The following is a 60948-nucleotide window of genomic DNA, read 5'->3' as shown; positions in this document are numbered from 1 at the left end:
TAATAAGTAATCCCCAATATCACATACCGGGGTATTTTTTTATATCTCTAATTTCTCAATGCTTATTTTCTAACCATAATCCAAAAAGAAAAAGTACATATATTGCATCTGGTTGTTATAGGCTTTTAATCTCCTTGAAATTATTTCAAGCCCCTCACACACACACACAAAAAAAACTTTCTATGACCTAGATTTTGGAATTACCCTGCCTACTGCCTAGTGGAAGAACCCAGATTATGAATTAATCTGGTTCTTTTCTCATGGTGTTCTATTAAACTGCTTCTCTTTTCCAAGAAAACTGGGAATTATATTTAAATGCTGTTTAAATTCTGTTTAATTACTTTAATTATTACATTAATTACTAATGGATAATAGAGCTTTAATTACTTTGCCAATTTAAGTCTGAAAACATCACGGTTGGCAATGGGATAGAACACTGAGAATTTTCATTTAACAACTGTGAGAAATATAAACCGTGCTACCACTTAAGAAAATCATCCCCGGTTATGTGTTAAAAGTTTAAATATGCAGAAATCCTAGCCTGTTTTCTTCCTAAAGAAAATGATCACATGCAGAAAAAGATATGTATAAAAATGCAACATTTATTACAGCAAAACATTAAAAAAACAACACACACACAAATGTTCAACCTTAAATTGAACTGATAAATTTTCAGTCTTGAGATGTGGAATTTGGAGTACATGTGTTTGAAGAGGCACTACTTGGCAAGAAATTGAGGAAGGAGAAAGCCATAGGAAAATTTGAGACCTATGCTGGATTCAAGTTAGAAACTGTAAATCTGCTCAACATATTTGAGAAACATCAAGAAAGTTTTTATGGCTAAAATGGAGAGTGTAAGAGTCGGGAGTAGAACACTATTTGAGAAGGAGCCAAGGAATTAAATTGCAAAATGTCTTTTAGAACAAGGATATGACTTTGGATTTTTTCTAAATAGGAAGGGAACTCACTGACATTTTAATCATAATTACCATTATATTCTAGAGAAAAGAAATAACTTTCCCAACTGCGTGAAGGAGCCAGACCCATTCGGAGAAGCAAACTGAGATTTATCGGACTGGAGCTTAAAATGGAATGTAAGGAATTAGGGTAAGAGTTAAGTTTAGGGATGAACATAGAAAAGCACAGATAGAAAACAGGGAATCCTAGAAGAGATAAGAGAGAAGCATGGTAAGATTCTGTGTGGAGGAGGGAGAGGTTCAGCTTGAGAGTTTAAGTATGTTAGAGAAATCCATTTGGAGCCCATATTAGAGAGGGTTGAAGAAAAAGGATAGGATGAATAATCTAGTCAAGGTGACATAGGCCTACAATGTGCAGATTCTTAGATCTCTGCTAGATTCCTTACATCCCAAAATGGAGGAAGTCCTTAGACAGAAGGCTAAATAAACACTGACCCACCAGCTCCTTGATGGAGCAAGTACAGGTTGGGAGCCACCAAGAAGAGGCTACCTCCTTTTCTCACCTGTAGCCTCTCTACCCTGCTACATTCACCCCTTCCCAACACTCCACAAGCCCTTTTAAAGAACCTCCCTACTTGTGTGATCTACCTCTTAGATGTAACAGCACCTATAGTTCTAATAGTGAGTCTCAAGGCGATGGCCATCTGGTCGACCTCCATCCAGACAGCCCTGTGATCTCTGAACCCAAGGGAGTGGTGGGAGCGGCCTTTGGATGGCTCTGACCCTGTGTAGCAGGGGTTTCTTCCGGCTGTGCCAATCCTCTGCCAGAATCCCCACCAGGAGTATTAGGACCACGGCACCAAGGCAAATCCGAACCACATTACCCCTGGTATAGTCCTGGTGGGCAATACCTGGAGGAATGAAGAGAGGCAGAAGCAGTTGACAAAGGCACATCTCAAGGACCCATTCCAAGCTATATCCCTAATCTGAGATCCTCTTATTCTCTACTAGCTCGTACGTCAATCTACTTCCTCGGGTGTTTCTTTCCTCCTCTCCTTACCAGAAGCTGGGGCTAAATATGCCCAATTCTCTGAATATCACCTCTCCTGTAGAAGCCCCCACCTCCAATGGCCTTCAAACAGCACCTCCCCAGGTACAGATACTACCTGGTTTTCTGGCTAATTATGGAAGAGAAGACTGTTACAAGGGACAGGGGGTAGAAATAATTTATCTTTCTCTGATTCTTTGGAAAGATCTCAACCATCCCACCTGAACTTTCTGCCAAACTTTGGGCTCCACAATGTTAATATTCTCCCTGCACCTTCATATATTACAGACCGGAACCCAACATCAAAGAGCTATGCATCCTTCATAGGGAAAGGAGTCAGCTTTGGTTGAAGAGACAGGGGCAAGAAGAGAGTCGCCCCAGAGAGGACCACTTACTCACCAGCTGTAGAACCTGACTCCTCCTGAAAGATGGTGATATTCCTAGAGGTCTCTAGGAATCAAAAAAGGGTAAGGATAGGACCCTCTCCCTTATTCTTGCTCCTGCCCCATCCCTGATAACACACACTTGGGAGGCAGCATCTCATGCCTTTAAGATGAACATGAACTATGGATTCAGGTTGTCGAGATGTGAGTCCCAATTCATCACTTATTAGATGTGATGTCTGTGGCAAGTGACTCAATGGATGAGCCAGTTTTCCCAGCTGTCTAATGAAAATAATAACACTGCTTGTACCATAGGTTGATGTGAAAATTAAAATAATGGTAATAATAATAATGTACACAGTGCTTGACATATATATAAAAAGCACCTTATACATATTAGCTCTCCTCTTATTCCACCAATATTTTCTGAGACTTGCCAGTTGCCCTGCCGTATGCTGGGCAATAAGGACCCAAAGATGACTCCGACACAGTCTCTGCCCATGTGGGGATCCCAGACAAATGGAGAAGACCAAAAAATAAAGTGATTATATTAATATACTGTGAAAAATTACTGTAATAGCGCACAGGACACCAAGAAAGTACACCCAACCTGCAGGAGAGACGGAAGAGGCTTTCTTGAGAAATTCAGATTTCTGGGGTCAGGAGCCTGAAAAAAGCTGGTGTCATGTGAGCCCAGAAGAGACATCTAACCTGTCTCAGGGGATCTGTCAAGGTTTTCGATCTTGACGGGAAAGAGGATAGTTTCAAGGGAAGTGAGGATTCCAGACAGAGGAAGCATATTTGTACAAGTCTGGAGATGTAAGGCACCTGTGGGTCACAGGTTCTACCGGGAAGCAATGACAAATAGGATTGGACACATGGATCAGAGCCAATGTGGAGCCCTAGGTACCAGTCAGAAGAACGTGGGCTTATCTTGAGAGCAGCATGGAGAAATGCGTGAGGTGGGTAAGAAGAGGAGGGAGAGAGACCAGTCCTCAGTGGCTAGCATGAGGTCTAGACAGCTGTGGGGAGAGAGGAGCCCAGATGTCAAGAGCCAAAGATGTGTGATTGTCCAACTGAAGGGGTGCCTAAACATGAAGGGAGACATGCCCTCTGTGGGCCGTAGGGAGACTTAGAAGGGACAGCTTGACAACTGGGCAGAGAAATCTCAACCTGATGGCCATCCTGAACAATCATGCCCTGGGAAGAAAACTAAGCATGAAGACCCAGATCTTGGGGTGATTTATGCCACTTTATGGATCACATCTGGGGCCGAACAAGAATGGAAAAGTTGGAGACCAAGGCACATCGGAATATCCACCTACCCTTCCTGAGAGGTCACTGTCACTCAGCCAAGAAGAGGCTGTCTCAGTGGATAAGAGGCTAGATCCAACAGAGCATAAGAAAGTAGGGACTGAACATATTATATTACTCCCTCTATATGAAATGTCCAGAATAGGCAAATCCATAGAGACAGAAAGTAGATTAGTGGTTGCCATGGGGGAAGTTGGGAGTGACTGTTAGTGGTTACAGTTTCTTTTTGGGTGATGAAAATGTTTGAGAATTAGAAAATGGTGATGGTTGCACAAGTTAGTGAATACACTAAAAATCGATGAGTGGTACATTTTTAAATGGTCAGTTTTATAGTATGTGAATTATACCTCAATTTAAAAATTTTTAAAAGAGAGTCAGAAATGGTAAGGTAAAGAAAAAGGCCAGGGCGGGCCACAGTGGCTCAGCAGGTAAGAATGCTCACCTGCCATGCCCAAGGACCCAGGTTCAATTCCCGGTGCCTGCCCATGTAAAAAAAAAAAAAAAAGAAAGAAAAAGGCCAGGTACTCTCTCCCCTCATTGGTGCAGCTTCTCCCACTGGTCACTTTCATGTCCCTCTCCCATCATTTGTTTCCCCTAATGATTGGATTGGGCTGCCAGATTCCTTGCCCCTGCCTCCCCAAATGCCAGTCTTGCCTCTATGGAGTGCTCTTGAAAACATGGATCTGATTTTCAGAGATTGGGCAATTTGAGGATGATTTATTAGCCCACATCTGGATGAACCAAGGATATGGGAGATGTGCCCAATCCAAGGTTCCTTCCCTTTTGCAAAGATCCATGTCACCAACTGATGAATCTGCATCAGTAGATAAGGAATGGAAGCCCTTCTAGGACTTTCTGGGTCCAGAATATGTGAGGGGAAAGGGTTTGTTTTCATCTCCCTCCAGTCAGGTCTTCCCATCCTATCCTTGGCTCCGTCATCTTTGCAATGGTCAATTACCCACAATGCTCCTCTGTTGCCAACTTCAGAGACTCCATATTCCCTCGCTTAAACCAAGGGGCTTCCTGAAAAGTCAGGTAGATTAGTGAAGCAGATGAAGAACCTACAGCTTCAGACTTAAGGGTAAAGGATGATAGTGACTGTATCCTAAAACTTCAACTTGTGGGTGAGACCAAAGGTGCAAAATTTATATTTTCAATAGCACACTATCTAATCTAACTTGTATGGTCGGCTTATTCGAATACCATAACTACATAGAACCTTGAATAGGGAGTGAGATCTTATTGGCAGAATGCCCTGATACATCCCAGAGTAATCGGGGCAAAAGATTACAAAGTATTTGAAAGTCCCCTTGAAGGACTGGGGGAAAAGGTGGAAATATTAAACATTCCCACTTGTGGGAAAACCTGTTATTCTCATAATCACTGGGGACTGACGATTTGATAGGTCAAGCCCTGGACTTTGGGGCTTGCCCTTATGAAACTTATTCCTGCAAAGGAGAAGCTAAGCCTACTAATGATTATGCCTAAGAGTCACCCCAGAGAACCTCTTCATCATTCAGATGTGGCCTCTCTCTCTAAGCCAACTCCACAGTTGCGCTCAGTGCCCTCCCCACCATGTGAGACATGACTCCCAGGGGTGTGAACTCCCTGGCAACGTGGGACATGACTCCAGGGGACGAGCCTGGCACTGGCTCGTGGGAGTGAGAAAAGCCTTCTTGACCAAAAGGGGAAGATAGATGAAACAAAATAAAGTTTCAGAGGCTGAGAGGTTTCAAATAGAGCCGAGAGGTCACGCTGGGGGTTCTTATGCAGTGTACAGATATCCCCTCTCAGTTTTTGGTGGATTGGGGCAGCTAGAGGGAAATGCCTGAAACTCTTGGACTGTGGTCCAGTGGCCTGGATTCATGAAGATGACTAAATGACTACAGCGCTTATAGGGTATGGCTGTGTGATTGTGAAAGACTTGTGGCTGGCACTCCCTTCATCGAGCGTCTGGACAGATGAGTAAGGAAAAGAAAGACAAAAAATACATAATAGGAGGAGTGGGTTTTGGGTATTCTTTTTCACTTTTATTTTTACTTTTATTCTTTTCTTTGGAAAATGAAAATGTTCAAAAATCTACTGTGATGATGAATGCACAACTATATGATAATACTGTGAACCACTGATGGTTCAATTTGTATGATTATATGGTATATGAATATATATCTCAATAAGATTGCATTAAAAAAAAAAACGTGGGTACAAGGGTAGTTCAGTGGTAGCATTCTTGCCTGCCGTGTGGAACACCTGGTCCATGCACTTCCCAAAAAACAAACAAATGAACAAACAAAAATTCAACAATGGTGCTGCAATAATGGGACACTCACATGGAAAAATAATAATGAAATGTGACCCTGCCATACAGCATACAAAAAAAAAAATCCCACAGCTTTATAGATGGAAAAGAGAAGCCTACTGTCACGCTGCTGAGCTGAAAGGTTACTCACGGTTTTTGTTCATGGGTGAGGTATCCAGTTTCCTGGAAGTTTCTTGGAATTCTAAAGGGATTACAAGGGAGTAAAGTTGTTCAGTGAAGTGAATTTAAAACCTATGGCCTCAGGAAAAGAAAAAACAGCTCCTCAGAAAGCTAAGCACAGAATTACCATATGACCCGGCAATCCCTCTACTAGGGACTGAAAAGAAGGAATTGAAAGTAGGAATTTGAGCAGATAGTTGCACACCAGTGTTCATAGCAGCATTATTCACAATTGCCAAAAGGTGGAAGCCATCCAAGTGTCTATCGGCCAATGGATGGATGAACAAAGAGTGGTATCTATGTACAATGGAATATTATTCAGCTTTTAAAAAAAAAGGAAGGAGGTCCTGATAAATGCAACAATATGGCTGAACGTTGAAGACAGTAATGAGTGAAATAAGCCAGACACAAAAGGACAAATATTTATGATGTCACTGATCTGAAACAATTAGAATACGCAAACTCATAGAGTTAGAATCTAGAATATAGGTTATTAGGGGCTGGGTTGGGACAAGGAATGGGAAGTTAATTCTTAATTTGTACAGAATTTCTATTGAGGTTAATTGTAAAGTTTTGGAAATGGACGGTGGTGATGGGAGCAAAATATTGCAAGCGTAATTAACAGCACTGAATTATATATGTGAATATGGCTAAAGGGGGGAATTTTAGGTTGTATATTTGTTACTAGAACAAAAATTAAAATATAAAACATAGGACTGAAAAACGCAGTGAACTCTATTGTAAATGATAGGCTATAGCTCATAGCACAATTATAAAAACGTTCTTTCCTGAATTATAACAAATGTACCAGACGAATGCAAAGTGCCAGCAATAGGGGCATATATGGGAACATTGCATTTTTTACAGGATTCTTCTGCAAACCCACAACTTCTCTCATTTAAAAAAATTAAATAAATAAGAAAGGAAACCTATGGCCCTAGATGAGGGAAGAGAGCACCACCCTCAATTCCTTTCTACTGAGTGGAAAGTGCCTGGTTATCACTGGTATGGAAACTTTGTTCACGGGTGAGAGGTTCAGTTTCCTGGGGATTCTGAGCAGGGAGCGTGTAAGAAAGTGGAGTCACTTCAGGTCTGTTTGGTGGGTCCCTATTCATAGCTGAGCTTTCTGGAACCCCCTTCTCTGGCACACACGACATGGGCACAGAGGACAACGTGTCCATTCAAACAACCGGAACATGTTGTCTCCGGACGCTCCTGGCTTACTAGAGAGTGGATCCATTCATCAGTTAATGGACATCTGGGTTGTTTCCACTTTTGGGCTACCATGAATAATGCTGCCATGAACATTTGTGTCCACGTTTTTGTGTGAACATAAGCGATCAATTCTTTTGGGTATATACCTCAGAATAGAATTTCTGGGCCATATGGCTAACTATATTTAACCTTTTGAGGAACTGCCAAACTATTTCCCAATGCCTCTGCACCATTTTACACCTCCACCAGCAAGGCATGAGAGTTCCGATTTTTCCACATCCTCTCCCACATTTGTTATTGTCCTTTTTATTCCTATTAGAGCCACTAATGGTGAATTTTATAATATAAGAGGTAAATCTCAATTGAAAAAGGAAGAAGTGGATAGGCAGGTCTACATAAGCTCAGTGGAAAGACAAACTAATTCAGCCCCTGAGCACAGGCACCCCCATTCCTTCCTGTCCCAACCATCTTCTTAACCAGGAACTGCCTGTTGGTACTATATGGCCACCAAACTATTTTCTGAGCCCCCTCAGCCCATATATACATATAGCCCTTTTTAAGGGCAGAAAATATATCAAAGAGCCTTTTTTGATGGAAACAGCTCAGCCAAGCCTAGCTTATCCTCATCTATCCAGGGCATACTGAGAGCTTGTGTATTATTTTTTCAAGGGTACTTCTGTTTCACTGTGAGTTTCATTAATAAACCCCATTGGAGTTTAGATTTAAACCCAGTGTATGGTACCTGCATATCATGGAATACTACTCAGCAAAAAAGGAATGAACTATTGATAAATGCAATAACTTGGATGGCTCTCAAGGGCATTACGCTGGGCGGAAAAAAAAAAAACCAATCACAAAAGGCTATGGACTGCATGATTCCATTTATAAAACATTCACAAAGTGGCAAATTTATAGAGATGGAGAACAAATGAGGGGCTCCCAGGGGTTAGGTATGGGGGCGGGGGAAGGGGTGGGTGTATCTAGAAAGGACACACGATGGAGATTTTGTGCAGATGGGAAAGTTCTATATCTTGATTACAGTGGTGGTTGCATGAATCTACACATGCGATGAATTGACACCAAAGTATACACATGCATTGTGCCAGAGTCAAATTCCTCATTTTGATGATGCATTATGATTACATCATCATTGGGAAATCTGGGCGAAGGGTACAAGGAATCATTCTAGGCTATCTTTGCAACTTTCCATGAACCTATCACTATTTCAAAATAGAATGTTGAAAAATCCAAACAAGAAAGCACGACACTACTGTTTCACATGCCCCTGCTTCTTCTGGCATGACACCGCCACACTGCCCCCAGACCAACTCATAGCACATTCTTGATCACTCACATCTCCTTTCAATGAGCCTCTGGTTACTTAGAATTTGGATCTACCCCTGAGACCTAGGAAATGTTAGAGATGGACCTGTCTAGCACGTTGTTTCATAAAAGCACAGGCTGTGGTTCAATGCACAAGAACCAGCTGAAAAAGAAGGAATACTATGCTCCATCCAAGATTACTGCAGTGGCTCCCAAAGTGGACAAGTGGCATCAGTATCACAAGGGAATCTGTTAGATATGAAGGTTATCCGCCACCTACCCCAGAACTCTAAGGGTAGGCCCTGGAAATCTATACTTCAGTAAGCCTTCCAGGTGGCTCCCATTCTCACGAAAGTCTGAGAACCCCTGAGTCATGAATTAGAGACTTGAAAATGAGGTCCAGGAATCTATAACTTAGCAAGCTGCCCAGGTATTCTTCTACTCTTCAGACATTTTAAACCACCCGCCTAGGACAAGGTAAAGTTACGGATGCGGGGCAGCCTATTAATATCTATCTACTTATTCTACCCATCCCATTTAGAAGCAGAAACAAAGAATTTTTAAAACAAAGCAAATTTTGAAAAGGACAAGTGAATCAAATTGAGAAGTCCAGAGAGACAGACAAAGAGAGGTCCATAAGCGTTGTGCCCCGGACACCAAGGCGACCCTCCAGAACATACCTGACACAGAGGAAAGCGGCTTGGTAGGTAACCGCTTGGGGGTCGCGGAAGTCCCTGGGAAAGCAGAAGATGAGACAAATCTGTGCTTCTGTTAGCTGTGGGTCCCGAGTCAATAATAGAACCCTTCTGTGACCTATTTCCTCACCAGGAAATGGGGGTAAAGAAACCTGCATCACCCAATTGTTGTCGGGGTAAATAGCATCTGGAGACCCCACAGCACAGCATATGATGCAGCTGGGGGCTAATCACCAACCAAACTCTCCTTTCCCAGTCTCAGTTCTGGCCCCTTCTAGATCCTTGTAACCTGAACCCTCGCCTTGTCCCTGGAGCAAAACCAGCTACCTGTCCAGTGGGGAGCAGACGGAGGAACAAGGACCCCAGGATAAGCTGGAGAGAGGGGGCAGTTATCACTTGGCGGGGGGGGGGGGGGGAATTCCTAAGGAACAAAATGGTTCCTCTCCATCTCCCACCGCCCTCCAGCCACACTGGCCTTGAAGCGACATAAGTCTGCCAACCTCCTTCCCACCACAGGGAATTGCTGTTTGGCACATGCAGCTCCACCCAGCTACACCCACCCACCTGCCTAACGCTTCTTCTCCCCCGAGACCCAGGTAAGAGAGGCTCTCCCAGACCATCTCCCCTTCGAGGTACTGACAGCATTTGGTGCTTCTAACCCATAGTGCTTTCGATGTTCACAATTATACGCATGTTGGATTCATCTGTGATTAAAGATGGTCTGCTCTATGAATTACTGTGCATGGTGTATAGGTGTGTGAGTGTGTAAGGAAAAAGATACTGCATACTGGGAGGAAGCGTCAACCTGCCCCCAGCAGAGCGCCAGCCTCAGTGTCGAGTCTTAAAATACGTTGAATGAAAGAAGCAATAAATGAATATGAAAAAGCAAATCTAGAGAGACAGAAAGATTAGTGGCTGTCTGGAGCTGGGCGGGAATGGGGAGTGGCAGCAAATGAGTACAAAGGATCTTTATGGGGTAATGGGATGTTCCAAAATTGGATTGTGGGATGGAAGGAAATATGTAGTCAGTAATGACCTCACTCTTTAGATCAGGATGAAAATAAGTCTGAAAATAAATGACATTTTCATTTTACCCTACACTCACTTTTTTCATGCACTGATGACTAGGACAATTTTCCCATTGCCCACAGAATTATTACTCTATACGTGTTCAGACATTTTAAATAATTTGGTTGCTTCAAATACTTGTGAAACAACATAATGGTAAAACAATGATCCGTGTGAAACATTAATAATGGTTTTCAAGTCGCATTAGTTGATGGAAAGGATTCAGCAGCAAGATTTTTTGTAAAAATACCTTGCACATAAATGATTTGTGGTAAAGAGCCATTTCATACTTTCATTCTACAACAGTGGTATTTTTTAGTAAATGATTTCTGTACTGTTTTTTATTATTGCTGTTTGCATATTTATTTTTTTAAATCCAGACAACACACGATATTCTATTCATGGTATCTAGCATTTTTCCCTTGATGTATCTCCTCTGTAGAAGGCAGAATAATGGCCTCCCAGAGCTGCCCATTCCCAACCCCTAAACCTGTGAATATGTTTGTTGCCTTACCTGGCAAACGGGAGTTCATGGGTGTGATTAAGTTAAGGACCTCAAACGTGTGACATTTTCCTGGATTAACCAAGTGCACCCACTGTAATTACAAGGGTGCTTAGAAGAGGGAGGCAGGAGAATGAAAGACAGGGGAAAGGAGATGGGATGGTAGAGGCAGGTGTGTAGTGAGAGAGAAATGTGAAGATGCTGTGCTGCTGGCTTTAAGACAGAAGCTGGAAAGGGCAGGAAAATGCACTCTCTGCTAGAGCCCCCAGCAGGCATGTGGTCCAGCTGGCACCTCTATTTCGGTCCAGGGAGGCCCAGTTTTGGACAGCTGACCTCCAGGCATGTGAGATGACAAATCTGTGATCTGTCACAGTAGCCCAGGAAACTCATACGACCTCCAAAGCTGACCGGCATATCAGGCCTCCCCGCCTCCCACCTTTCTCCCGCCTGCCAGTGCCCCCCCTGGACCTGTGCTCTAGGCCTGTGGAGACCTGCACCCCTCACCTGTCACCACGAGCTCCAGGGGGTCGCTGGGAGCCGACCACAGGTAGGGGGATTTGCTGGAAAAGCTGTAGCACCTGTAGGTCCCACTGTCGGCAGCGGTCACAGTGATGATGGGGAAGTCGGCCCGGTACCACCTCTCAGGGCTCTTCGAGGGCCCAGCCGCGCCCTCCTTGTACAGAGCGAACTGGTCAAAACCATATCTGGTCTGACACTGGAGGGTCACGTCCCCTCCCGGGGAAACCGCCGGACTGGGCCAAGCTGAGAGTGAGGGCTTGGAGTAAACCCCTGGGAGAGAAGGAAATTCTGGTGATCGGGAAAGACGGCACCCACTGTTCGCAGGCGGGAAGGTTCCCCAGCCCCCCAGCTGAATCCGTAGGAGCCCCCCCGCTCCACCCCCAGCTCATGGGGAGGGACACAGGGTGGTGGGAGGGCTTGGCTGTGGCCATCTCTCCATGCCCTGGCTGGAACCCTGGTTCTGCAACTTAGGATCCAAGGCCCTGGGCATGAGTGTCCCTTTGCCAGTGTTACTGGTTAGAAGACATGTCCAAGTGCCAACCCCGTGCTGCCCAAGGGACATTATTTGTAAACAGGACCCTTGAAGATGGAGCCGGGTGGGCTTACTCTAATATGACCGGAGTCCCTGAAAGAAGAGGGAAACCTGGATGCCGAGACAGACGGACGGGGAGAGAAGGCCGGGGGCCCGACAGAAGCAGATCGGGGTGACGCCACTCCAAACCTAGGAGCACCGGGGATGGCCGCGAGAGGCCAGGAAGGGTTTCAGAGGGAGCCCGGCCTGCTGACCCCGTGATGGGTGCTATTCTGAGTTCATGACATATCAATTCAGTGACCTCTCACAGAGCCCTGTAAATTCAGGACTATGAATTTCCCTGTTTTATAGATAAACTAGGGAACTCGGTGTCAAGTAGCTTGTCCAGGGAATATGAGACAATAGGCAGCAGAGGAGAAATTCGCAGTCAGGGAGTCTGGCTCCAGGGTCTCCACGCCTAAGTCTGAATCTGTTATAATTTAGTCATCGTCCTCAAGCATGGCGATGCCTGCCAGGCAGCGAATACTACAGAAACCACAGGTGCCCCAAAATTATGACTCATTCATTCCTTCAGCATTTTTTCCCCTTAAGCTATTGCTATTGCAGGATTCTCTTCTAAGGGATGGGACTATGGCATCAGCCTAACAAGTAAACATCCTATCAGGAGAAAAGACCAGACATTACCCAAGATAATGGGAAAATACATGGTGTGCCAGGCTGAGATGGGGGCCCAGGAGAACATTAAAGCAGGGATGGAGGATAAGGAAAGTCAAGCAGCAACTTCCGAGGCAGTGGGGAGGAGAAACTCAACCAACAGAGGCAGCATTTGAGTCAATGTCTCAGGAAGGAGCGAGAGATCCCAGCCGTGGACCAGGAATGGGCAGGCGGACAGGGTGGCTGCAGCGGGCGGAGCGAGGGCAGCGAGCGAGAGAGCAGGACAGGGGCCCCACATTTAAGGCTTTGGCATCACCGTGAGGCAGGACTGAGTGGGGCCCTGGCTCTGGGGGCACAAAAACTCAGTAATCAAGACAGGGGCTATTTTAGTGCAACTCCATAGACATCAAAAGTAATGCAAACGAACTCACAATGAACAAAATACCAAAATTCTAAATAAAGACAGACGCCGACCTGGCTATGGCAACTATTTTAATTACTCATTTGTTAAATTGACTTTTCCTTATAATACAGGCCATGTTGAAGCCCAGGGCAAAAGGGAAAAATGTGTGCCCCTCTATACATGCATTTGTGTATTTTTTCTACAATAGTACAGTACAATATTATTACAATATAAAGTGCAATAATATTACAATATTAATATTCTTCTACAATATTAAAGTAGCTGCTAAAAAACCGACAGTTTGAAAAGCCAATGTATTAAAACTCGCAACACTATTGTAATTTTAAATATTCCCTTTTTTTGCGAAAATAATCAGAATTTATCATTTTACTTTTCCTCGTTTTCATGGAAAATAAGCCCATCAATAATACTTTCAACCTCCATTTCTAGAAAATAATTAATTTTAAAAGACATAGAAACGTGAATAGAGGGAGGTGAGTAGTTTCCTTTTGCTTCGGTTCCCAATTCCTCCACACGGCAAGGCAGGGGCCGTCTTTATTTAAAATTAAATTTTGTTCATCATGGATTTTTTTTTTTGCATTGATTTTGATTTTGATTTTTCTTAAATGTTGCATGCAAATATTCGTCTCGGCCACCAGGTTTTGGGCTCTCGCCCCGCGTTCTCAGCCCGCGCCAGTCTCTCCCTCTCCCCGCCCCGAGCTGCGTGCGACTCCGCCCCGTCCCAGTTACCAGTTGCCACCAGGTCCACTCGGTCACTGGGCGGAGACCAGACGGACCCGTTCTGATAGGAGCAGCGGTACGGCCCGGCGAAATCCTCCCCCATGGCGGGAATGGAGAGGACCGCCTCGTCTTCATACTTGCGGGACCGCAGCCCCTCCAGGCGGTACAGGTCCACGCCCGGGGGGCCCTGGCACCGCAGGAGCACAGGCTTCAGCAGGGGCACCAGGGCGCTGGGCAGCGCCTGCAGGGAGGGCTTGGGGAGGCCGCCTGCCGGGGAAGCAGAGCCCCGAGTCACGGCTCCCGGACCGAGCCCGGAGCCCCGCCCCACCCGCCCCACCCGCCCCACCCGCGCCCGCCCACCCGGCCGGCTGCGCCCCGGGAGCCGGGGGAGAAGGACTCACCGCCCGCCCGCGCGCCTGCCGCCTGCCCCAGACACAGCCCTAGGAGAGAAGGAGGAAGATGCAGCCCGCAGCGGGGTGAGACGTTGGGGAGCATTCGCCCACCTTTGTATTACTTTATTTTCCCGAGGCATAAATGCACGTAACGTAGGCGAGAAGGCGGACACAAAAGACCACGTATTGTGTGATTCCATTTGTATGAAACATCCAGAGACCGGCAGCCGATTGGTGCTTCCAGGGCTGGGGGCTGGGGGGTAATTGGGGGCGACTGCTGAAGGGGGCAGCGCTGCCTTTTGGGGTGGTGAGAATGTATGAGCATGTGCCATGTGATATTTAGGAGGTACTAAAGCTGAAAACATTCCTTGTGAAATTAAAATTCAACTGGGTGCCCTGCGTTTTGTCCTGTAACCCTAATTCTTACACACACACACACACACAAACACACACACAGACTAGAAGGCAGGTACTGTTACTGTGCTCATGACAAATGTAAGGAAATGGGACAGACAAGCTAAGCAATTTCCTTTAGCACACCAAGCTAAGAAAAGGCGGACCCATCCATTTATTTACCTTGTCAACAGATGAGAACATATGGAATAAAAATAAATAATAGGGGGAACAAATGTTAAAATAGATTTAGTTTGAAATGCTAGTCATCAATGAAAGGGATCAGTAAGGGGTATGCCTGTAAAAAAAATTTTTTTTTCTGTTTGTTATATTTTTCTGTTGTCTTTTTATTTCTTTTTCTGAATTGATGCTAATGTTCTGGGAAATGATCATGATGATGATTATGCAACTATGTGATGATATTGTGAATTGCTGAGTGTATGTGTTGGGAATGTTTGTTTCTTGTAATTTTTTTAATTAATAAAAAAATTTTAAAAAAAAAGAAAAGAAAAGAAAAGGCGGACCCAGATCTTTTCTGACCCCACAGGCTAGAGACTGAGGCAGCCACCAGCCTGCTCTGGCCGGATCCTCTGTCCATCCCCAGTGGCCTCTACACTCTCCGCCCTCATCACTGCCCCCAGCTCCACCACAGACCTCTCCATAATTCCCACGTGACCCCACGGCATGACTGGAGAGACCCCAGCGCCGCCTGAGCCCTTCCTGCAGATTCTGTCTAAATCCTCACCATAATCCTAGGGATTGCCAACTGTTAGCCCCATTTTATAAAGCAAGCCACTGGCACCAAACGCTTCAGTATCTTGTCCAGGGTCCCGTACTGGAAGGAGCTAGATTCAAACACTGGCAGCTGGTTTCGGTGGGAATGAACCAGAGGTGCCAAAATTCTTTAGTGTTTAAAATCACACACAGTAAGATGTGTGACCTTAAAGTTACTTGATGCCGCTGAGCCTCGGTTTCCTCATCTGGGGGATAACAGCGCTGCTTTGGGGATTAAGTGAATTAGCAGTTGTTTAAAAGCAAAGAATAAGATCCGGTCCACAGTAACAGCCACTCAGTATGTGTGAATGAATGAATGAATGAATGAATGAATGAGAGGCACTCTACATTCAGAGTCTGCCGTCTCGACCCCCATAACACAACTACTGACTCCCTGCCTAGCCCCTTGGAGCTTCTATTTGTTTAAAAGTAAAGTCTCCAGGGGACATAAGGGAACAAAACGTACAAAATGCCTCTCCCCAAAAGCACAAGCAGTAAAACACATTTAATCCCCCCTCCTTTGTGGGAAACTCTTATTTGCTCCACTGCTAAAATGGCTAGTGACTGGGCGGGCCGCGGTGGCTCAGCGGGCAAAGTGCTTGCCTGCTATGCCGGAGGACCTCGGTTCGATTCCCGGCCCCACCCCATGTAACAAAAAACGGAAAAACAAAATACGATAAAACAAGAAAATGTTTAAAAAGATGTTTCCCTTTCTTCCTTCCTTCCTTCTATCTGTCTATGTTTCCCTTTCTTCCTTCCTTCCTTCTTTCTCTCTAAAAAAAAAAAAAAAAAAAAAAAAAAAAAAAAAATGGCTAGTGACTGACAAGTTAAATCTATTACCTAATCCTCATCTCATTAAGCCCTTAAATAAAGAAAAAAAAAAGCAACTGTGGTGCACTGGAAGAATATTTCAGCCAACACTGAGACACCTGTGTTCATTTCCAGACTCATCTTGAGTGTCTGGAAATATCTCAGACGAAGCATTCACCCTCCCTGCCCCCATTTTCCCACCCAGCAGATGAAGGAGCTCTCCTGGGTCTCTTTTGGCCCTGAGACTCTAGGAGACTTTGTCTCACGGCTCTGTGCCCTCAGCCTTCCCCAGCTCAACCCTCAGCACTCACCAAGGCAGAAGAGAACAGACAGGGATGGGCCCATGGCTTCTCAGCCCCCGTCCTGAGCGCTTTGGCCTGAGGGTGGAGGTGGTGGGGCTGGGGCAGACTCGGGATGTGGTGAGGGGAAGGACACACTCATCCCATCCCCCAACAGCTCCAGCTTTTCCTAATTGAGACTCATCAAGCTGGAGCCGTTTCCTCCCTAGGATGACTTGTACACAGCTCCCACAGAGGCCCGTTTATCTCCTTTCGCCAGCCTGGTGTCACCCACCCAGCCTCTTGCCTGGGCCCCAGTAATCCCATAAACCCCTAACATTACCCTCTCCAAACTTAGGGTTCCTTTAACCATGTTCAAATGGCTCCTTCCTTTCAAATATTGTGGGAAACACTTGCCATCAGCAGTTTTATCAATGACAAATGCCATTGGCTTTATCATAAAAAATAATAATAGTTAGACAAATCGTTTTGTTTACTCACAAAACAAAATGTCTCTAGTGAAGGCATCGGTGTGGTGGCCCATTGATGGCAGAGCTAGGTCCACTGCCATCCTCTCAGCTTTCTCCCCAACATGACATATGGACAACCCTGGACCCAAGCCTTGTGTCCATATTCCAAGCAGGAAGAAAGGTGCAAAGGCTTGTATTGGCCAAGTCTGTCCCGTTTATTATGAAAATAAAATCCTGTCCCTGAATTTTCCCAGCAGGCAAGTGCTCAGAACTCACTGGCAAGACCAGACCCCACGGCTGCACCTGGCTGCAAGAACTTCAGGCATTGTCAATTGGCTCAGTGTCCCAAATGCAGGGTATCGCTTCCCTGAGCTAATTCACATTCTGTAGGCAAAGAAGAGGGGAGAAGGATACTGAAGAGATGATAGAGTCTGCCCCAGCAAGGAGAAAGACATGGTCCGAATCTTCATGGATCGTATCAGCGAAACCCAATTTAGCAAATGAGTAATTAAGACATGCCCTTTGATAAGTGTGGTGAGGGAGGAGAACAGGGTGCTGAGATGGAACATTATCTGGTGGACCTCCTTAACAGAAAGGTTTCAGGGAGCTCTTCTTTGGAGCAGTGATGCTCAAAGTTATGCCTGAAGTAGGAAATATTCCACCTAGGAGAAGAGCTTGGCATATCCGTGTAACTGGAAAGCAGTTGATGTGGCTAGAATAAAGGAAGCGTGACGTTGGGGTTGAAGAGATTAGAGGGGTCAGAGCAGAGTGTCCTAACCTTAGAACTACTGACATTTTGGACCAGATAATTCTTAGGTTTTTTGTTTGTGCATTTTGTGGTTTTTGTTTTTTTTTTTTTACATGGGCAGGCGCTGGGAATCGAACCCGGGTCTCTGGCCTGGAAGGCCAGAACTCGGCCTATTGCCCGCCCCAGATAATTCTTTGTCATGGGGAACCATCTTGGGCATTGCAGGACATTTAGCAGCAGCTCTGGCCGGTACCTACAAGACATCACTGGCACAACTTCCCCCACCCAGATGGGACAACCCAATATGTCTTTAGACATTACTAAATATCACTGGGTTAAATCATTCAGGGACTTATAAGTCAAGATAAAGACTTTGACCATTAATGGGTTTTCAGCAAGGTTGTCTTCATTATATTTGCATTTTGGGGGAGAACAGATTGGGAAGGACCACAGTGAAAGCAAGGTGCAGTATTCCAGTTAAAAGCCCGTGTTGCCTTCAAGAGCAGATGCAGCAGAAATGGAGCGAAGCAAGCTGCCTTGGTGGTCATGTAGAAAAGTCCATGACACTTGCTGATGTCCTAAACCTTTCAGTGACGGAGAAAGAGATGTCAAAATTGACTTCCAGCTTCCCGGCTTCTGCACCTGGGTAATTGGTGCCGCTATTCAATTATGTATGTGTCTGGAAGTCACTCAGGCATGCGGTGGGCGAAGGGAGGATCCCTAGCCCTGTGGGTGTTCACATTGCAGTGAGATGGGAACTGTGGGATTTGAGGCCCGTCTGGGTACCACTGGCTGCCTCTGGGCATGTTGGCTCGAATGGCCCTCCCATCGCCTCTGACTTCTCCATACTCCAGGACATTCGGTTCTCTCTCTCAGTCCCATTTCTTGTGGTGAAATCATTAGTCTTCCAGTTTTCTCTTTCCTTAAGCCCTGGAGTCAAGTTTGATAAGTCCTCTCCTCTTGGAACCTGGTTCTCCTCCCCCTTATGCTGGGTCGTGTCCCCTGCAGGCATCTCTGCAGCACCTTGAACCCTGCACTTAATGTACACAACATACCATCAAGATCTGCTTAATCCTTGGAACTCCCTAAACTGGGAGTGTTGGAGCACTCTGAACCTTCCCTTTGTAGTACGTGCCACAATTTCAGTTTCACATTTAGCTTTGTTATGCTATGACACATGTCCGTGTGCTCCCATGAATTCAGAAACGCCACTGGAACAGAGACTGTGCCCAGGTTTTGCTGAGTAGTATGTGTCCATCCCATTCGGCAATGCCTGGTACATGGTGACAAAACACCAAGTAGATGTTAAAAAAATGGACAGTAAGCCCTGCTGTCCATGACACTAAATGTCCTTCACGGTCATTAACCTTTGGATCCCCTGTGTCAGCCAGTATAGGCTGGCACGTTATTCATGTACGTTGTTTGCAGGCAAGTCCAGCAGCCCTCGTCCTGATTTACAGTGCCCTGTGAGAGTATCTTCTCATGATTTGGGGTGAACAAGTGGGTTTGGGCCAGAAGGACCTTTTGTAAAATGAGCTATTCACAGACTCTCAGGAATTGTGTTCATTCAACATGCAGAAACACTTATTGGGCATCTGCTATGGGTCAGGCATTACTCAAGACACTAAGGATGCAGTCATAAAAACAGTAAGACTCCCCCACCTATGGCACTTACAGTACTGTGGGAGGTATCGATGGTGTATAACATATCGCCACAAATTTAGGAGGTTGTAAAAAACACACTTTTACTATCTCACAGTTTCCATGGGTCAGAAGCTCAGGCACGGCTTAGCTGGATTCTCTGCTCAGCATCTCACAAAGCTGCGATCAGTGGATGGGCTTGACTATGTCCTCATTTAGAGGCTCCACTGATGAAGAATCTGTTTCCAAGCTGCTCAGGTTGTTGGCAGAACTCATTTCCTTGTGGTTGTAGGACTGAGTCCCTGCCTTTCTGCTGGCTGTCACCTAGAAGCCACTCATGACTCCTGCAGGCAATCTCTTAAGGCTTCCTGCATGTCCTTGCCACATGGTCTCTCCAGCATGGCCACTTACTCCATCAAGCCAGCAAGGAGAGACCCTCCTCTCCAAGAAGACCCAACCTTCTTCCAATCCACCTACCCAGGAGAGTCTCTCTTCTGATGAACTCAAACTGACTTGGGACCTGTCATGGTCAGGTTCATGTGTCAACTTGGCCAAGTGGTGGTACCTGTTTGTCTGGTTGGGCAAGTGCTGGCCTGTCTGTTGCGATGAGGACATTTCATAGAATTAAATCATGATCATATCTGCATCCACAGCTGATTCCATTTGTAATCAGCCAAAGGGGAGTGTCTTCTGCAATGATTGATGCTTAATCTAATCACTGGAAGCCTTTTAAGGAGGATTCAGAAGAGACAGGCTCTCTTCCTGATTCAGTTGGCGAGCCTCTCCTGTGGAGTTCATCCAGACCCTCCGTCGGAATCGTCGGCTTCACAGCCTGCCCTGCAGATTTTGGACTCTGCGTTCCCATGGTCACGTGAGACACTTTTATAAATATTATATTTGCAAGTGTTCCCTGTTGATTCTGTTTCCTAGAGAACCCTAATATGCAGGACCTTAAATTAAATCTTTAAAAGTTCTTCCACTTTGCCTTATTCCACTGGTTATGGAAGGGAATTTCCCAGGGGGTGGATACCAGGAGCGGGAGTCATGGCAATCTCCCTGGACTCAGTCCACCTAGACAGCAGAAACTTCACCTGGTGTGGTGGGCAGTACAAGCCCCTGAAAGCTCCATCTGTGTGCTGGTTTGAAAGGAAGTATGCCCCCTAAGAAAGCCATGTTTTAATATAAATCCCATTTTGTAAAGGTAGAATAATCTCTATTCAATACTGCATGTTTGAAACTGTAATAAGATAATCTCCCTGGTTGATGTGGTTTAGTTAAGAATGGTTGTTAAACTGGATTAGGGGATGACACGTCTCCACCCATTTGAGTGGGTCTTGATTAGTTTCTGAAGTCCTATAAAAAGAGGAAACATTTTGGAGAATGAGAGACTCAGAGAGGACAGAGAATGCTGCAGCACCACGAAGCAGAGAGTCCACCAGCCAGTGACCTTTGGAGATGAAGAAGGAAAATGCCTCCCGGGGAGCCTCATGAAACAGGAAGCCAGGAGAGAAAGCTAGCAGATGACGCCATATTTGCCATGTGCCCTTCCAGCTGACAGAGAAGCCCTGACTGTGTTTGTCATGTGCCATCTCACTTGAGAGAGAAACCCTGAACTTCATCGACCATCTTGAACCAAGGTATCTTTCTCTAGATGCCTTTGACTGGACATTACTATAGACTTGTTGTAATTGGGACATTTTCTCGGCCTTAGAACTGTAAACTAGCAACTCATTAAATCACCCCTTTTAAAAGCCATTCTATTTCTGGTATATTGCATTCCGACAGCTAGCAAACTAGAACAATCTGGAATGCAGAGAATGACCCAGAGGACGCTGCCACACTCTTCCAGAAGCCAGCAGATCCAGGACAGGTCCTGGCACCACAGCTGTGATAGCATGTTCACCGAGTCTCTTGAGTTCCTTCTGGTGATGACATTAGAGATTTTAGAAGCAAATGCCACCTGTCCTCCTTTTTACTGTTTTTCTTAAAACAGCTTTATTTAGTTATATTTCAAGCATTTTAGCCTCCTTCTATCATAAACTCAACATCAACATTTTGCATTATTTCCGGTCTCACTTTTCATGCATTATCTCATTTAACCCTCACACAACCCTGGCAGGTGGGTGATGCTCCATTTCCATTTTCAGATGAGAAGTCTGGAGCTTGCGAGAAAGTATATATTTCTATTCAGACTCAGAGTCTGATGGAGAAGTCATAAAATATTGCCAACATGACTGCCGTGGCTGATGCAAGGCAACACAAAATGGCCCAACCCCCAGCCATCAGCTACCCAACAACTGGCGCCCAACACGGGGCTCCTCGGCGGTTCTCCGTGCTAGCCGCCCCTTTCGGTGGTTCTCAGTGACAGCCACCCACCTCCTCGCTAAGTGGCCCCCTCAGTGGTTTCTCTGTGCATACCATCCCCACTAAATTTTTTTTTCTGTTTATTTCTATAACTAAAAATTATCTTGAGCAAAATAATGCCTGTAGGTTCGTGAGCACTGTGCATGTTAGATATTACGTAACAGCTATTTCAGCATCGGAACCGCAGGTGTTGCAAGAGTGACCAAGGGGAAAAAGCTGGAATGTATGCGCCGTGACTGATCGGGAACAATCAGTTTTGACACCAAGATGATAACGTGAAGAATTATAAATCGTTTTCATTTCACCATGTGCGATGAGATAAAACCCTTGAAAATCCTTTGCAAGAAGCCATTCATTAGAAAGCAGTCATGAGAACTTCCTGGAAGATGGCGGCTTAGTAAGATGCGCGGGTCTTAGTTTCTTCTCCAGGACAGCTACTAGGGGAGTAGAAACGATACAGAAAGCACCCAAAGCCACAACAGAGATAAAAAAGACAGCGTACCCCATCCTGGAACGGCTGGCTGGCTGAGAGAAGCAGCTCGGGTGAGATCGCCGAGGCACGCGGGCCTCATCAGGCGGGGCGGGAAGCGGCCGGAGTTACTCCCTTCCCCCTTCCCGGGCTGGCTGGGAGAATTGGAGAGGCGGTCCCCTGAATCCAAGGCGGCTGGCGCCCACACCACGCACAGCCCCCCGGACCAACTGAGAGAATTGGATCGGAAATCCCCAGGTCGCGGAGAACGGTGACGGGTGGGGGAGGCCCCTTCCAAACCCGTGACTCCCAGGGAACGTGCACTCTCTCGGGCGGGCCGCTGCCGCTGGCACCCTCCCACCACGCTTGTCGCCCAGGGCCGACTAGGAAATTCGGACGGGCTCTTTCCCAGGCTGCGGCGACCAGCAACCCTCCCTGCGTTCGGACCCCGGGCCGGCTCAAGCCACTTCGGCTAGCGAACCCCCCCCCGGACGGCGAGAGTTTTCCAAAGTTTAACGTCCCACAGCACCTTTTACTGGTGGGACCTGCTGACAAACGTGTGCCACGAGCGCCACCTACTGGGCAGGATAAGAAAAACAGAACCCAGAGATTTCACAGAAAAATCTTCCAAACTTTTGGATCCAATACCCAGGGAAATCTGTCTAAATGCACAGACGCCAACAGAAGATAACGGATCACGCTCAAATAATTGAAAATATGGCCCAGTCAAAGGAACAAACCAATAGTTCAAATGAGATACAGGAGCCGAGACAACTAATGCTGAATATACGAACAGAAATGGAAAACCTCTTCAAAAACGAAATCGATAAATTGAGGGAGGACATGAAGAAGACATGGGCTGAACATAAAGAAGAAATAGAAAAACTGAAAAAACAAATCACAGAACTTATGGAAGTGAAGGACAAAGTAGAAAAGATAGAAAAAACAATGGATACCTACAATGATAGATTTAAAGAGACAGAAGATAGAATTAGTGATTTGGAGGATGGAACATCTGAATTCCAAAAACAAACAGAAACTATCGGGAAAAGAATGGAAAAATTTGAACAGGGGATCAGGGAACTCAAGGACAATATGAACCGCACAAATATACGTGTTGTGGGTGTCCCAGAAGGAGAAGAGAAGGGAAAAGGAGGAGAAAAACTAATGGAAGAAATTTTCACTGAAAATTTCCCAACTCTTATGAAAGACCTAAAATTACAGATCCAAGAAGTACAGCGCACCCCAAAGAGATTAGACCCAAATAGGCGTTCTCCAAGACACTTACTAGTTAGAATGTCAGAGGTCAAAGAGAAAGAGAGAATCTTGAAAGCAGCAAGAGAAAAACAATCCATCACATACAAGGGAAACCCAATAAGACTATGTGTACATTTCTCAGCAGAAACCATGGAGGCTAGAAGACAGTGGGATGATATATTTAAATTACTAAAAGAGAAAAACTGCCAACCAAGACTCCTATATCCAGCAAAATTGTCCTTCAAAAATGAGGGAGAAATTAAAACATTCTCAGACAAAAAGTCACTGAGAGAATTTGTGACCAAGAGACCAGCTCTGCAAGAAATACTAAAGGGAGCACTAGAGTCAGAACCGAAAAGACAGAAGAGAGAGATATGGAGAAGAGTGTAGAAAGAAGGAGAGTCAGATATGATATATATAATACAAAAGGCACAATGGCAGAGGAGAATATTATCCAAACGGTAATAACACTAAATGTTAATGGACTGAATTCCCCAATCAAAAGACATAGATTGGCAGAATGGATTAAAAAACAGGATCCTTCTATATGCTGTCTACAGGAAACACATCTTAGACCCAAAGATAAACATAGGTTGAAAGTGAAAGGTTGGGAAAAGATATTTCATGCAAATAACAACCAGAAAAGAGCAGGAGTGGCTATACTAATATCCAACAAGTTAGACTTCAAATGTAAAACAGTTAAAAGAGACAAAGAAGGACACTATATACTAATAAAAGGAACAATTAAACAAGAAGACATAACAATCATAAATATTTACGCACCGAACCAGAATGCCCCAAAATACGTGAGGGATACACTGCAAACACTGAAAAGGGAAATAGACACAAATACCATAATAGTTGGAGACTTCAATTCCCCACTCTCATCAATGGACAGAACATCTAGACAGAGGATCAATAAAGAAATAGAGAATCTGAATATTACTATAAATGAGCTTGACTTAACAGACATTTATAGGACATTACATCCCACAACAGCAGGATACACCTTTTTCTCAAGTGCTCATGGATCATTCTCAAAGATAGACCATATGCTGGGTCACAAAGCAAGTCTTAACAAATTTAAAAAGATTGAAATCATACACAACACTTTCTCGGACCATAAAGGAATGAAGTTGGAAATCAATAATAGGCAGAATGCCAGAAAATTCACAAATACCTGGAGGCTCAACAACACACTCTTAAACAACGAGTGGGTCAAAGAAGAAATTGCAAGAGAAATTAGTAAATACCTCGAGGCAAATGAAAATGAAAACACAACATATCAAAACTTATGGGATGCAGCAAAGGCAGTGCTAAGAGGGAAATTTATTGCCCTAAATGCCTATATCAGAAAAGAAGAAAAGGCAAAAATGCAGGAATTAACTGTTCAATTGGAAGAACTGGAGAAAGAACAACAAACTAATCCCAAAGCAAGCAAAAGGAAAGAAATAACAAAGATCAGAGCAGAAATAAATGAAATTGAAAATATGAAAACAGTAGAGAAAATCAATAAGACCAGAAGTTGGTTCTATGAGAAAATCAATAAGATTGATGGGCCCCTATCAAGATTGACAAAAAGAAGAAGAGAGAGGATGCAAATAAATAAGATCAGAAATGGAAGAGGAGACATAACTACTGACCTCACAGAAATAAAGGAGGTAATAACAGGATACTATGAACAACTTTACGCTAATAAATACAACAATTTAGATGAAATGGACGGCTTCCTGGAAAGACATGAACAACCAACTTTGACTCAAGAAGACACAGATGACCTCAACAAACCAATCACAAGTAAAGAAATTGAATTAGTCATTCAAAAGCTTCCTAAAAAGAAAAGTCCAGGACCAGATGGCTTCACATGTGAATTCTACCAAACGTTTCAGAAAGAATTAGTACCAACTCTCCTCAAACTCTTCAAAAAAATCGAAGTGGAGGGAAAACTGCCTAATTCATTCTATGAAGCCGACATCACCCTCATACCAAAACCAGGCAAAGATATTACAAAAAAAGAAAACTACAGACCAATCTCTCTAATGACTACAGATGCAAAAATCCTCAATAAAATTCTAGCAAATCATATCCAACAACACATTAAAAGAATTATACATCATGACCAAGTAGGATTCATCCCAGGTATGCAAGGATGGTTCAACATAAGAAAATCAATTAATGTAATACACCATATCAACAAATCAAAGCAGAAAAATCACATGATCATCTCAATTGATGCAGAGAAGGCATTCAACAAGATTCAACATCCTTTCCTGTTGAAAACACTTCAAAAGATAGGAATACAAGGGAACTTCCTTAAAATGATAGAGGGAATATATGAAAAACCCACAGCTAATATCATCCTCAATGGGGAAAAATTGAAAACTTTCCCCCTAAGATCAGGAACAAGACAAGGATGTCCACTATCACCACTATTATTCAACATTGTGTTGGAAGTTCTAGCCATAGCAATTAGACAAGAAAAAGAAATACAAGGCATCAAAATTGGAAAGGAAGAAGTAAAACTATCACTGTTTGCAGACGATATGATACTATACGTTGAAAACCCGGAAAAATCCACAACAAAACTACTAGAGCTAATAAATGAGTACAGCAAAGTAGCAGGTTACAAGATCAACATTCAAAAATCTGTAGCATTTCTATACACTAGTAATGAACAAGCTGAGGGGGAAATCAAGGAACGGATCCCATTTACAATTGCAACTAAAAGAATAAAATACCTAGGAATAAATTTAACTAAAGAGACAAAAAACCTATATAAAGAAAACTACAAAAAACTGCTAAAAGAAATCACAGAAGACCTAAATAGATGGAAGGGCATACCGTGTTCATGGATTGGAAGACTAAATATAGTTAAGATGTCAATCCTACCTAAATTGATTTACAGATTCAATGCAATACCAATCAAAATCCCAACAACTTATTTTTCAGAAATAGAAAAACCAATAAGCAAATTTATCTGGAAGGGCAGGGTGCCCCGAATTGCTAAAAACATCTTGAGGAAAAAAAACGAAGCTGGAGGTCTCGCGCTGCCTGACTTTAAGGCATATTATGAAGCCACAGTGGTCAAAACAGCATGGTATTGGCATAAAGATAGATATATCGACCAATGGAATTGAATAGAGTGCTCAGATATAGACCCTCTCATCTATGGACATTTGATCTTTGATAAGGCAGTCAAGCCAACTCACCTGGGACAGAGCAGTCTCTTCAATAAATGGTGCCTAGAGAACTGGATATCCATATGCAAAAGAATGAAAGAAGACCCATCTCTCACACCCTATACAAAAGTTAACTCAAAATGGATCAAAGATCTAAACATTAGGTCTAAGACCATAAAACAGTTAGAGGAAAATGTTGGGAGATATCTTATGGATCTTACAACTGGAGGCGGTTTTATGGACCTTAAACCTAAAGCAAGAACACTGAAGAAGGAAATAAATAAATGGGAACTCCTCAAAATTAAACACTTTTGTGCATCAAAGAACTTCATCAAGAAAGTAGAAAGACAGCCTTCACAATGGGAGACAATATTTGGAAATGATATATCAGATAAAGGTCTAGTATCCAGAATTTATAAAGAGATTGTTCATCTCAACAACAAAAAGACAGCCAACCCAATTACAAAATGGGAAAAAGACTTGAACAGACACCTATCAGAAGAGGAAATACAAATGGCCAAAAGGCACATGAAGAGATGCTCAATGTCCCTGGCCATTAGAGAAATGCAAATCAAAACCACAATGAGATATCATCTCACACCCACCAGAATGGCCATTATCAACAAAACAGAAAATGACAAGTGCTGGAGAGGATGCGGAGAAAGAGGCACACTTATCCACTGTTGGTGGGAATGTCAAATGGTGCAACCACTGTGGAAGGCAGTTTGGCGGTTCCTCAAAAAGCTGAATATAGAATTGCCATACGACCCAGCAATACCATTGCTGGGAATATACTCAAAGGACTTAAGGGCAAAGACACAAACGGACATTTGCACACCAATGTTTATAGCAGCGTTATTTACAATTGCAAAGAGATGGAAACAGCCGAAATCTCCATCAACAGAAGAGTGGCTAAACAAACTATGGTATATACATACGATGGAATACTATGCAGCTTTAAGACAGGATAAACTTATGAAGCATGTAATAACATGGATGGACCTAGAGAACATTATGCTGAGTGAGTCTAGCCAAAAACTAAAGGACAAATACTGTATGGTCCCACTGATGTGAACAGACATTCGAGAATAAATTTGGAATATGTCCTTGATAACAGAGTCCAGCAGGAGGTAGAAACAGGGTAAGATAATGGCCAATTGGAGTTGAAGGGATACAGACGGTGTAACAGGACTAGATACAAAAACTCAAAAATGGACAGCACAATAATACCTAATTGTAAAGTAATCATGTTAAAACACTGAATGAAGCTGCATCTGAGCTATAGGTTTTTGTTTTGTTTTGTTTTGTTTTGTTTTGATTTTACTATTATTACTTTTATTTTTTTCTCTATATTAACATTCTATATCTTTTTCGGTTATGTTGCTAGTTCTTCTAAACCAATGCATATGTACTAAGAAATGATGATCATGCATCTATGTGATGATGTTAAGAATTAATGATTGCATATGTAGAATGGTATGATCTCTAAATGTTGGGTTAATTTCTTTTTTTCCATTAATTAAAAAAAAAAGAAAGAAAAAAAAGAGAAGGGATAATTGGAGCTGAAGGGATACAGACTGTACAACGGGACTGGATATAAAAACTCAGAAATGGACAGCACAATACTACCCAATTGTAATGCAATTATGTTAAAACACTGAATGAAGCTGCATGTGAGGTATAGGTTTTTTGTTTTTGTTTTTGTTTTTTGTTTGTTTGTTTGTTTGTTTTTCTTTCTATTATTGTTTTAATTCTTATTCTGTTGTCTTTTTATTTCTTTTTCTAAATCGATGCAAATGTACTAAGAAATGATGAATATGCAACTATGTGATGTTATTAAGAATTACTGATTGTACATGTAGATTGGAATGATTTCTAATTGTTTTGTTAATTCTTTTTTTAATTAATAAAAAGAAAAAAAAAAAGAAAGCAGTCATGGCAAGTCAACCGGGAAGGAAGTCTACGGGCTCAAATCGGGCTTTAGAATGAGGGAGAAGGAAATTAAACTGGGGCTTGGGAGCAAAACCAAACCCTTTGCAAACTATGGATTCTCCTGCTGTTACGGAGCACGAGATTGCTCTGAATGCAGGAAGCCCAAGTCTGGTTTTTCCGGCCTGGAAGCTTGGGCTTCTTGGTCTCCTGCTGCGAAGGCTGTATCCTCAATCGGCTGGATTTGCAAACCAGCTTCCACAGTTTTCTCGTGCATTCAGACATTTGAGAAAGTCATCCAACTGTGAGCAAATAAAATGTCCTTGCATCAAAGTGGCGGACGCTGAGACCTGAACCAGAGCTCTAGAGATGAGCAGAAGGAAGTACAATTCGGTGGGTTGTAGAGATGAGTTGTAGAGACGCTTTGGAGGGGAGCTGTGTCCAATTTGGGAAGCTTGTGGGGCTCATTAAATAAGGTAAGGCCCCAAGCAAGAGGCAAGGGAGCAGGTTCTGTTGGGGAGGTGCTGTGTGCAAGGCACTTATTTGTGTGATTCTGTGTGCAAAGTCTTTCTCTTTGGACAGTCCCCCAGAGCACGGACCTGACTGTCACCGGACGCCCAGTAGTTATCTGGAAGTATTTCCTGAAGGCGTGAAGTCTCCTAAGCGAGCTGGTTCTAGTCAGAAGAAGAGACATAAACTGAAGATGGATTTTATCTCGGCCTACAGTGAGAGCGTCGAGGGAGCGATTGAGCTGGTTTTCCCCGGGAGCTCGGCGCCCAGCGCGAGCGCCTGCCACTTGCGCACACACTAAACGCTTCCATCCCCAAGTCTGAATGCGTTTTCTGCGCTGCTGTAACAAACCAAGCAAACGACCCCCGCTTCCAAGGCTCAGAACAGCGCGAATGTGTTATCTCTGCTCTGGGGGTCGGAGCCCCAAGGATGGGTCTCGCAGGGCTGACACCTGGGTGTCTGCAGAGAGCTGCCGGCACCTTCTCTGCTTCTGGGGGCGCCCGTACCCCTCGGCTCAGGGCCGGACCACTCCGCCCAGCTCCATCATCTTCTCTCCTGACCCCTGATCCTCCCGCCTCCTCCTTGTGTGGCCCCACCCGGAAAGTCCAGGAGAACCCCCATCTCAGGACCCTTAACTCGATCACAAAGGGAAATCCCCTTTTCCACGTCAGGGAACCCGCGGGGCCGTGCTGCCTCCAGGAGAGGTGGGAAAGGAGGCAGCGCACCCGACTCAGTTCTGTAGAATTCCAGAGAGCTCAGGACGTACAAAAGCAGACGTGGCATGTTCGCATAATAAATAAATAAAATAAAGTAGACGTGGTCCCGCGGCGGCAGCCGATGCGCAGAGCAGGTCATGGGGACCAGGCCCCGTGGCGGCCTCGGGAGCTGCAGGGTGTACCAGGTGCCTGGAAACGAAGCTGCAGCCGGGCCTGACCAGCTGCCTTACCCCTGCGGCCGCTGTAACAAAGTCCCTCTCCCTGACAGTGGCTTTAAAGGACAGAAACCACGGTCTCACGGTGGCCGAGGCTCCCTGTGACATCTGTGGGAGCCACCCCTGTCCCTCTGCCTCTGTCCACTCATACTGGATTAAGGGCCTCCCTGCTGAGGATGAGCTCATCTCAACCTGCCTGATTCCATCTGTGATGACCCTACTTCCAAGTGAGATCACTGCTGAGGTTGTGGGAATCAGGGCCCCAACATAGCTTGTGAGGATGTAACTCACAAAGCTCCATCCTAACAGGGGTCTTGTCTCCAATCTGATCATTTTGGTGGGGAAGGGGGCATGGAGGAGGTGTAGACAGCACCGATGAACACAGTGGTTCTGGGTCTCAGGCAAAGAGTCTAGAACTGTGTCCCACAGGATTCCTAGAGATGCACGTGGGGCAGTGGCAACACTTAGCAGGAGGTGGCATCACAATTCCGAATAGTTGTATTGGCAGTGGCAGCTTTATTACAAAATATAAATGGAAATGGAAAGGACCCAGAATAGTCTAATCAATTTTGAAAAAAAAAAGAGATGAAGTTGAAGGACTCACTGTTTGATTTCAAGACTATATTAGTTGGGATTCTTCAGAGAAACAGAACCAACAGGATACAGATACAAATGTTGAGAAATTTATTATGGAAATTGTCTCATGCAACAGCGGAGACTGGAAAATCTGAATTCTGTAAGGCAGGCCACAAAGTAGAAACTCAGATGACGGTGAAGGTGAATTCCCAGGAGAATCTGGTTGATTGGTGTGCTGCTTTGAAAGTGTTGTGCCCCCCAGAAAAGCCATGTCCTTAATCCTGATTCAGTATTGTAGGGTGGAAAACTTTGATTAGATTTTTTCCATGGAGATTAACCCACTCAGTTATGGGTGTGACCTACTGATTAGATTACTCTGTAGAAACGTGACACACCCAATTGCAGGTGTGGCCTTCTGGTTAGAGGCAGATGTGGCTATTCCCATTCAAGGTGGATCTTGATTAGTTTACTGGAGTTCTTTAAAAGAGGATATATTTTGGAGAAAACACAGCTCTTCAGAGCCACGAGGTACTGACATTTGGAGATGCTCAGAGTGCTGACAGAGAGAACAGATGCCTAGACGCAGATATTTGGAGATGCAGAGCCCAGATGACATCGCCATGTACCTTCCCATGAGAGGACAAGCAAGCCAGAACCCAGACTTGAGTCCCAGAGGAGCTAAGTGAAGGCCCACAGATGCTGAGAGAGGGAGCCACCAGCATCAGAAGCTGGAAGCTGGGGACAAGGGCCAGCAGATGCCAGCCACATGCCTTCCGATGTGACAGACATCAGCTTTTCTTGAGCCAAGGTATTTTTTTCTGGATGCCTTAGTTTGAACATTTTTATGGCCTTAGAACTGTGAACTTGTAACTCAATAAATTCCCTTTATAAAAGCCAATCCATTTCTGATATGTTACATTCTGGCAGCATTTAACAGCTGGAATAGAGGCAGAAATTCTTCTATCTGCTTTCTGAAATCCTCAATTCTGGCTTTTAATACCTCAAATGATTGGATAAGGACACCCCCCACTTTGCTGAGGATAATCTCCTTTGTTAATTGTAGATGCACTCAGATGTAGATGCAATTAACTGTCTATAGTTGCAAACCCATCTACAAAATACCCTCATAGTAACAATCAGACCTGTGCTTGCTTGACCAACTGGACACCATAACCTAACCCATTTGACACATGAAATTGACCATCACAAAGTCTTACATGCGCCTACAGTTATCAAGACAGTGTGGTATAAGGACAGATCTATGGAAGAGAACAGGAGGCCCAAAATAGAACAAACCATATATAGCCAATTATTTTTTGGCAAAGGTGCCAAGAAATTCAAAGACTAAAGGACTTTTTAAACAAATGGTGCTAGAACAATTAGATGTCCATTTGGAAAAATATGAACTTCACTTATTACCCCATACATGTGAAATTTAACTTAAAATGGATTATAGATCTAAAAGTAAAAGCCAAAACTAAAAAAAATTCTATTAATAATAAAAATGGGAGAAACTATCTGTGCCATTGGGCTAGGCAAAGATCCCTTAGGACATAAAACCATGAGCCATAAAAGAAAAAATTAATAAATTGGGCTTCCTGAAAGTTAAAACATTTTGCTCTTCAAAACACAGAGCTAAAAAAATGCAAAGGCAAGTTGCAGACTGGAAAGTGATAGTTGCAAAATGCGTACCAATTGCCTTAGTCTGCCAGGGCAGCTATGACAAACACCACGCTATGTGCTGACTTGAGCAACGGGAATCTGTTGTCTCGGTAGTCTTAGAAGTCCAGCATCAAGGCATGGGCACTTGGTTTCTGCACTGGCTTTCTCCCCGGTCGGCAGTGCTGCACCACCTGCTGTCTCTCTCCTTGCGTCTGCCTCGCTGGCTCTGGTGTCTTGTGGCTCCTACTGACTGATGCCACCGGAGTTTCCCCTATTTGTAAGGGTTCCCATCCTACGGATTGAGGCCCACTGTTTTAGTTTGCAAGCTGCCAGAAGGCAATATACCTGGAAAGGGGAATTTAATAAGCTGCAAGTTGTCATTCTAAGGCCATGAAAATGTCCAAATTAAGGCACCAATAAGAGGTTACCTTCACTCAGGAAAGGCCAATGAATGCCCACCATGGGAGGGCACATGGTGACATCTGAAAAAAACGACAGGAGAGGGAGGTAGAGGAGGGCACAGTATTGAAGAGTACCAGTAAGGATAATTTAAAGGAAAAAAAAAAATGTTAGCACCCACAATTGGGTGGGTCACATCTCCAAGGAAACAATCAAAATCTCCCAACCAGAAATACTGAAGAGGATTAAAGAACTTGGCTTTTCTGGGGTACACAACATATTTAAACCAGCACACCCACCCTGACTCAGCTTTGCCTCATCCAAATAGGCTCTTCTAAGACCCTATTCACAAATGGATTCACACCCTCCGAATGCAGATTAAAACCTGAACCATCTTTTGTGGGGCACGCAATTCCGTCCCCAACACTGAACGCGGGCTGCTGTCCAGAACATACGAAGAGCTGTCGCAACAGAAAGATAAAATTCCAGTGGAAAAAACAGGTAAATTGAGCACACACTTTCACAAAAACGATGAATGAAAAAGACATGACACTCAATATAATTAGTCATCAGGGAAATATAAATAATAAATATACCATGACACAGCCATACGTGCAACCACACAGATGAATCTCAAAAGCATTTTGCAAAGTGAAAGAAACTAGAACAAAAGACTGCAAGCTGTATGACCACATTTATCCGAAACTCTAGAAAGACAAAATCATAGTGAAAAAAGTATCTCAGTTGTTGCTGAAGGCTGAGGAGTGGGGTTGTGGGGCAGTGGGCACGCGGGAACTTTAAGGGGTGACGGAGGTTATCTATATCCCAAAAAGGCTGGAAAATATATGACCATCCATTTGTTGAAAATTCATAGGAACATAAACTTAAAATTGATGAGTTTTATTGCAGGTAAATTATATCTCCATTAAGCTAACAAAGTGGGCAAAAATTAGTGAAGACATCCCAAAAGAAAAGATAAATTGACGGGGAGTTATTTCTCAGTGAGTGCCCGGTTTCTGTCTGAGGTGTTGACATAGTGGTGTAGTGATGGTAGCACAACACTGTCATTGTAATGACTGCCACTAATTGTATGTTTGAAGGTAGTAAAATAGGAAATTTGGAGTTGAACATGTGGCACTATAAAAGTTTTTAATAATGAATGGGCATTGAGCACATGAAGACACTCACTGTCATTAGTTATCAGGGAAAATGCATATTAAAACTAAAATTAGATATCACAGCACAACCACTAAAACAGTTAGAATTGAAAAGACTGATGATACCAAGTGTTGGCAAGAACATGGAGCAAGCAGACTTCTCAAAAATTGCTGATGAGAACATAAAATGGTCCAGCCATGTGGCAAAGCAGTTTGATAATTTCTCCATCAATGGAAATTTTCAAATGATGGATATGACTCCATGGAAATCTAACATGAGTAACCCTGAGATTTTAAAACCTTGATGAAGTGCCGTCATAGTTCCCAGGCAATGTTGAATGGAAGGAAAGATTCCACTGTTGTCCAGCAAAGCCAATAGTGAAGTGAGAAAAAAGTGCTGTATCTCAGCCAGAAAGGAGCTGCATGGAGAGTTTTTAGTGGGTCTCCTCTTGGACAGTAGCCAGCAAAAAGAGAAAATTAGATTGTGCTGGAGCCTCTGGTGGCATCAAATGGATTTCAGAATAGAGATTTATTATAAGGAATTGGCTCACACAACCATGCGGTCTGACAAGTCTGAATTCAAATGGCAGTTCAGAGGCTGGAAATTCTGATAAAGGTGATTTCAAAGTCCTTAATCCAAATTCCCCTGGGAAAATTCCAGCAAGAGCCAGTGCTAAAGTTGAGGCAAAACTTCTTCTGACTTTTGAAACCCTCAGTTCTGGCTTTTAAGACCTCCAAATGATGGCATGAGAATTTACCCACATTGCCAAGAGCAATCTCCTTTGTTGAGTATAAACGCAATCAACTAATTGTAGATGCAATCAGCCAATTGTAGATGCAAGACCCATCTATGAAATACCATCAGAGTAACAAGCAGGCAACTGTTTGACCAAACAACTGGACACTATAAACTAGCCAAGCTGACAAGTGAAATTTACCATCACAGGCAGCATGGGGTGGCAAGACTCACAGAAGCCAGGCAGACCTTCCGAGGAAAGGGCAGACGAATGGAGGGCACTGAATACACTCTGCCTGGATTGCCATCTTGCATGGAATAGGGGAAACTGTAGACCAAAAGAAAAAAAACAGTGAATTTTCCTAAATATAAATTAAAAGGTGAATTAAAAACAAACATTCCTGGCGGAATGCTGCTCTGAATGCCCTGTGACCACCCAGGACCAGCCCCTGGTTTGTAAGTTCCCTAATAAACTGTAACTATTTTGCTAAAATACACGCATACACATTCCTGACACTCTCACAAGCACTGTGAACCATCATAAAGATGAATAAAAAGGACAACTGACCCTGCCTTCGTGGCGTTTTAGTCTAGTGATGAGACAAGCCCTGTTGTCACAAGCAAATAAAGGGTAAGTTCTGACGTGACTTCAAGAACACAGTTCTGCCTGCCCGCTATGTGAGAGCAATTTGATTTTGCCTCTTTTTAATTTTTGAATGTTTGATTCAAGGTATTTTTCCAGATTCCCAGAGGCTCTGCCTGTGTGAGGACATTTAATTCAGTGTGCAATGTTACGCCACAGATTTCTTCTGCTCCACTTTTGAGTCTTTGGGGGAATGGGGTGGGGTGGAAGGTAGATTTTCACCACCTGAAGTTTTTGACTCTCCTTCTCTGTTTCATTTTTGCATCAGCGTTTGATGGATGAAGATTTTTTACACTTATGAATTTCTGTGAACAGGACTGATACTTGTGGGTGATGAGCACATTACTTGTTCAATATATTCCTAAATATTTCAGTTTCTTGGCTGCTTTGTAAAGATTTTTAGTCCAAGCCTGCCCTCTTATGTGAGTGTAGTGAAGTACGTTTGGTTTGGTTTGGTTACAGGAAGACTCTTTTTGGTTACCAGGGGAGTTGGGGAGGTGACACAGAGGGAGGCTGTATGTTCTAGATTATTTTCCTTCAAATTCTAAATTTTTCTCTCTTGCGTCTTTTCTCCCTTCACTTTGCAGTTTCCAATAGGCGCCCTCCCCAACGTTTCCCCAGAGTCACCTTTCCGACACTGCTTCCTTCCTTGTCTCCCGTGCACTTTCAACTTTTAAGCCCTGATAAACATAATCAAAAATACTCCTGGGTTTTCTCATCACCAAAAAAAAAAAAAAAAAAAAAAAAGTTAAATTGCCCAAACTAGCATAGAAGCATCCTCTTCAGGAAGTCCCTACCAGACACTCAACCCATGGAGCTCCAGTGAGTTCTCCCCAGCCCAGTTTAAAGGGAAGTCCTGCTTCCACCAAACCCTCCTGTAAGACTAAGGGTCCAATCAACAAATCCTAGCCGAAGTCCTTCTCTCTGTTCATGAAACCCCCGCAAATTCCCCAGCCTCGAAGCTGCTTTGCCAGCCGGACGGCCTCCTCGCTGCTGCAGCAAGCTTGGTGTTCTGAAGAAAATGTGGCAAGCTTGTCTTCCAGCAGCCCCTTCCCCACAGGCCACGCTCTCATCTGCCCACTGTGCTTTCAGCATCGTCCTTCTTTCCATTAAGAACGGTTTCAGGTCTGCCATCAGCAGTCTTTCTGCCCTTGCAATGGGAGCTTGAGAGATTGCTCAAGGGAAAGTGGTGTTTTTTCTCTTCTTCATTTTACTTAGAGTAATTTTGAAGTTCTACCAATTTTAGATGCTGTGTGGGAGAAACACATACGTAACAGTGTCCCCTGGTTTTCAACTACCTGGAGAGCCCAAAGCATTAAAATCTGCACAGTAGCTGAGTGACCCCACGTCATGGGTTCCAGCCCTCAGCTGCTGCAATTCATCCAGCTTGAGCTGGGGGGTGCCATAAGGAAATGTGGGGAGGGGGTCTTGAGGTGAACAAGCATCAACTTGGGAGTCACCGCCACGACAGGTCGTCTTTGGTGTTGACTTGGCTAGGCTGTGGTGTGCATTGTTTAGTCAAGCACCGGCCTAGAATAACCTAAGCTATTTCATAGTCGGATCAGCATCTAGTCAGTTGACTTTAGGGAGATGATGTGGGGTGGGCCTCATCAAATCTGTTGAGGACCCTAAGGGGAGCCAAGGAGAAATTCTTCCTCGAAACTGCAACATGGGCTTCCCTGGGAGTTTCCAGGCTGCCAGCCTCTCCCTACAGATTTTGGACTCAAGACTATGCTATCAACTCTTACTGGAGCCCTACCCCAAATATCTCTGACCTGCCAGTCCCCCAGTTGCATAAGCAATTCCTTAAAATAAGTCTCTGGAGAAACCTGTCACACATCTGCTTAAGGACAGAACGTGATTGCCAGGCAAGGGGACAGGAGCTGCTTCTGCCTGAAGGGGGAACCGTGGGGTCTCAGGATTTTCAGGTGTGTCCACACAAACGGCCCAATCCCAGATCTCAGAGCCCCAAGGAATTTCAGAAACATTTTGTTTCCTTTGAAGCTCTGCCACTCTTATGGTAAGACCCCTGGCCTGATTTTCAGCCGAGTCTGCCCCACAGCTACAGGAGATAATGTCCTGTATAGAAAGCTGCTTCAAAGCTACTCTAAAGGACTGTGGGTTTCATAGAATGTCTTAAATTGGAAATTGACTCTGAGCTAATCATCCTTTCTCCCTAGTTGTCATCAGAAGCAGGCAGCCTCCTCTGACATCCTTACAGTTGTGTGCCCAAGTCCAGTGAGCTGGACCTGACTCTCAGTTTAGACCTTGTTCTAGTTTGCTGGCTGCTGGAATGCAACACACCAGAGACGGATTGGCTTTTAATAAAAGGGGATTTATGTTGTTAGTTCTTCAGAGGAAAGGCCAGCTAACTTTCCACTGAGGTTCTTTCTTACCTGGGAAGGCACAGGATGATCTCTACTGGCCTTCTCTCCAGGTCTCTGAGTTCCAACAACTTTCCCGGGGGGCGATTCCTTTCTGCACCTCCAAAGGCCTGGGCTGAGCTGTGAGTGCTGAGATGAGGGATGCTGAGCTGCTTGGGCTGTGCTATGTTATGCTCTCTCATTTAAGCACCAGCTAATTAAGTCAAACGTCATTCATTACAGCAAGCACGCCTCCTAGCCAACTGCAGATACAATCAGAAACAGATGAGGTTCACATGCCATTGGCTCATGTCCACAGCAACAGAACTAGGCGCCTTCACCTGGCCAAGCTGACACCTGAGTCTAACTATCATAGACCTGTAGCCTCCCAAAGAGTGGGTTCTAGGATCAGACTTTGAATTCCAAATCCTCCTCTTACCATGACACCACAAGTTAAAAAAAAATTTTTTTTAAGTGGGGAGTGGGCCCCTTTACTTCATGGATGAGATTGATGCAGCCCTTGATTTTTAAAACATGTTTATTGTTGCATTTTTGTATATATGAACAAGCAAAAAATGCCCATTTCATCATAATTTCTCTTTGAAATAATATGTTTGAGATTTCTGATAGACTTTTTGGAATTGACAAGACGTATAATATCACAAAAAGTGTTGCAGTAAACCCTGCAGATTATACTGAAGATTCCAAAGATTCCTCACATCGAATCAACAGTTCAGGTATATTACTGGTTTTCTATTTGCAAACAAATGTATAAAAATATATATTCCTAAACTGACCCATAAAACGGTTTCTGTTTTATATTGTTAATTTAAGATATGATAAGTCTAATAAAGTATTCTCTATACCTGCTTCTAAAAATAAAAGTGGGGAGTTTGTGATAAATTATTTTGGTTGATTAGCTTGAGAGTAGCACCTGTTAAGTGGATTAGCCTAATTTAAGCAGAAATGAATCCATGGGTTGTATGTTGAGGAAACTCACAGAGTCATGTGGGAAGCAGAGGAACCATATTTTGAAAAGGATCATGTGGGGGGCAGGACGGTGTCCCACCCCCACCCCCGAGAGGCCCACACCTGCACCCCAGAGCCTGGGGATGTGTTACCTGGGAGGGCAAAGGGGAGCGAGAGCACACGTGCATTAGGCGTGCCAATCAGATGAGCGGTTATTCTGGGTCACCCAGGTGGGTCCGGTGGTCACAGGGGTCCTTAAAGAGGAAGCGGAAGGCAGAGGAGAGAGAAGTGGGGGTGGCGGCTGGGGTGGTGGCGGCTGGGGTGGGGGCGGGGGTGGGGCTTAGCTGGGGCTGCTGGCCTTGAAGCTGGACGAAGCCTCCAGGGTTGTCCGCAGCCTCCAGGAGGTGGAAAGGGCAAAGAAGCAGGTTCTGCCTGGTGACACCTTGTCGTCAGCCCCATGTTGGACTTCTGCCTCCAGAACTGTAAGATAATACGTTTGCAATGTTTAAGCCACGGGAGTTGTGGACACTTGTCACAGCGGCCAAAGGAGACGGTTCCGAGGGAGCGGGGGATCGATGGGAGGTACATCCATGCTGCTGTCTTTGGAAAAAATATGCTCAGTGTTGGTGTCAGTTCCCACAAAATGCAAGTTCCAGGAAGAGGGTCTCTTGGTCTCATGTCTCCTCCCAGGCCATGGGAAGACAGGGGCCTGGTGGAGACATCTAGGGAACTGCAAGCAACAGGAGAGCTGAAAGCGCCTATTAGCATATTATCAATACTCACTGCTGACCTTAACTAGAAAAGCATCAGCTTGGCTCTACCTCTGTGCCCTTCCTGTCTCCACCCAACTGCCCAGGGTTAACTATTTTCCTCACGTTTGCATTAGTTTACCACTCCCGTACAAGTTTTATAATTTTTCATGTACATAGGTAACTATATAGCTTTATAAAAGACATAGTTTAGAGTTGATTGTATTTGAGCTTCATGAATAAGACATTGTGTGTAAAATGGGTTAATGTGATATGCTTTCATTCAGCGTGGCTTCTAAGATTCAGCCACATGCCGCCTTCAGTCGCAGCTCTTTACTTTTACTCCCAGAGAACAGTCCGCTGTGCGCGTGCACGGCAGGTTACCTGCGCCCCTATGCGTGGGCACCTGTGTTTCCATCTCATCTCTTTACCGTCCCACCACCTTTCCCTCCTGCTGAGGCCAAGGAGAGAAGCTCCGTTTTGTTGCCAGGCCGTACCACCTGTCAATCATTTCTCATCTCCGCCTCCCACCGGGAGTGCCCGGGGCTGGCCAACCGAGCTGGGAAATTCAGTAACTGAGTCCTTAAAAAGGAGCAATTGCTTTCTGGTTATAGCTTTCCTTTGCGCATTTTTTTTTAAGTTTCTATTGAAGAAAGTTTTAACAACATCCAAAAATTCACCTGAAATGTCATTAATTGGAAATAATCGCTCAAAATTAAATATCGGTACCATTCAGTAAATTGAAATAACGTTATATATCATGCATACAGAGAACTCAACTTTCTAAACCAGCATCCCAAAAAATCTTCCAAAGATACAGTTGCTATGAGTAAAATAGCTTTCTTTACTCAAAAACCTTTTGTGAAAGAAGCCAGGCCCCACAAAAAACAAGCGCATGTTATATGACTTCATTTATATAAAATTCTAGAAAATGCAAACTAATCTACAGTGACAGAAGGCAGATCAGTGGATGCTGCGGGTGGGGTTGGAGAGAGAGGGATGGCAAAGGGGCGTGAGGAATCTCTTGGGGATAATGGAAATGTTCGAATGTTTCTGAGGATGGTTTGGCGCAGCTGGTGGAGAACGGATGAGGCAAGAGAGGCACTCGCTCAGACCCAAAATCTAAGAGGGTGCCAAAAGTCATCAAGATAATCATGTGCTGATGCAATATTCTTAAAAATTCATGCAAAATGATGCCCCAGCTGCCGGCAGCCCATGGGCCAGATTCTCCCTCCCTGGCCTTGGATTCCTTCCACTAGGCTCACTGCAGGCACAGCAGCCTCCAGGCACCCCCGCACCTGAGTCCATGCCTGGGGCCCTGTGCTCTGTGCGTGGGGCTCTGCTCGCTGCCCGCCTGCCTGCACTTCTCCTCTGCGGCCACCACCTCCCGCTCGCACATCCGAGGCTGCCGCCGGCTGTTGCAGCTGCGCGGCCGCGTGCGGGAAAGGGTTCTGCCCCTCTCTGAATATGGACTGGCCTCAGCCACCTCAGGAGAGGAAGCAGACGTTGATCTCATTCGAACCCAAGGATGGCCGTGGTTGTGCGCTGGAGAAGAAGTGCTTAACTTTTCCTCGGACTGCAGAGTCCACAGAGGATTCGGTTTCTTTTAAACAGAGATGGGAAATGAAAGGGTGATGATGCCTTCATTGAAATGGAGCCGGAGCAGGAAGCACAGAAATCCTTAGAAAAGCATCATTATGTGCATGAGTCTGCATTATGTGGAAGCTGTGAAACAGACAATGAAGATGGCGCTGCTTTAATGGAAAGCCTGCAGGCCAGGTCTTATCCTGGGGTAGGTGATGGTGGGCTCATTGAGAGGACTTCCTTATAGCTGCAATGAGAACGGCATTGTAGACATCTTTGCAGGACTAAGTATGGTAGGCATGGCTTTGTCACGGACTACAGAGGGAGAACAAGACTGGGGAAGCCTGTATGCAGTTCAAAGAACCAGAAATGACCAACGGAGCCTTGTTGAAACACAGGGAAGAAATCGATAACCGATATATATGGATACTTCCAAGTAAAAAGAATAAAGCTTGGACACACATGGTCCTCATTAGGGAAAGAAAATGGTATCTCCTCCTACTGCTAATTATGTAAGTGAGCTGGAGATGGTCTTTGAAGAACATAAAGTAAACAGGATTTTCAACCCATGACAGCTTTTGAAAATAAGAAGGAAATAGAATTGCCTAAGGAGATGGCAGAAAAGCTTCCAGAGGTTGTGGAGTTTGGAACCACGCCTTTATTACATTTTGTCTGCATGAGAGGTTTGCCTTTCCAAGCCAACACTCGGGAGCTGTAAGCTTTTTGGCTCCACTGAACCCTTTTAGAATCACCATATTGTACAGTTCCAGTGGGAAGGCCACTCCAGTTCCCAGGACCATTGTTTCCTGATGCATGCCCAAAGGGAAGACGACTTCCAGGGACTCCAGATAACAAGGATGAAGCAAGAAGCATTCCGTTTGCACAACTTTCCTGAACATGGGATACAAAGTTCCAGTTTATCAGCAGCAACTGCCAGAGAAAAGATTTTGGAATTTTGGGTTCACTGCTTCTTAAAAAAAAAAAAGGTGAACTTTTGAGAAAGAAAAAGGAGAGATTCAGCTTAAGATTATGAAATAAGCCACAACTTTTTGTTTCAATCTTGATCTTTATTTTATATGATCACACAATTTTTCATGGAGGATATGGTACCCAGTGTAAAGACTAGAGTTTTTTTATTCAGCACTGACCTTTGACACTCTCCCCCCAATTTAAAAACAATCTGTTTAAGGTTTGTTCTTTATCTCTGAATTGAGAGTTTAAATGTTAAACTCTTGGTTTGAAGGTTCTCATGGCATCAGATACTGATTTATTGGTTTTTTTTACATTTTTAAAAAAATTTTTATTAAAAAAAAATTACCAGAAAGAAACACAAACATTCCCAACACATGCTCATTCTGCTCTACACATACACTCAGCAATTCACAATTTCATCACATAGTTGCATATTCATCATCATGATCATTTCCCAGAACATTTACATCAATTCAGAAAAAGAAATAAAAAGACAACAGAAAAATAAAACGAAAACAGGAAAAAAAAGTTACATACCATACGCCATACCCCTCCCTTTCACTGATCACTAGCATTTCAAGCTAAACTTATTTTAACCTTTGTTCCCCCTATTATTTATTTTTATTCCATATGTTCTACTCGTCTGTTGACACAGCTCTACATTTTCAGGCAGTTCCCTCCAGCCTCTCCATTACATCTTGGATAACAAGGCGATATCTACTTAATGTGTAAGAATAACCTCCAGGATAACCTCTGAACTCTGTTTGGAATCTCTCAACAATTGACACTTCATCTCATTTCACTCTTTCGCCTTTTGGTCAAGAAGGTTTTCACAGTCCCTTGATGCTGAATCTCAGCTCATTCTGGGATTTCTGTCCCACGTTGTCAGGAAGGTCCACACCCCTGAGAGTCATGTCCCACATAGACAGGGGGAGGGTGGTGAGTTTGCTTGTTGTGTTGGCTGCAGAGAGAAGCCACATCTGAGCAACAAAAGAGGCTCTTTTGGGGGTGACTCTTAGGCCTAAATTTTAAGTAGACTTGACCTATCCTTTGTGGGGTTAGGTTTCATGTGAACAAACCCCAAGACTGGGGGCTCAGCCTATTGCTTTGGTTGTCCACACTGCTTGTGAGAATATCAAGAATTCAACTTGAGGAGGTTGAATTTTCCCCCGTTCTCACCATTCCCCAAAGGGGACTTTGCAAATACTTTTCCACTCACTGATCAAATCACTCTGGGATTCATCGGGGCATCACTCTGGACAAACCAATAAAATTGAATGCCCTACCCAAGGTTCCATGTACTCATGTTGTTCAACCAACTATCTATATAAGTTATATTAGGAAATGCACTAGTCAAAATATAAATTTTGTACCAAATAAACATTTTTTTCTTTAGTCTCATAAGTTGAAAATTTAAAATATTAATTACCATCTATTTTCAGCACCCTGCAGTAATGACATTCATTTGTTCTTCCTCATACAAAAATAATTTTTAATTTTATACAGTTACTCACTATCATTATACACTCTAGGCATTCCTAGATTATACCATCTCAGTCTTTATCAACTATCTTTCTTTGCGATTTCATTTATGCCCCCAGCCCTCCTCCCTCTATCATTCTCACATGCAGCTTCATTCAGTGTTTTAACATAATTGTATTACAGTTAGGTAATATTGTGCTTGTGCTATCCATTTCTGAGTTTTTATATTCAGTCCTGTTGCACAATCTGTATCCCTTCAGCTCCAGTTACCCAATATCTTACCCTATTTCTATCTCCTGATGGTCTCTGTTACCAACGAAATATTCCAAGTTTATTCACTAATGTCAGTTCATATCAGTGAGACAATACAGTATTTGTCCTTCTGTTTTTGACTAATCACACTCAGCATAATGTCCTTAAGGTCCATCCATGTTGTTACATACTTCATAACTTTATTCTGTCTTACAGTTGCATAATATTCCATCGCATGTATATGCCACAGTTTGTATAGCCAAACGTCTGTTGATGGACATTTTGGCTGTTTCCATCTCTTGGTAATTGTAAATAATGCTGCTATAAACATTGGTGTGCAAATGTCCATTTATGTCCTTGGCCTCATATCCTTTGAGTAGAGACAGCATATAGATGGGTCCTGTTTTTTAGCCCATTCTGCCAGACTATGTCTTTTGATTGGGGAGTTTAATCCATTAACATTCGGTGTTACTACTGCATGGGTAGTACTTGCTTCTACTATTTTGCCTTCTGGATTTTATATGTCATATCTAATTTTCCTTCTTTTTACCTTTACTCGTAGTCTTCCTTTCTACACTCTTCTCCACACCTCTCTCTTCTGTCTCCGTATCTGTCTCTAGTGCTCCTTTAAGTACTTCTTGCAGAGCTGGTCTCTTGGTCACAAATTCTCTCAGTGATTTTTTTGTCTGAAAATGTTTTAATTTCTCCATTTTTGAAGGACAGTTTTGCTGGATATAGAATTCTTGGTTGGCAGTTTTTCTCTTTTAATAATTTAAATATATTATCCCGCTGTCTTCTCGCCTCCATGGTTTCTGCTGAGAGATCTGCGCATAGTCTTATTGGGTTTCCCTTGTATGTGATGGATTGCTTTTCTCTTGCTGCTTTCAAGATTCTCTCTTTCTCTTTGACCTCTGAAATTCTGATTAGTAAATGTCTTGGAGTACGTCTATTTGGATCTATTCTCTTTGGAGTATGCTGCACTTCTTGAATCTGTAATTTTAAGTCTTTCATAACAGCTGGAAAATTTTCAGTGATAATTTCCTCCATTAGTTTTTCTCCTCCTTTTCCCTTCTCTTCTCCTCCTGGGATACCCACAACATGTATATTCGTGCGCTTCATATTGTCTCTCAATTCCCTGAGTCCCCGCTTGCTGCATATATTTGTAACTGTTGCCTCTTATCTGCCTTAACATGCCCTAACATATCCAGACATCTCTCGTTCTTGCAAGCCTTGCTATTCTAACCCCCTGCCTAGCAACTCCTGAGCATATATCGCACCACCTTTTCACCTCTTCTTCATTAGACCATGTACACTCCTCACCTCACCACCCATTATAATATTCAACACACCTCCTAGCCAATCCACATCCTATACGACACCATACCAGCTGCCCATCAAAGTTTCTACACCCCTAATTAACTCCCCCTCACCAACCCTATATATTCTTTGTGTTTCCTCCTGTCGGGGTCTTAGCCTGTAAGCCTTGCCAGCCAGCTAAGTCCCGCGAGCCCTATGCAATAAATTACTACTATTATTCTTTAGTCTCGGTTTATTGTGCTCGTGCGCCCTCCAAACCTTCAAGCCCCGTGGTCTCGGCTGACGCCGCTCTCCAGCCGAACCACATCCGAGGACGAGACCCCAGTGCGGTCGGGCTAGGCAAGCCCCAAGCCGCAATTGGCACCCGAACAGGGACCTCTCTTCGTCTCCCCCTCTCCAGCCGCCGCTCAACAAGGTAAGGGCCCCCGCTCTCTCCGGCTGAGAGCCCCTCCAACCTTTCACTAGTATAAATGAATTATTAGCTCTTGTTAATATCTCTCTTAGCGTTAGTGTGGGCAGCAATATTAGCACAAATCGCCCCTAAAGATTGGAATTTAGTAAAAAGACTTTTGCTTGCCATAACGTTTCTCTGCGCTGTAGGGTGTATTACCCTGCTACTTTTTCTCCCTTAATCGGTAGAACTCAGCCCCCATCCTCCTCCGGCTCACTGCTACAACTTACCTCTTATCATGGGCAATCGCATTTCAATACGCCAGGCGCCGCAGGTCCGTGCGCTGGCAGCCCTGTTAGACACTCATAAATGCAAGGTTTCAGTTCACCAGCTCCAAGTTTATTGGGACCTCCTGCTCCCGTTCAACCCATGGCTTGTCAATTGCCACTTGTGGGACCCGGCTACCTATGACCAACTTATCGAACGGGTCACCCAAAAAATGGAGCATGAAAACAAACGTTTCCCCCCCGGGCTCCTGCCCACGCTTATTACCATCCGTTCTTGCCTACACGGTTTGCGGCCACCGTCCGATAGCGCCCCCCAGGAAGCCTTATCAGCAACAAATTCTGCTAATTCAGAGGAGTCTCATAATAACTCCGACCCGGACTCTGAATCCTTATTTGAGCAGCTAAATAACGAGCTCGAGCTCTGTCCTCCTAAACTTAACAATCTGGTGACAGACCAAGATGGCGAACTTCCTCCTTCTTGTTCGAGCAAAGACAAAGAAAACCGGAAGTGCCTAAATCCCGCCCTTCCTAAGGATGGCGGTTTCGTGTATCCTGCCCTTCCTAAAGATGGCGGTTTCGCGCCATCCGGTGAGTCACTTCCTCCTTCTCCTTCAACCAAAAAGGAGAGGTGCCTCCCAGCTGCCCCCCCTCCACAGAGGGAGGAGCCTTGTCTGCCATCTTGTGCTCTAGCCCCACCCTGTCCGCCATCTTGTGCTCCGGCCTCCTTGCCGGCGGTGCCTTCCTGGCCGCCATCTTTTGCACCGGACAACTCTCCAGGCCCATTATTTTGCGCCTCCGCCCCTCAATCGGCAGCGTCATTATGGCCGCTCAACGCTGGCGCATCTAACGGCCCGGCGGCCCCTCAACCTATTTTGCCACCGCCGGTCGCTTGCTTCCCTATGAACGTTGCCCCTACACCGCAGCGCCCGCTCCCCTGGTACCCCTTGGAACCAGAGGACACCAAGCGGCTGCGCAAAGCGGTAAAGGAGGATGGATTTGCCAGTCCGTATGCAACCCACCTCCTTGAAGAAATCTCAACAAACCTGTGTACTCCCCATGATTGGACCTCCTTAGCACGGGCTATTCTTACACCTGGCCAGTACGTTGACTGGAGGGCCCACTTTAATGCTGAGGCGGAAAAGCAAATCACACTCATGCACCAGTTTGAGCCCCCGGGTCTCGGTGTGCCTCTCGAAGCTTTCTTAGGGATGGGCCCCTATGTTAATCCTGCAGTATACCTGCAAGCCCCAAATGGATTCTGGATACAACTGAGGGAAGTCGCCATGCGGGCCTTCTGCTCCTGTTCCGCAGCTAAGCCCGAAAAATTCACTAAACTTACACAAGGCAAAGACGAAGACTTCGCCTCCTTCGTCTCACGGGTTACTGAGACATGTGAACGCAAAGTTCTGGGTGAACAAGCACAAACCGCCCTTGCCAAAGAGCTTATTTTTGAAGGAGCAAGTCCGGCCTGCAAACAGGCCATACTGCCCATCAAAGAAAAGGCCATGCATGACTGGGTGCTCACTTGCAGTAATATAGACTCTAGTGCGGCCTCGTTAGCTCAGGCCATTGCCACTGCCATGGCCCTAACGTCTGGCTGCTTCAGGTGTGGAAAAACGGGGCATTTTGCAAAAAACTGTACCACCCCTAGCCCGCCGCCTACCAAGCCACAGTGGCAGCAGCGCAAGCCCCCTACGCCCTGCCCTCGCTGCAACAAGGGCTATCACTGGGCTCGAGACTGCCGTGCTAATAACAGAGCGCAGCCTTTAAACTTGAAAGGGGGCATGTCTCAGCCCCGCCCCCAAGAGACACAGACCCGGGCCAAGACCGGCCCCAAACCATAATGTGGTCAATCCCTATAACCCCCAACAAGCCCACCCGCGAAATTAAAATAAACAGTCGCTGGTACACAGGCACCGTTGATTCTGGGGCAGAAATCTCATGTCTGCCTACCCGCCTTATAGCCCAATGGAAAACAGAGGAGGGACCCTCCATTATCGGAGCCACGGGCTCTGCTCCCTCCCTGCGCGCCGCCTCTCCCATTAAATGGGAAGATAATGAAGGTCACTCCGGTACCTTCCGGCCGCTCTTTCTAAACACCATTGACCAAATCTTATGGGGGCGAGACATTCTAGCAGCCTCGGGGGCATATATTACCACGCAGCCCCCCCAAGAATGCTTCCTAACCACCATTGGCCAAGCCCTCTGGGGACGAGCCATTCCCACAGCTACGGGGGCCAGTGTTACCACACAGCCCCCCCAATAATTTGCGCCACTGCTCGCATAACACCTCCAGCACCCACTCCTCTTCAATGGGATACAGAGGAGCCTATTTGGGTGGAGCAGTGGCCTTTACCTTCCCATAAATTAAATATACTCAAAACCCTCGTCCTAGAGCAACTAGAAGCGGGGCATATCGAACCTTCCACCAGCCCCTACAATTCGCCTGTTTTTGTTATTCACAAAAAGGCCGCAAACAAATTCAGACTCCTTCATGACCTTCGGGAGATTAATAAACACATACTCCCCATGGGCTCTCCACAGCCTGGGCTGCCACACCCGGTAGCCATCCCAGCACATCTTCACGTGGCCACAATAGGCATCAAAGATTGTTTTTTCTCAATTCCATTACATGACTCTGACAAGCCAAAATTTGCCTTTACGGTTCCAGTCACCAACCACGCGGGGGCAGCGCAGCGTTATCAGTGGAAAGTGCTCCCCCAAGGCATGCGTAATAGTCCAGCTATCTGCCAGGCCTATGTCGACTCCGCAGTGTCTCCACTGCGCGACCAGGCCCTCATCATTCATTATATGGATGACATTCTCGTAGCAACCGAGGACTCCGAGCAGCTCAAGGAACTTGTTTCACAGTTACAAGTCAACTTACAAGGTCTAGGGCTTAAAGTTCAGCCAGACAAAATCCAACTCTGCGCACCATATACCTTCCTGGGGTTCACTATAGACCAAAAGGTAACCCCTACAAAATTTCAGTTCACTATCCCCAACAAACTAACCTTACATGAACTGCAGCAACTGTGCGGGCAAATAAACTGGGTGCGCTCAGCCCTGCCAATAACCACAGCGGAGCTTCAGCCACTATTCAAACTCCTAAAAACTGGAGAGCAAACATCCAAAGCTATCACACAGCCCATTAAGTTAGACTTTTGGGCAAAACTGGCTCTCCAAACGTTCAACGAATATTTCTCCAAAAGCCAGCTCGATCGGTTTAAACCGGAGCTCCCCCTTCAGGGGCTAGTCCTAAATACATATTTTACCCCCACAGGGGTACTCTGGCAGGAAGGCCCCCTACTATGGGTCCACCCTGCCAAAAGTAAACTCAGAAAAATCTGCCCCCAAACAAAAATGTGGGTGTGCCTTGCCCTCGACTTAGTCAAAACAGCTATACACCTCTTTGGGCGTCCTCCCGACACCATAATCTGGCCTTTTGATGAGAAACAGACTACATGGCTCATCCAAAGTAATGTAGACATGCAACTTCTAATGGAGGGCTTTACTGGTAATTTTGACAACCATTACCCATCACACAAAATATTTCAGACAGTGCTTCACTTCCTACTGCCGCCCAAATGTCCTTATTTCCCATTCCCATCTTCTTCCCCTATCCCAAATGAAACCACCGTCTTTACGGACGCGTCAAAAACCAAGTTCGCCCTTGTGGTGTACCTACCAGAACAAAAGGACCCCCTTTGTTTTACCCAGTTCTATCAATACTCTGTGTAGGTCGGCGAACTTCTCGCAGTAGAAAAAGCCTTCAGAAAGTTTCCTAGCATGCCACTCAACATCTTCACGGACAGTTTATACACCTACCAAGTCTGTAAAGTGTTGGCGCTAGCTACCTTCTTTCCAGATACTTCCAAGGCCATAGATAGAGCCTTAGTCTCATTAAAAAATCAGCTTGAAAAAAGACAGGCCCCCTGGTTCATCGCTCACATCCGCAGCCATTCCGGCCTCCCCGGACTGCTTGCGGCCGGCAATGAAGCAGCTGATAGAGCAGTCTCTGTCTCAGCTGCCAACACACTCGGTGACTCCATTAATACAGCCAAACAACTCCACTCCAGGTTTCACTTTTCAGCCAACTCCCTACATCATCTTTGCGGTCTGCCCAAGGAAACCTGCAAACACATAGTTCGCAGCTGCGCCACTTGCGCACCCTTTGCGCCACTTGGGCCTCTACAACCACAAGGAGTCAATCCCCGTGGCCTTAAGCCAAATGCCAGGTGGCAAATGGATGTTACCCACATCTCTTCCTTTGGGCGTCTTAAATATCTACATGTCATTATAGACACTTATTCAAGCATGTGCCATGCAGTCCCCCTACCGGGCGAAACTGCCAAACATTGCATCAAGGCACTTCGCCAAGGAATTCTCTTTATGGGCATTCCCTGGGACCTAAAAACAGACAATGGCCCTGCCTACCGCAGCGCCTCCTTCACAGCCTTCCTGCGCCTATATAACATCACCCACCACTTTGGAATCCCTTATAACCCACAGGGGCAGGCTATGGTAGAATCTTTAAATCGCAGGCTAAAAATCCAAATAGAAAAGGAGAAGAATAATCTTCCCCAAGCCTCACCAAGTAACCTTGTCACAGCTGCCCTCATACACCTTAACTTGCTTACATTCGATAAACAAGGGCTATCTCCCCTACATAAACACTGGGGACCTTCATACAGGCCTTCCCTAGTCCCTTCAGTTCACTGGCGTGATCCAGCCACCAATACGTGGCAAGGACCCGCCCCTCTCCTTGCCCAGGGGCGCGGTTTTGCTTGTGTTTTTCCAGAAAATGAATCCCAGCCAATCTGGATCCCCGGAAGAAACATCCGTCCGGCCACGGCGACCGAGCAGACGCCACAGACGCAGACTGAGACAACTGAAAAAGAGGCTAGACCGCCTCCACCTTGAGGAACCCCAATCATCACCCCAGCAACCCCCAACAGCTGCCAAAATCAGGCACGTACGCCGACATGCTCGGTGCCTGGTTTGGCAGCTAACCCATGCAGATCTAAAATCTACAGAGCCTCTCTGCCACAACCCAAATAAGGAAATGAAACGACAACTTCTTCATCTCTATGATGAAGCTCGAAAACGTTGTGGTAACCCCCCTTCTAGCTTAAAGCAAATCCTTCTAATAATGCTCACGCTTCTTCCCACAGCATCCGCAACAACACCCAGGGAACTCTGGGCAGCCATTCAGCACCCCCCCGGAGTCCTGTTCCTCACACCCGACAGCCCTTTTTTTCCTCAACTGCAGCACTTCTCATGTAATCTCCAGCTCCCCTGTAACCCTCTTCACATAAAAAGTGAAAGTCCACTCAACATCTCCGTTAATCCGCCCCGCTCAGCATTCCTTTTTATTAGCAACAAAACATCTAATCCAGGCCAAATTCCCTGCAAATCAAATTCTATTTGCCCTCCAACCTTCCCAAACTGCTTCCCCCTACTTTGTAATAACGGGTCGGAACTCTTCGTACAAGCCTTTTCTAATGAAAACTTCATAGAAAAATTCATAAAAAAACGCACTCCCCAACCCGAAACAAATGTCTGCATACTTTCTACGCTCTACTTGGTGGCCAATTCCCCCTAAGCCTCAGGCAAACGTCACCTCCACCCACACAACTCCTCCGGGTCGGCCTTGTTCTAGCCCACATTCAAACAAAATGCATCCTCCGCGCTCTCTGCCAATCAACAAATTTACCTGGCTTGAGTGCCATCGCCCTGAGCCACTTATAGTCACACCCTCCTACGCACTTTACTCCCCAAACCTACCCATGGCTGCCCCTAATATCAGCTTTATCACTGTTAAAACCAATATCAGCATCCCGTTTCCTCTCCCTATTAACTCCAGAGACGTTTCCTCAGACCCCGTATACGGTGTACCCGTTTTTTCCCCCCATTATGCTTGTGGTAAATATGCATGCCTCGACCTCCGCCCCCTCACTTGCGTCCAAAACTGTCAGCTCTGCAACGGAACCACCATATATGATACAACACACCGGCGTGAGCCTAACTATACAAGCTGCATCAACATTACCACCTATATTTTTGTAAGCCCCCCCTTCTTTTTCTTTCTGTGCCCTGAAGCCCCCCCCTCATCAAAATGCATACTGGCTAACTATTGGAACACTTCTTACCCTTATGCCTTTATCGTCTTGCAGCCTAGGTTACTCTGGATTCCGGTCAACGCCACCACCTGGATGGCCCCCCAACTCCCTTACATTCTAGGCACGGACAGCTTACCCGACTTAAAGCATACAAAACGAGACTTCGGTATCTCCGCCGCCATCGCCGCCGCCATCGTCGCCGCTGTAGCAGCCAGTACTGTTGCCGCCATAGCCCTCACTCAAACCTCTACCACTGCTGAAACCCTCCTCAACGTGTCCCAAACGGCCGCCCAAGCTGTTGGGACGCAAGAAAATATCAACCATCTAATGCATAGCGCTGTGTTCAACTTACAACAGCAAATAGACTTAATTGCTCTAGACATAGAAGCCCTTTATAAACTTGCCTCCTCCGCTTGTGATGGGCGATACCCCTTCACTAAGCTCTGTGTTACTCCTGTCCCGGTTAACCATTCCATGCCCCGTCTCTCCTTGCGAGACTGGATCTTCACCGCATACAACGACTCATACTGGAACCAAACACACAAACTACAAACACACATACTAAATCTTCAAAATACCATACTTCCCAAAGTTTCAGCCTCCATATTCACTGAACTAATAAACAAATTCGCCTCATTCTTTCAACCCTCAAATCTCATTTTCTATGGAATCCTGTTGCTTGCCCTAATTATCGTTCTTATTATATTCAAATATATATGCAAACAGCTCTCTCGCCATAAACAGCAAACTAAACTTCTTGCCCTGGCAGCTCTTGAACTTCAAAATCCTTTTTCAGATGCGGGTCATCGGCAGCAAGCGCAGGTATGGTTAGCTAGTGTTGCCCACCCTCAGGACTGATCACCCTGTGGGAGCGTGGCGGGTGCAAATACCGGTTAATCCGCATTCCGCCCCTCGGGAGCTCAGTGGACCGCCTGCCACCCTGCTAAAACCCAAATGCATCTCTTCTACCTCCTTCTAAAAATAAAAACTACTCACCCTTGGGGAGCGTGGCTAACGCAATACTAGTTAGTCCGCGTGAGCCCCTCGGAAACCTTGCGTACCAGCCTTCAATGACGCCCCTTCCTCTCCGCTCTTTAATTAAATACAAGGGAGGAATTGCTGCATATATTTGTAACTGTTGCCTCTTATCTGCCTTAACATGCCCTAACATATCCAGACATCTCTCGTTCTTGCAAGCCTTGCTATTCTAACCCCCTGCCTAGCAACTCCTGAGCATATATCGCACCACCTTTTCACCTCTTCTTCATTAGACCATGTACACTCCTCACCTCACCACCCATTATAATATTCAACACACCTCCTAGCCAATCCACATCCTATACGACACCATACCAGCTGCCCATCAAAGTTTCTTCACCTCTAATTAACTCCCCCTCACCAACCCTATATATTCTTTGTGCTTCCTCCTGTCGGGGTCTTAGCCTGTAAGCCTTGCCAGCCAGCTAAGTCCCGCGAGCCCTATGCAATAAATTACTACTATTATTCTTTAGTCTCGGTTTATTGTGCTCGTACGCCCTCCAAACCTTCGAGCCCCGTGGTCTCGGCTGACGCCGCTCTCCAGCCGAACCACATCCGAGGACGAGACCCCAGTGCGGTCGGGCTAGGCAAGCCCCAAGCCGCACCCGCTCATATTTTTCCATTTTTTTCCCCTATAGTTTCTGTTTCTTGTCAGATTTCAAGTGTTCCATCCTCCAGTTCACTAATTCTATGTTCTGTCTCTCGAAATCTACCATTTTAGGTTTCCATTGTTTTTTTCATCTCTTCTACCTTGCCTTTCATTCCCATAAGTTCTGTGATTTGTTTTTTCAGACTTTCAATTTCTTCTTTTTGTTCATTCCTTGCCTTCTTTATATCCTCCCTCAATTCACTGATTTGGTTTTTGATGAGGTTTTCCATGTTTGTTCATATATTCTGAATTAATTGTTTCAGCTCCTGTATCTCATTTGAACTATTGGTTTGTTCCTTTGACTGGGCCATATCTTCAAGTTTCCTAGGTGATTTGTTATTTTTTACTGGCATCTAGGCATTTAATTACCTTAATTAGTTTATTCTGGAGATTGCTTGCACTTCTTTTACCTAGGGTTTTCTTGCTGGATGAATTTGTTGTCTATCTGTTCTTTGACATTCAGTTCAGCTCTATCTGGACCTCTAGCTTAAGTTTTGTTTAACAGGAGAATTTTTCAGTTCTTGTTTCTTGCCCTGCTTGTATGGTACCTTTTCTCCCCTACCCTGAGGAGGGTCTATGTAGGTATCATAGACCCCAGCTGGATTTTCCCAGACCAAACTGGCCTCCTATCAGGAGGAAAGAGTCACCTGCATCGGTTTTCCCTGAGGGTGAGTCCCAGCAGGTTGAAAGACTTTCCTGTGAAGTCTCTGGACTCTATTTTTCTTATCCTGCCCTGTGTGTGGCGCATAAGATGATGCGGTACCTTTAACTTTGGCAGACTCTCCCTGCTGGGGGCGTGGTGGAGACAGAGGAGAGGTTGTAGGCTGGTTTTAATGGCTTCACATTTCCAAACCCTGGGGTCTGAATTCCTTGAGGGAGGGATTCGACCTGGGTGGGGCTTCACCCCTCCCCTGGGGAAGGCACAGGCTCCAGACAAGCCCCCAAAAGAGCTCACTTCTGCCTATGCCTGGGGCAGTTGCAGCCTGAGAAGTCCTGCCGCTGTATCCAGAGGCAGTCAAGCCTTTGTAGATACACAGCCACAAAAACCTCTGTTTCCTTCTTTTTTTTTTTCTTTTTCTGTCAGCCCTGCCCCCTTGGCGCCACAGCAGAAATGAGCAACCTCTGCTTTGACCAGGTTCACCTGAGGGGGGGCCTATTTTTAGTAGTCAGAATTTGTTAATTAATGCCACAATTGGCATTTGGTTGGGCTCAGTTCCTGCTGCTGGTAAAGTCCTTTCCTTTCCCCTCTCGGAAGCAGCCGTGGGGGAGGGGCACTGGCCGCCGCAGCTTTGGGAACTCACGGTTCTGCGGGGTGCTCGCAGCCAATCCAGCTGGTCCAGAATGGTAGCCATGTAGTTACCAAGAGCTAAAATTCTAGTTCTTAGAAACAAGTTAGTGGGGTGCATGGAAGGTTCAGTGGTAGAATACTTGTCTTCCATGGGGGAGATCAGGGTTCAATTTCTGGACTGTGCACCAAAAAAAAAAATAGTCCAGCCTTCTGAGAGCTGATATCTGGAAGAGAGATTTTCTTCTCTCACTTAATACATGAGCAACTTTGATAACCAGCTGAGATAAGAAATCACTGTACTTTAAGTTGTCAATACTGGAAGGCTTGTTCCAGGCTGAAGATTAGCTAAGAGAATTTATTATTGGAGTGTGTGAGTCAGCTGCATATATTTTTATTACATCAACTCCTGATATATTGATATAAGAAATGGTTAATTTTTAGTTGTGCTTGTTTTTGTCATCCTATAAGAACACGATTTAATCAACCAGCTTAATGTGTCAATAGTACTAAGATGGTAAGTATGTGGTTCTGAGTTATTTCTGAAGCGGTTTTGGGATAAATTCACATGGCATATGGCCATCTCAAGTGTGCAGTCACTGTCTTCTAGTATATACAGAGGTGTGCACTCATCACACCATCAGTCCTGGAGACTTCCACCCCCGGGAGTGTGCACTGTGCTGTCAGTCTCATGTTTCACCCTTGGCTTTCCTTCTCGTGACACACACAGCACTAAACTTTCCCTTTCACAATCACTCCCATATCGTCGCTGTTAAATACACTCATATAGTGTGCTCCCGCCACCTCCACCACTTTCCAGTCATTTACAGCCAACCTTATTACATATTCTGCACAAATTAAGGGTCAGCTCCCCATGCTCTGCCCTCACTCAGTCTTCTGGTGACCGACGTTCTAGACCTCAGCACCATGAGTTTGCTAGTTATATTTATTTCATATTAGTGAGCTCAGACAATATTTGTCCTCTTGTGTCTGACATTTCACTCAATATAATGTCCTCAAGGTTCATCCATGTAGTCATGTGTATCATGACTTCATTCCTTCTTACTGCTGCATAATACTCTATCGTGTGTACACACATTTTGTTTATCCGTCCGCTGGTTGATAGAGGTCTGCATGTTTCCATCTTTTGGAACTGGTTCATGGTGCTGCTAAGAACATTAGCATGCAACTGACTTTTTACACCCCTGCTTTCATTTCTTCTGAGTATATGCTCGGTAACAGGATTGCTGGATCCTATGGCAGTGCTATACTTAGCTTCCTAAAAAACTCCAAAAGAAGCTGCACTGTTTTACATTCCCACCAGCGATGAATTTGTCCCTTCCCATTTCACCACATCCTCTCCAACATCTGCAGTTTTGTTTTTTTTAATAGGGGCCATCTCATAGTTTTGATTTGCATGCCACTAATAGCTAGTGATATTGAACATCTTTTCATGTGCCTTTTAGCCATTTGTATATCCTCTTTGGACAAATGCCTATTCATGTCTTTTGACCATTTTTAAATTAGGTTGTTTGTCTTTTTAGCATTGAGTTGTAGGATTTCTTTATATATCCTGGATATTAACCCTTATCAGATATGTGGTTTACATGCATTTTTTCCAATTGAATCAGCTGTCTTATCATCCTCTTGACAAAGTATTTTGAAGCAGGAAGGTATTCAGATTTCAGAAGGTCCCATTTATCTCTTTTTTCTTTCATTCCTCATGCTTTTGGTGAAAGGTCTAAGAAACCACTGCTACAAGATCTTGGAGATGGCTTCCCTACATTTTCTTCTAAGAGTTTTATGGAACTGACTTTTATATTTAGGTCTTTGATCCATTTTTAGTTAATTTCTGTATAAGATGTAAAATAGGGGTCCTCTCTCATTCTTTTAGATATAAACATCCAGTTTTCCCAGCACCATTTGTTGAAGAGACTGCTCTGTCCCAATTATGGACTTAGAAAACTTACCAAAACTCAACTGACCATACATCTAAGGACCTGTTTTTGAACTCTCCATTGTATTCCATTGGTCATGTGTCTATCTTTATGCCAATATCAGTGCATATCACTGTAGCTTTGTAATATGCTTTAAAATTAGGAAGTGAGAGTCCTCCAATTTTATTTTTCTTTTTCAGGAAGTTTTTGGCTATTTAAAGTCCCTTATCCTCCCAACTAAATTTGGTAATTGGCTTTTCCAATTCTTTAAGTAGGCTGTTGGAACTTTTATTAGGTTTTTATTGAATCTATAAATGAATTTGGGTAGAGCTGACATTGTAACAATATTTAGTCTTCCAATCCATGAACTCAAAATGTCTTTTCATTTATTTAGGCCTTCTTTGATTTCTTTTAGCAATGCTTTGTAGTTTTCTAAATACAGGTCAGTTGTATACTTGGTTAAATTTATTCCTAGGTATATGAATCTTTTAGTTGCTACCATAAATGGAATTTTTCCTGATTTCCTCTTCAGATTTCTCATTATTAGTGTATAGAAGCACTACTGATTTTTGCATCTTAAACTTGTATTCTGCCAATTTGCTGAACTTGTTTATTAGATCTAGTAGCTTTTTGTAGATTTTTCAGGAGTTTGTAGGTATAGGATCATGTCATATACAAACAATGAGAGTTTTAATTCTTTTCTTTCTTTTTATTGCCTAATTTGCTCTAGCTAGAACTTCTAGTATAATATTGAATAACAGTGGTGATAGTGGGCATTTTGTCTTGTTCCCAAACTCAGTGGAAAAGCTTCCAGTCCTCACCATTGAGTATGATGTTAACTGTAGGTTTTTCGTATATATCCTTTATCATATTGAAAAAGCTTCCTCCTATCCCTATCTTTCAATGTGTTTTTTTTTTTGTTTTTTTTTTTTTGTTTTTTTTTAAAGGAAAGACAGAGAGAAGGAAGGAAGGATAGAAGGAAGGAAGGAAGGAAGAAAGGGAAACATTTTTAAACATTTTCTTGTTTTATTGTATTCTGTTTCTCCGTTTTTGTTACATGGGCTGGGGCCGGGAATCGAACCGAGGTCCTCCGGCATAGCAGGCAAGCACCTTGCCCGCTGAGCCACCGCGGCCCGCCCTTTCAATGTGTTTTTATCAAGAGGAGATGCTGGATTGTATCAAATGCCTTTTCTCTGCCAATCAAGATGATCATGTGGTGGTTTTTCCATTTTTAATGTGGTGTATTACATTGATTTTCTTGTGCTGAACTATCCATGAATACCTGTGAAGAAACCCACTTGATCATGTGCATAATACTTTTAACATGAAGTTGGATTCAATTTGCAAGTATTTTGTTGTAGATGTTTGCTTCTATATTCATTAGAGAAATTAGTCTGTAATTTCCCTTTCTTGTAGTGTCTTTATCTGGTTTCAGTAATGTTGGCCTCATAGAATGAGTTGGGTACTGTTCCCTCATCTTTAATTTTCTGGAAGAGTTTGAGCATGATTGGTATTTATTCTTCTTGGAATAATCAGGAGAATTCACCTATGAAGCCATCTAGTCATGGGCTTTTCTTCGTTAGATTTTTCATAATAGATTCAATTCTTTACTTGTGATTGGTCTGTTAAAATCTTCTGTTCCTTCTGGATTCAGTGTGGGGTGTTCATGTGTTTCTGAAAAAATTGTCCACTTCACATATGTTTTCTAGTTTGTTGGCATATAATTGTTTATAGTATCCCTTCATGATCCTTTTTATTCTGTAGGGTCAGTAGTAATGACCCCCCTTTCATTTCTGATTTTATTTATGTGCATCTTCTCTTCTTTTCCTTTGTCAATCTATCTAAGGACTTCTCATTATTGTTGATCTTCTCAAAGAACAAGCATTTGATTTTATTGATTCTCTCTATTGTTTTTTGTTTGTTTGTTTTCCATTTCATTTCATCTGCTCTAGCCTTTGCTTCTTTCCTTCTGCTTGCTTTGGGATTAGTTTGCTGTTCTTTCTCTAGACTCTCCAGGTGTTCAGTTAGGTCATTGGCTTTAGCTCTTTCTTCCTTTTTACTCTAGGCATTTAGGACTATAAATTTCCCTCCCAGCACTGCCTTCACTGTATCCTATAGTTTTGATATGTGGTGTTCTTGTTTTTGTCTCAAGATATTTACCGATTTTTTTCATGTAATTTCTTCTTTGACCCACTGAATGTTTAAGAGTGTGTTGTTGAACCTCCATAAATTTGTACATTTTCCTGTCCTCTGCCTGCTGTTGATTTCCAGCTTCATTCCATTATAATCAGAGAAAGTGCTTTGTATAATTTCAGTCTTTTTAAATTTGTTGAGACCTGTCACATGACCCAATACGTGATCTATCCTAGAGAATGTTCCGTGAGCACTTGAGAAGAATGTATGCCCTGCTCTTTTGGGGCGCAGTGTCTTGTTTATTTCTGTTAGGTCTAGCTCATTTATCAAATTATTCAATTCTATTTCCTTATTGATCCTCTGTCTAGATCTATCTATTGATGTTCTATCTATTGATATGAGTAGTGAATGGAAGCCGCCAACTAGTGTAGATATGTATAGTTCTCCCTTTAGTTTTACTAGTGCTTGCCTCATATATTTTGGGGTACCTGGTTAGGTGCATATATATTTGGCTGTCATCTCTTCTTGATGGATTGCCCCTTTTATTAGTATAAAATGTCCCTCTTTGTCTCTCATAAAAAGGTTTGTCTTTGATATCTGTTTTTTTTTATTAATTAACGGAAAAAAAAATTAACCCAACATTTAGAAATCATACCATTCTACATATGCAATCAGTAATTCTTAACATCATCACATAGATGCATGATCGTCGTTTCTTAGTACATTTGCACCGGTTTAGAAGAACTAGCAACTGAAAAAGATATAGAATGTTAATATAGAGAAAAAAATAAAAGTAATAGTAGTAAAAACAAAACAAAACAAAAACCTATAGCTCGGATGCAGCTTCATTCAGTGTTTTAACATGATTACTTTACAATTAGGTATTATTGTGCTGTCCATTTTTGAGTTTTTGTATCTAGTCTTGTTGCACAGTCTGTATCCCTTCAGCTCCAATTACCCATTATCTTACCCTGTTTCTAACTCCTGCTGGACTCTGTTACCAATGACATATTCCAAGTTCATTCTCGAATGTCTGTTCACATCAGTGGGACCTTACAGTATTTGTCCTTTAGTTTTTGGCTAGACTCACTCAGCATAATGTTCTCTAGGTCCATCCATGTTATTACATGCTTCATAAGTTTATCTTGTCTTAAAGCTGCATAATATTCCATCGTATGTATATACCACAGTTTGTTTAGCCACTCGTCTGTTGATGGACATTTTGGCTGTTTCCATCTCTTTGCAATTGTAAATAACGCTGCTATAAACATTGGTGTGCAAATGTCCATTTGAGTTTTTGCCCTTAATTCCTTTGAGTAGATTCCCAGCAATGGTATTGCTGTTTGATATCTGTTTTGACAGATATTAGTGTAGCTGCCCCAATTCATATATATATGTTATTTGTGTGGGATATCTTTTTTTCTAGCCTTTCACTGTCAACCTATTCGTATCCTTGGGTCTAAGGTGAGTGTCTTGTAATCAGCATATAGGTGGATCATATGTTTTTATCTATTCTGCTAGCCTGCATCTTTTGATTAGGGAGTTTAATCCATGAACATCCAATGTTATTACTGTAATGGCAGTACTTACTTCAACCATTTCATCCTTTGTATGTAATATCTTATTTTTGTCTCTCTTTTTACCCTTTTAGTTACCATTACTGATATTTTTCATTTCCACTCTCCCCTCCAAGCCTCTCTTCCCTGTCCTGTCCTTTCCGCCTGCAGGACTCCCTTTGGTATTTCTTGTTGGGCAGTTCTCTTTTGTTAATGTACTCTCTTGGCTTCTCCTTACCTGTGAATATCTTAACTCTCCCTTATTTTTGAATCATGGCTTTTCCAGATAGAGAATTCTTGGCTAGCAGTTTTTCTCCTTCAGTATCTTGAATATCATACCACTGCCTTCTTGCCTCCATGGTTTTTTATGAGAAATTAATGTTTAGTTTTATCAAACATCCCTTTCTTTTGTTCCCTCAGAATTCTTTCTTTGTTTGGCATTTGACATTCTGATTAGTATGTACCTTGGAATAGGTATATTTGGACTTATTGGGTTTGGGGTACATTGCACTTCTTGGATCTGTATATCAATGCCTTTCATAAGAGTTGGAAAGTTCTAGACCATTATTTCCTCAACTATTCCTTCTGCTACTTTTCCCTTCTTTTCCTTGTGGGACACCCATGACACCTATGTTCATGTGTTTCATGTTTTCAGTCAACTCCCAGAGACCCTGCTTAAGTTTTCCCATTCCTTTCTTTCTCTGTTTGAATTCAGAGGTTCTGTCTTCTAGCTCACTATTCCTTTCTTCTG

At 44.1% G+C, this 60948-nt stretch overlaps 1 protein-coding gene and 1 pseudogene across 1 annotated transcript; one reads left to right on the top strand and one right to left on the bottom strand.

Annotated features, from left to right (window-relative positions):
• Positions 1-638: 638 nt before the first annotated feature.
• Positions 639-14288, bottom strand: GP6 (glycoprotein VI platelet). The gene is given in 7 exon segments (XM_077130432.1): positions 639-1828; positions 2365-2415; positions 6113-6163; positions 9360-9413; positions 11449-11733; positions 13803-14060; positions 14195-14288. Coding segments are annotated over 7 exon segments (1053 nt in total). The 3' UTR covers positions 639-1568.
• Positions 14289-16497: 2209 nt separating this feature from the next.
• On the top strand, positions 16498-41586 carry LOC143658245 (G-rich sequence factor 1 pseudogene; annotated as a pseudogene).
• The last annotated feature ends 19362 nt before the right edge of the window (positions 41587-60948 follow it).

The sequence above is a fragment of the Tamandua tetradactyla genome, chromosome 16, assembly GCF_023851605.1.
Source record: "Tamandua tetradactyla isolate mTamTet1 chromosome 16, mTamTet1.pri, whole genome shotgun sequence".
Taxonomy (NCBI): Eukaryota; Metazoa; Chordata; class Mammalia; order Pilosa; family Myrmecophagidae; genus Tamandua; species Tamandua tetradactyla.
The sequence above is the reverse complement of the archived record's forward strand: the minus strand, read 5'-3'. Positions and strand labels throughout refer to the sequence as shown.